At 43.2% G+C, this 72,089-nt stretch overlaps 2 protein-coding genes across 11 annotated transcripts; both read left to right on the top strand.

Moving 5' to 3' along the window:
- Positions 1-260: 260 nt before the first annotated feature.
- On the top strand, positions 261-7,623 carry OR6X1 (olfactory receptor family 6 subfamily X member 1). The gene is given in 2 exon segments (XM_082410922.1): positions 261-4,317; positions 4,319-7,623. Coding segments are annotated over 2 exon segments (993 nt in total). The 5' UTR covers positions 261-3,558; the 3' UTR covers positions 4,553-7,623.
- Positions 7,624-15,188: 7,565 nt separating this feature from the next.
- Positions 15,189-35,866, top strand: ZNF202 (zinc finger protein 202). 10 transcript variants are annotated; one of them, XM_082410881.1, is made up of 10 exons: positions 15,189-15,311; positions 16,266-16,444; positions 16,587-16,704; positions 21,911-22,263; positions 28,793-29,295; positions 29,972-30,182; positions 30,540-30,694; positions 32,104-32,233; positions 32,784-32,903; positions 33,444-35,866. In XM_082410881.1, the coding sequence occupies exons 5-10, from the start codon at positions 28,894-28,896 to the stop codon at positions 34,436-34,438; spliced, it is 2,013 nt and encodes a 670-aa protein (XP_082267007.1). In that variant the 5' UTR covers positions 15,189-15,311; positions 16,266-16,444; positions 16,587-16,704; positions 21,911-22,263; positions 28,793-28,893; the 3' UTR covers positions 34,439-35,866. The 10 variants fall into 10 exon arrangements, with proteins under 10 accessions (XP_082267007.1, XP_082267008.1, XP_082267010.1 ...); XM_082410882.1 differs by having other exon boundaries at positions 30,540-30,628; XM_082410884.1 differs by having other exon boundaries at positions 16,266-16,384.
- The last annotated feature ends 36,223 nt before the right edge of the window (positions 35,867-72,089 follow it).

Here is a 72,089-nt window from a genome sequence, read left to right on the forward strand (position 1 = left end):
ACACGGGTTCGAGCCCTGGTCTGGGAAGATCCCACATGCCGCGGAGCAACTAGGCCCGTGAGCCACAACTACTGAGCCTGCGCGTCTGGAGCCTGTGCTCCGCAACAAGAGAGGCCGCGATAATGAGAGGCCCCCGTGCACTGCGATGAAGAGTGGCCCCCACTTGCCACAACTAGAGAAAGCCCTCGCACAGAAACGAAGACCCAATACAGCCATAAATGAATAAAAAAAATAAATAAATAAAAATAGTGTAAAAAAAAAAAAAAACAAAATGAATAAGCAAACAAAACGAAAAACAAAGCTTGGGACATTTGCTCTTAGCCCAAATCCAGAAAAGAAATATATTAATACTTTTCTACTTTTATTCTTCTTTTGAGACCATGAAAAGATTAAGAAACAGGAAGGATGCTTGATTGCAACAACATAGCTCAGAAAAAAATGATTCAACTTCATCTCAAGCCATGGAGCATGAAGTGTGTTAAGAAAGATATCTGTACTCAGGGCAGTCTGGAGAGCTGGGAGAATAACCAGAATACAGTAGGAAACGCATATCCCTGATTAGGGAAAAACGGAGCAGAAAGGTTTGCATGTGGCGAAACTTACAAAAGAAAAGCTGGGAGTAGCAGCAGACTCGGAGACAAATGATTTAGCAAACAGTCCCTGTTATAACGCCTCCAGCATTTGAAATATATAGATGGTAGCATTTTGTAAGCATAGGCATATATCGGTTTACATAAACTTATAGGTAACTGGGGACAACAAAGTTTCCACTTATATAATCATTCAAAAAACATCTTTTGAGGGCTTATTTTGTGCCAAGTTCTATGCTTAGGTCCTACAGATACTATTGCTGCCCTCAAGGGCCTTAGAGTTTACGGAGGAAGCCAAGGAAACAGTAAATACAATTTTCTAAGTGTTCGGATACAGATAAGCCCAGGGCATTATGGAAGCACATAAGAGTAGCACCTTTACTAGACTGGAGGTGGGAAGTCAGAGAAGGCTTCCCAGGAGGTGGCTCCTCGGCTGACATCTGAAGTCAGACAGGACTTAGTCAAATAATGAAGAGATTGGGGAAGGGTATTCTAGGCAAAAAACAATGATTCTACAAATTCTAACAATGATTAGGAGACAAAAGCAAGTCTGGCACTTTCAGGGAACTAGAGCAGGGGTCAGCAAACTGTTTCTGTAAAGGGCCTGATAGTGAATAGTTTTGCTTTGGGGGCCATCTGGCTTCATTGCGACTACTCAGCTCTGCCATCCTAGCACAGAAGCAGCCAAAGGTAATATGTAAACGAATTAGTGTGGTTCCTGTAAAACTTTATTTACTAAAACAGGGCCATAGTTTGCCAAACTCTGAACCTGGGTAATTCAATAAGTATGGAGCATAGAATGGGGAAGGGAAAAGAAAAAATATGGTAGAAGATCAGGCTGGCAGATCAGGTAAATAAGACCAGATCATCAGTGTCCTTGAATGTCATGCTAAGGAGTTTGGATGCTACCCTCAAGGTCCTGACTGTGTCACTCCAGAATCTTGAAAGAGCTCATTCAGTCGCCACCTGCAGCCCCTTCCTCCATAAAGTGTAAACGAGCACATGTGCTGGAGAAGAGGGCTGACACCATATTTTACACACACACACACACACACACACACACATTTGTCTCATGTTGGCAAACTCCCTGACTCAAGGTTCTCCCCCCGCCAAAAAAAAACCTCGTGAATCCATTCTGGAAACTGACTTCCAGGAGGCTTGTCCCACCTGTTAGCTTATCAGAAGTGCCTGGACAAGCCTGACTCCAGCTTCAGCTCACGTTGGATTCTCTGCTCCAGTTCAGTTTCACAGAAGTTAATTAGATTCTTGTCTGGAATGCATTTCCCCTCCATACCCCACTCTCTTTTCCTGTTGAACTCCTCTAGGACTCAGCTTCGGCACCTCCCTGTCTAGAAAACCTTCGTTAACCTCCACCCAGGCTGGGTAAGGGGTCTCTTCTGGCTGTTCCCAAGCCAATCTGTGCACAGCTCTACATTTTCACTCACTGGCTTATGTTGTAATCATTGTATGTGGGCTCTCTCCCTCTCTAAACGTCAGGTTCCCTAATGCCCTATCAGGACTCGGAACATAGTAAGCTCTCAACAAATGCCTGTGGAATAAATAGGTCTAATTCCCCAAATTGTGAAATGTTTAGCCCTTAGAAATTTTGTATTGGCCCAGAGAGAATGCCACTGTCCTCTGTATGGGGAATGAAGATACACCTATATCTACTCTGTTTAGAGGGACCAGGTTCATGGCCAGCTATACTGGCCATTAGTACAAATTCAAATACATCTCTGAGTCTTATCGTTTCATGGGAAGAACTGGAGCTTGTGACATTACAGACAAAAAAAATAACTTTTCCTGGTCTAGAAAAGAGATGGGAGGGAAAGGAAGTATTTTTCTACCCTAAGTTCTCAGAGAACTGGTGCTCTCTCATATGGGGACAGAATTAAGCAAACTATCAATCAACTGTGACCTGCCTCTTTATACTAAATTTCCTATATACTTTGAAAATTGGGCAATTCATTTCATAGTAATTTATCTTACCCATTGCAGAAAGAACCATATGAAAGAATATCCTCAATAAGACAGGAAATAATTTTACTATTTTCTAGTGAATTTTAGTGAAACAAAAAGTGCTCAGCCTATGAATTTGCGTATACAAACAGGAATGCTTTACGTGGTATAGAAATGTACTTAGTTACAAAGGAAGATTTTGATAAGATATACTTTTCAGGATTTCCAGTTTGTTACCCTTAGCATTTGCTAGCCTTTTCACTTTGTTAGGTTTGTGTCTACAGATCTTTATCCAATATACATTTATTAGGTTTTTCTCTATATTAGGCCCTGATTCAGTTGGTCTTGGAATTTTGAATTAAAGTTTAGTACATTTCCCTACTTGCTAAGCAATTCTATTCATTGAATTTTGAAGATTTTTTAGTTGACTTTTAAAACATGAGTCTGAATTAGAATTTGGAAGGGGGTTCTTTAGAAAAACATCTGTTCTATTATCTAAGCTGTATCTCACTGCTAATATATAATAGTAATGATTTTTAGTTATATAAAAATAATATTTTATATATATGTATCTGTATAAAATCAGCTTTCTTAAATTTATTTGTGATATAAGTTAAGAATTTTCTTTCAGAACATAATATGAGAGTGTGATTTACTTCTTATGGGCCTACAGCTGGGGATATGTAGACATACCATTATATACACTGCTCATTTAAAATAATCGTGTAGATTACAGACAGATAAGTCATCACATTACAATGATTATTCTCATAGCTGTATAGGGGTGAAAAAGTACTTTTCCACTCATTGAGTGTACTTTTCAAAGTCCATTAACAGCTGGTTTAGCTGGCAAGTAAGGAAGGAGAGCTTAGTGTGTATGTGCATGGGGGCGGTGTCATGAAGGACCTTAAATAGAATCAGAATCCTCCTTTTTTTGGTCTGAACTGTATTTGAGTGTAAGATTCTAAGGAGCTACTTTCCTGCCTGTCTTTCTAGAGTATCAGGGGACATGAGAAATGGCACTGCAATCACAGAGTTCATCCTCCTAGGCTTTCCTGGTATCCAAGGACTACAAATCCCTTTCTTTACAGTGATATTTTTCATCTACATGTTAACCCTTGCAGGCAACGGGCTCATTATCGCCATTGTCTGGGCTGAGCCCAGGCTACAAATTCCAGTGTACTTCTTCCTTTGCAACCTGTCCTTCCTGGAGATCTGGTACACCACCACAGTCATCCCCAAACTGCTAGAAACCTTTGTGGTGGCAAGAACAGCTATCTGCACCCCCTGCTGCCTGCTGCAGGCCTTCTTCCACTTCTTCCTCGGCACCACTGAGTTCTTCATCCTCACCGTCATGTCTTTTGACCGTTACCTGGCCATCTGCAAGCCCCTTTGCTACCCCACCATCATGACCAGCAAACTCTGCCTGCAACTGGCCCTCAGCTCCTGGGTGGTGGGCTTCACCCTTGTCTTTTGTCACGTGGTGCTGCTCATCCAGTTGCCGTTCTGTGGCAACAATGTCATCAATCACTTCTACTGTGATGCTGGTCCCATCCTGAGAGCAACCTATGCAGACACAAACATTTTGGAGCTCCTGGGTCTCTTGGCAACCATCCTGGTGATCCCAGGGTCACTCGTCTTCACTATGATTTCTTACATCTATATCCTGTCCACCATCCTACAGATTCCTTCAGCCGCTGGCTGCCAGAAGGCTTTCTCTACCTGTGCTTCTCACCTGACCGTTGTCTGTCTGCTCTATGGAGCTGTTTTTGTTCATGTATCTGAGACCCACAGCACACTCCTTTAAGACGAATAAGGTGGTGTCAGTGCTGAATACTATCCTCACACCCCTTCTGAATCCGTTTATTTATACAATTAGAAACAAGGAGGTGGGGCTTCCCTGGTGGCGCAGTGGCAGAGAATCTGCCTGCCAATGCAGGGGACATGGGTTCGAGCCCTGGTCCGGGAAGATCCCACTTGCCGCAGAGCAACTGGGCCCGTGAGCCACAACTACTGAGCCTGCGCATCTGGAGCCTGTGCTCCGCAACAAGAGAGGCCGCGACAGTGAGAGGCCCGCGCACCGCGATGAAGAGTGGCCCCCGCTCGCCGCAACTAGAGAAAGCCCTCGCACAGAAACGAAGACCCACCACAGCCAAAAATAAATAAATTAATTAATTAAAAAAAAAAAAAGAATGAAATGGGCTACAAGAAGACTACTAGGTTGCCCTGCCTTAGACCTGAGTTTCCTTTACCAACATGGGAGCCCCCAAAGCCACCAAGGAGAGTGTTGTCTGCCTCCAGTGCCTGCAGGAGCTGGAGCACTGTCTTGAGGAAAAAAAAGGAGCCCTGGCCACAGAGACAACACACCAGAGCTTGAGACTTCACATTTCACCCTACTGTTTCTTAGGGCTCCAGAGCCTAAATGTCATCCCCAAATGTATATACCGCAGCTTTCTCCAAGAGAGTAAGAAATTACTTAAGGACCCATCCACACAATATCATAAACAACCTCCTACTCAGATCCCTGGATATTAATTATTTTTCTGTCTGTAGCTCTAATGATGAGGTTCAGCTCGTGGAACTATCTGAGCCAAATCCTTGTCAATGAGCTTTTGAGTTGATTTGTTCCTGAAAATGTACACTTAAATATGAACAAGTGTTTCCATGATGTGTTCCACAATATATTAGTTATTCAACGCAGCACTCAGTATTCAAATTGGGGGAGATGCAGAGTTAGAGGTTAAGCAGGTTCCTTCACTACTCAAAAATCTCAGAATCTTTAATTATCAATACTATGTTGAAAAAATTCTTTTCTAACTCCCAGGCTTATGCATATGAAAGGGCCTGCTATATCATCGTGGCTTTATTAAGAACTGTATCCAGGGCTTCCCAGGTGGTGCAGTGGTTAAGAATCTGCCTGCCAATGCAGGGGACACAGGTTCGAGCCCTGGCCCGGGAAGATCCCACATGCCGCGGAGCAACTAGGCCCGTGTGCCACAACTACTGAGCCTGCGTTCTAGACCCCGCGAGCCACAACTACTGAAGCCTGTGTGCCACAACAAGAGAAGCTACCGCAATGAGAGGCCCACGCACCGCAACGAAGAGTAGCCCCTGCTCACGATAACTAGAGAAAGCCGGTGCGCAGCAACAAAGACCCAACGCAGCCAAAAAAATAGATAAAAATATAATAAAATAAATTTAAAAAGTAAAGAGAATTGTAACATATGGAGAGAAATGCCAGTCTTCTCACTAAATTAAAAAAAAAAAAGGAACTGTATCCATAATTACTGATGTAAATCAGAGCTACAAACATTCCAAAAGGAGACTTTGCAATCCTCTTCTTAACCAATTAAATGATGGCTTCATTACCATGCGTTATTCGTGCAAAACTTCTTCTCCTTATCCTAGATCTAGCCTGTCCCTTTTTAACTCTGTGTTGGGTTGCACCCTGCAGGCCTACGAGGCCTGCACTTGCCTAGCTTTAAGAACAACCAAAGAGCCCAGAGTCAGCAACAGAGACATCAATGGTTTAATGGATGGGGGAATCTTACACATCTGAAGCAAGGTCCTAGAGGGACACCCCACAGTGTGCAGAGAGGCGGGCAGGACATGGTGGCAGTCTTCGTTCCCGGAGGAGAAGGGGAGATTACCAGTTACAGAGAAAGTGATGTCAGGTGGACTCATTAGTTACCAGGGAAACCAGCAGAGGGGCACACCCCTCACTGCCACTTTGATAAGAACAAGAACTGGGGGGGGGGGGGGGCGGGGGGGTGCCTGGGGCAAGTACGTGGGAAGGTCAGTCTTGTGCGTAAGATATAGGTGAAGCAGGCACTGGTCGGGCAGGGAATGCACAGAGAGCAAGAGAACAGCCATCTTGAGTGGCCTGACCATACACTCAGAAAGACAGAAGTCACATTTGAGTGATACAGCTCTCCCTTACTTGTCAAGTAATAAATTCAACTTGACTTTTTCAGTTCTAATGATCCTCATATGCACTACAAAACCCCAAGAGGAGGACAGAGTATATGCCTTTCCCAAGCTTATCTGGCCACAGACCACTTTTCTCAATGTGCCTTAGACTAAAGATTCCCTGCTCTCTTCCTTAAGGTGTTTCTCTAAATTCATCTGTTTTTATCAGGTATTCGCAATACCCAACTAAGTTAGAAATAAAATTTTAAAAATCTAAGACAAGAAAATCTGAAGTACACTACAGAAAAATTTGGAGATGATTATATATTTACCAAAGTATCTAGTGCCTGAAAAATTGGCTCACCATGCTGTGAATTAAAATTTCTCCTTGCAAGTTTAAATGACTCTAATTATATACATAGCTCTTTCAGAGCCATCCACTTTGCGTACTTGGTATTCAGCTAGTATTGGACTGAACAACTAAGTAAGTAGAACTCCTACACACACTTTCAGCTGAACTCATTCCACTAATTACCCCAGCTATTTCTTTGATTTTTTGGAAGATAATCTCTCTCTATCCTAAGTGCAGAAGCAGCTGTTTTCCTAAAAATTAGTTTTTTGCTCTCCATCAAATATTGTTAAAGAAATAACCTCCTCGTCTCCACACTGAGGCTTTAGTCCAAGCACTTGACCTTGTTGGGGAGGAAGAGATTTTCTTCTGCCCTTCTAGGTTCTTCTGGCTTGTCTAAGAAACAAATTGACATGAGACAGATTAAAAGGAGAAAATCAAACAAAAGTTTAATAACATGTACACATGGGAGAGACCCAGGAAAACCCAGTAACTTGCCAAAAAGGCCAAAGCCCTTACCTTAAAAATCATCTTCAGCTAAAGACAAAAGAGGTTGGGGGTAGTGGTTTGGGACTTCAAAGGGGAAGAAGGCAATTCACAAGGAGATGGAAAAGCAAATGTTTAGTAAACAAATGTTTGTGGGCCAAGCAGAGACAATGGGACCCGGAGTGGGCTCCGATCTCTAGGCCCTGCCAGCTTTCCCCACCATACCTATACCATAATCTTTGCAGACATTTCTGGTGATAGCTCTATTCTGGAAATGATGCCAAAAGCTTGGCTTCTCTGCACTGGTGCTGGATCGAATCTCGGAGACAGAGTTTTTTTTTTCTTTTTTTTTTTTTTTTAAACTTTATAGCTACTTTATTTATTATTTTTGGCTGTGTTGGGTCTTCGGTTCGTGCGAGGGCTTTCTCCAGTTGCGGCAAGCGGGGGCCACTCTTCATCGCGGTGCGGGGACCGCTCTTCATCGCGGTGCGCGGGCCTCTCACCATCGCGGCCCCTCCCGTTGCGCGGCACAGGCTCCAGACGCGCAGGCTCAGTAGTTGTGGCTCACGGGCCCAGCTGCTCCGCGGCATGTGGGATCCTCCCAGACCAGGGCCCGAACCCGTGTCCCCTGCATTAGCAGGCAGATTCCCAACCACTGCGCCACCAGGGAAGCCCGGAGACAGAGTTTTGGGTGAAGTAGAAAAGGATAGCTTCATTGCTTTGCCAGGCAAAGGGGGCCACAGCGGGCTCCTGCCCTGAAAAACTATGTGTCCCAACCCAGGAGGATCTGATGAGGGTTTTATAACAACAGTTCAAGGGTGGGGTTGCCGATAAGATCAGGTGTGCACAGGGCCTGCCCTCCCTTAATCTCATCTCAGGTGGTCAGGTCTCCTAACCTTGATGTTTCTCTGGTCCCTTTAATCTTGCCTCGGTGGTTTCTTGGCGGCTCCTCCCTTCATTAGCAGCTGTTCAAATCTGACCTTTGGAACTCAGGGAAGGTCATGGAGGCTGGAGTCTGGCCTACAAGAAACAGGGGACAAAAAAAGTCCTCTGTGCCCGGGAACCCCACAGGCCCTTTATCTAAATTCTTTAGGCAGCTAAGGGGGAGATAAAGAGAAAGACTTCTTGAGTGCTCTGTTTCTTAAAAATCATCAGCCTGAAGTACTCCTCATGCCAGAAAGTCACATTTTGGGGGTGGCAAATTTTGCTCCTCAATACAACCTGCAATAATACAGCTTCCTAAATTACCTCTCCACATCCGCTCTTGGACCCCTTCGTTCTCCTCAGTGGCCAGAAGAATCTTATGAAAATATGTCAGTTAATTAATTATAACCCTTCTATGACTGCCCATCACCTTTAGCAGTTAATTTTCGTCTGTAAGACCATTGGTCTATCAGAGCTGACCCCTGTCCACAATACGAGGCCCACCTCACATATTTCTCTATTACTCTTTGGCCCCAGACACGCTATTCTTCTTTCAGTTTCTCCAATACCCCGAACTCCTTCCTTCCTGCCTCAGGACCCTTGCACACGCGCTATTCCCCATCACTTCAAGTATTCTCTCTTACTCACCCTACCTCCCACCCCACCCCCAATCTCAGCCTGCCTGGTCATTCTTCAGAGCTCTGCTCGAAGGTCACTACTCAAGGAAGCTTCCCCAACCCTCTCTACCAGCACTACCACCAGGACTAGGACTGTTGCCCGAAAACTGGGTTTGCCTCTTGGTGGGTGTCGCGTCAAAAGACAGAGCGAAACCAAAGATTAGGAGCAGGAAGGATTGATTGCTCGCAGCAAACAAGAAGAACACTGGGGATCTTTCCCAAAGCAGTATCTCCCTGAACAGCAAAATTGGGGGAGTTTTAAGCTAAGGATTCATGCATATTCATGAAGAGGCTTGGAAGGTGAATGCATATTTATGAAGGGGCTTGGACAGTGTATGCATATTCATGAAGGGGCTTGAGCAGAGGAGAATTCAGCATAGAGCTGGGGCAAAGGTTGACAAGAGTCCAGGCTCTAGGTGATGGAAGTCAGAAAAGGTCAGCAAAGGTCAGTGCCATTCCTTAGGTTCCAGTTAATCTGGTGGTTGAGTGCTCCAGGGGGTTTGTATTATGCAAAACAGCTCAAGAATGTGCTTCAGGCTAATCTTTACCTTTGAAACAGAACTGGGAGGCTTTACAACTGATACATTGTCTCTGATATGCTTAAGTTATCTCCCTGGCCTGGTAATAGCTGTTTGTTTTTACCTTCTTTTGTTCCCTTAAAATCATTGTTACTGAGATCTGTTCTTTTGCAAAGGCAGGCATTGTGGTCAGGTTTAGATCACAAAGTGGCTTAGGCCTAAAATGACTTCTCGGGAATTCCCTGGCGGTCCAGTGGTTAGGATTCCACTCTCACTGCCGAGGACCCAAGTTCAGTCCCTGGTCAGGGAACTAAGATCCGGCAAGCTGCGCGGCACAGCCAAAATAATAATAATAAAATAAAATGACTTCTCTTATGTTATGTCTGGTTCTCTTCCTCCAGGGACCCCCTACCCTATCTGCTTTACAGGACCTCTAGTTAGAAGCTCTCATAGCACACTGTACTCCTTTGCAGAAACTAAATCATGATTTATAATGTAAATTATTTAAAATTCTATTTCTTTCCTTCCAAACTCCTTCATATCATACACACACACCACATGAAAGTTAGCTCCAGGGGAAAGTTAGTTAACTGGGGTTAGCATTATTAATCGTTTTATTCCAGTAGGTCTGGGGGCTATGTGCTCATGGTCATCAAGTAGCTAACTTCTTCCATTTAATGGGGGTTTTAGCATCTGTAAAACAACTCAGTAAATGTAACAATATCAATGCATCAGATATTGTTATCTAGGTACTTCAGAGTGGAGCTAAAGCAGAGGACCTGGGGGAAGGGTTCTGTCCCGGCCAAGGCTCCATAAGGTCCTGCGCCGTTACAATATGAGGGACCAGATAACTGGACTGACAGAACAGATTACATCATGCGTGGATAATATCCTCTGTAGTTCTATTCTGTAAATATCCCATACTCCACGTCTTGAAAGAGGAATTTAATTACCATAGATAATATTAGATTAGAATCCCCAATTTATACCATACACAAAAATACTGTAAAAAGAAAAAAAAAAAAAAAAAAGGAGGAAGCCCTGATGACTTTCGTGTAGAAAAGATGTTCTTAAATAAGACACAAAATTCAAAGCCACTAAGAGAAAGTGTGTATTGAGAAATGGAATATTTCCTGCCATATCAGTAAACAAAGGATGTCACAGTCATCAGTGATTGCAGCCACCTCCTACGGTGAGCTGGTGAGCCCTGAGGGAACTCAGGAAGGAAACAATGAATACCTGCCATGCAGCAGCCGTCAGACCGCAGCCACTCACCACAGTGAGCCCTGAGGAAACTCAGGATATGAAAACACGGGATACTGGCCCCATAGCTGAGGTACCTATCAAAGGAATGATTTCAGTGAGCCCAGATTCTTGCCTCTTCCCATACAGAGAAAAGCGCTAAATTCCTTAACTTGAGCTATGTGGTTTTCTTTAATTAACAATAATCTTTTGAAGTTCAGACTACCTGCCCTTTGCTGCAAAATTCCTATATACCCTGGCTCCCCACCTCGCCTCCTCAGAGCAGTTCTCTCAGGGTTTCTTGAGATGCTGCTTCCTGGGCCTGAAGTCCTAAATATTTCCGCCAAATAAAACATAACTTTCAACTTTTAGGTTGTGAATATTTTTTTTGGTCGACAGTATCAAATTTAAAATTTTAATACTGGGAATTCCCTGACAGTCCAGTGGTTGTGTTGCAGGAAGGGGGACCCCTGCCAGGGCCCAAGAGTGGGCTCTTGTCCAATACTCGGAAATGAACTGTCCGAGGAGACACAAGTGCTGACAAAGCAAGAGACTTCATGGGGAAGGGGCGCCTGGGTGGAGAGCAGCAGGGTAAGGGAACCCAGGAGAACTGCTCTGCCATGTGGCTCGCAGTCTCAGGTTTTATGGGAATGGGCTACTTTCCGGGTTGTCTCTAGCCAATCATTCAGACTCAGGGTCCTTCTTGGTGGTGAGCGCATTGCTCAGCCAAGATGGATTCCAGTGAGAAGAATTCTGGGAGGTTGGTAGGACATATGGACTGGCATCTCCTCTCTCCTTTTAACCTTTCCCAAATTCTCCCGGTTGGTGGTAGCTTGTCAGTTCTGTTTGTTACCAGGACCTCCTGTGGTAAGATAACTCATGCAAGTTGCTACTACCTTGCCTGGCCAGGTCGGGTGGTTTTGGTCAGTGTTTCCCCTAACAGTTGGGATTCCACGCTTTCACTGCCAACGGCCTGGGGTTCGGTCTGTGGTTGGGGAATTAGGATCCCATAAGACACCTGGCGCTGCCCAAAAAAAAAATTTTTTTTTAATACCATAAACAAAGATAGAAAATAAGCTATAGAGTTGAAGAAAATATTTTCAACATATATACCAAATGATTAGTATCTAGAATACATAAAGAACATATAACAATAAGAAAAAGAGCAGGGGGCTTCCCTGGTGGCGCAGTGGTTGAGAATCCGCCTGCCAATGCAGGGGACACGGGTTCAAGCCCTGGTCTGGGAAGATCCCACATGCTGCGGAGCAACTAGGCCCGTGAGCCACAATTACTGAGCCTGAGCGTCTGGAGCCTGTGCTCCGCAACAAGAGAGGCCGCGATAATGAGAGGCCCGCCCACCGCGATGAAGAGTGGCCCCCACTTGCCACAACTAGAGAAAGCCCTCGCACAGAAACGAAGACCCAACACAGCCATAAATAAATAAATAAATAAATAAATTTTTTTTAAAAAAAGAAAAAGAGCAGGACTTCCCTGGCGGTGCAGTGGTTAAGAATCCGCCTGCCAATGCAGGGGACACAGGTTTGAGCCCTGGTCCGGGAGGATCCCACATGCCGCAGAGCAAGTAAGCCCGTGCACCACAACTACTGAGCCTGCACTCTAGAGCCCGCAAGCCATAACTACTGAGCCCACGAGCCACAACGACTGAAGCCCAGGCGCCTAGAGCCCATGCTCCGCAACAAGAGAAGCCACCGCAATGAGAAGCCCGCGCACCACGAGGAAGAGTAGCCCCACTCGCTACAAGTAGAGAAAGCCCGCGCACAGCAGTGAAGACCCAATGCAGCCAAAAATAAATAAATAAGAAAATTTTTTAAAAAAGAAAAAGAGCAAAAAACCCAATAGAAAAATGGGCAAACTCATAGGAAAACTACAAGTTACCAATAAACATACAAAGGATGTTCAGTGTCACTATTGTTAAAAAACAAAATTCAACCAAGTAAATTTGAAGATCTAATTGACTTTATTCTATGATTCATGAATCAGGCAGCATCTCATCCAGTAAATAGAAGGGCAGTCCGAGGGGCTGTACAAAACGGAAGGTTTTTTTTTGTTTTTTTCTTAATAAATTTATTTATTTTATTTTTGGCCGCATTGGGTCTTCATTGCTGCACGCTGGCTTTTCTCTGGTTGCGGAGAGTGGGGCCACTCCTCGTTGCGGTGCGCAGGCTTCTGACTGCGGTGGCTTCTCTTGTTGCAGAGCACGGGCTCTAGGCACGCGGGCTTCAGTCGTTGTGGCACACAGGCTCAGTAGTTGTGGCTCGCGGGCTCTAGAGCGCAGGCTCAGTAGTTGTGGCACACGGGCTTAGTTGCTCCACGGCATGTGGGATCTTCCCGGACCTGGGATCAAACCTGTGTGCCCTGCATTGCCAGGCAGATTCTTAACCACTGTGCCACCAGGGAAGCCCAAAGTGGAAGGTTTTTATAGGCAGAAGGAGGGTGCAGTTGGCCCTCCATATCTGTGGTTTTTGTATCCATGGATTCAACCAACGCAGATCGAAAATATTCAGAAAAAAAATTCCATAAAGTTCCAAAAAGCAAAACGTGAATTTGCTGTGCCCTAGCATCTATTTACATAGCATTTACATTGTATTTACAACTATTTACATAGCATTTACATTCTATTATATGTTATAAATAATCTAGAGATGATTTGAAGTATACAGGAAGATATGCATAGATTTTATGTAAATACTACACCATTTTATACAAGGGAATTGAGCTTCCATGGATTTTGGTATTTACTGAGGTTCTGGAACCAATCCCCTCCCCAGATACATGGACAGCTGTATTAGCAAAAGAAAAAAAAAAGGGTTCTTTCGGGACAAGCTATCTTCTTTGGGGATAAGGGAACTGCAGGGGTCTTTATCATACAGATCACCTCACTAGTGTTGATGATGTAATTTCAGATTGACTATTGTAAAGATCACATTTCCGGGAAGAGTTGAAACTTCGATTAAGTCTTAGTTTGCTGTACTGGGGGCAAATGACTCTACATTGGGCTTATTTCTTTTTAACAATATTAATTATGGAAAAGTAAAGTAAAACAATAAGACATCACTTTTACCCAACAGATTGACCAAGATATACGAATTTGGCAACATGAAATAATGGCACGGATATGGGGGGAAATAGTCTCATACACAGCTATTATGTGTATACATTTCTCAGCATTTGTCTCCTAGTGACATTTGCATGTATGCATGCAGAGTATGTTTATTATAGCATTGTCCATAATAACAACAATTGTAAACAACATATATTATCACTAAGCAAATGGCTATTCAGACTGTGGAATGTTATGCAGAAAAGTAGAAGGAATAAGGGAGAACTGTACGTACTGTGGACAGATCTCCAAGGCCCTTTGCTAGGAGAAAACAGCAAATTGAAGACTCCAACAGGAACACATACATACACGTATGCACACACAAAATACTATGTATTTTCTATTAATACATATATGTATCGTATGTAAAAGTACAGGAAAATGTCTGGAAGATAAATACAGGTTCATAAGAAGAAACTTGGTGAGAGAGGTGAGGAAGCCAGGATTAGTAAAAAGTCATTAGCTTTATCTGTAATGTTTTAAACGTTTAGAAGAACAAATTTATGTATTACTTATGAACTTAATACTTAAAAATATTAAGTGAGGTACAAAGAGAAAACATCTAGCGCACAGCAGGCTCTCATGAACTGTAAATTCGTCTCCCTCCACCAAAAGTGATTAATACCTTGTGTTCAAACACAATAACCAGATCCCACCTATGTGTCCCATGAAAATAAAATGTGTAAGGCATAGTTCAGGAAGAGAAGGTCCTGACATGGCACGTGGAGAGTGGTGACTTGGGGAGTGGAACAGAAGGAAAATTGCAGGTACAGGCAGAAACGTCACTGCCCACACAAAAATGAACAAATGAGATCAGGGAAGATAGTCTCAAAGTAAAGAAACACAAAGAAATGCCCAAGGAAAATACAGGAGAACCATGATGCCATAACTATTCTCTTACTAAGCTTCTACTAAGCTCCAATCAGTTCACATGCAAAGTACCATTTAGCCTGCAGAGTAACGGTATTACTACGCCCATTTCAGAAGATGGACACTGAGGTTCAGGTGTGAATTTGTTGGAACCCCTACAACTGACGGCGACTACAAGAGCCGGTATTCAAACACACAACTGCTCTTTTCTACCATGCTTCGCCGACAATGAAAAGGAAAAAAAAAAAAAGAATCAAGAAAAACAAGTCAAGATATAGGCATCAAAATTAAAACAAAGACCCAAAACAGAAAGGAGCCCCCCTGCAGCAGGTACGTGTGTTAATCGAGGACCCCCCCACCCCCCATGCAGAGAGGGGCGGGCGAGCGGGCGGAAGCGGTCTGAGGCACCCGACCCGCTTCCCCTGGGAATACGACGCCTCCATGAGCTAGGGGCACAGAGAGACAAGCAAACCTCCCAAGAGCCTAGAAAGGCCCCAGCGCGGCGAAGAGGCGGGGCGAAGGGCAGCTTCCGGTTCCGGGCGCAAAGGCCCCACGTGTTCCGACCCGCCAGGCCCCGCGCGGCTCGGATCCGGCGGCGCTACTAGGGTCGGGAGTGGGTTGGGGAGAAGCTGGGGCAGGGGAGGAGCCGCCGGAGCTGTTGGAGCTGTGAGTGCTGGGGGCTGGGCCGGGCCGGGCCGGGCCGGAGCGGGCTGAGCGGGGCTGAACGGGGAGGAGGGGGAGGGGTCGGAGACCCCGCCCCCTTAGAACCTGGGGAAATCATACTGTCCTGGGGAAGGGGGTGGCGGCAGTATGTTGAGGGGGCTGAGGCGTAGTGGTCCCCGTGTTTCCTGGCGGCCGAAGCTAGAACCTTCGGGTACGTGGAACTCGCTCCAGGCTTCTTTCTTTGCAGCCACCGCCCTCCGCCCCCTCTTGAGGCCTGCAGAAACGCAGTTAGTTCGTACCTCCCTCCCATTGCTTCCGCGCCAACTGGCCCCCCGGCACCGTGGGAGGAGTGGTCGAGGCCCCTTCATTTCCCGCAGCTTTTTCTTACCCCGCCTCTCAGCTGGCTCGAGAATGCCCCCGAAGGCTCCCTGCCCAGGCGAGCCCCATCGCTTGCCACCACTAACTACGCCGCAACACACGCAGATACCCTCACCCGTGATTTTATCTCCCGTGATTTTATCACGCGTGATTTTATCGCCCGTGATTGTGCTAGGCCTTGGAGACCACCTGGCCTGTGGCTTTTCAGCTGCACCGTGACGGACCTGAGCTTCCTCTCAAGCCAATGACTGCAGTCTCCACTTAAAACTTCTCTCCCCCACCCCTAACAGCCAGTTTTGGCACTTTTCTCGACACCACTGCTACCCTCAGCGGGAGTATATGGGGCCTGCTTCTTACCTGGTTTCGCGAAAAGTTTGTTAGTTTGTATGCCAGGGATTTGCTACCTTTTCTCAGAAAGGTGCCAGCCCGATTTTTATTTTTCTGGGCCTTGATGTTCTTATCTTCTAGGCGCCTTGATAACCCTGTCTGCCTTGGTCCTGGGGAGCAGGGCCACATCCAGGCTCTACTTAGAGGCTAGGCTTAGAACTGTTGCTTTTTCTCTCTGTCCGCATTCTGCAGGTGACACCCAGGGCAGCCTCACTCAGAAGCCACAAGGAAAGCTAGTGGAGTCCCTCATCCCTCCAACTTCTCTTCCAAGCTGCCCCATGGCCCTTGATCCAGAAAGCCACTTCACAAAGGTTGTGGGACAGCCATGGGAGGCTTGTTGCTGGGAAATGTATGACAGCGGAACAGTTAGGGTTTGTAGCCATTTGTCTCGGGTAGCTTTCTGCTATTACTATCTAGCGTAAGAGGGTGGGCAGGCTTGGAGGGAGGAAGGAAATTTTTTTCTCCTAGGACTAAGCACCTGGGATTCATAATCTTGTCCCCTTTCTCCTCCAGCTGTACCCGTTTTGCACTCTTTCTGTATACCATATTGCAGTAGACAGTCATTTCAAGGGCACAGCAAGGTTTACTACGAAGTGAGGGACTCTTGGGCATTATAAACTATGCAGATGAGGTAAGTTACAGGTTTACAACATTTTTTTCCCAGCTAATTTGGCACAGACGTAAAGCACACATATAGCAGTCCTAGACTCCTTTCCTCCTTTAAATTTGGCCAGCACTGGAAAAGTTGGATCCCTTCTGCTCGAACCTCAGATTTATCTCCTCTGCCTTAGGTACTGGTCCTCAGACTTACCAAGCATCTTAAAGCCCTGAAGGGCTTGTTAAATACAGATTACTGGGGCCACCCCCAGAGTTACTGATTATAGGTCAGGGCTGGGGCTTGATCATTTGCATTTCTAACACGTTCTCCGGTGCTGGTGCTGCTGGTCTGGGTTGTTTCTCACGTTGAGAACCACTGCCTTTGGCCAAACTTCTTCACACAAACATTGCAGTGGTTTGGACATCAGAAGACCTGTGTGTGAGTACTTCTGTGCTTGAAACTAGTACGATGATCTTGTGTGGGTAATTTAACCACTTAGGTCTGAGTTCTTTGATTTGTAAAATTAAGAAAGTGTACTTCAAAAAAACTCCAAGTGCTACATTATCTTAAGCTGAATTGAAGGTGAAATACTGGTGAGTTTTTTCCCTTGATTTTCTTAATTCTCTTGATAGGAGCTTCTATTTTTATCATATAGCTTATACCCATATTCTAGGTTTTTGCTGTGAGTTCCTAGTATGCCAAAGTCCCTGCTATTTTTTAACTACATGTTAAATTCTTTAAGGTCAGGACCTGTGCTTTTTCATCTTTCTTTGCCCAGCACCTTGACTTGTGTGGGACACACAATTGATGCTCAGTAGATACTTCTGGGATGAATGAACTCCATCCCCTACCTTCTTCTCCTCTTGAAGAAGTTTTTCTTCACTAATCCTGTGTAACATAGTAAAGTAGTATATGGCTGTGCCACCTGATTCCCACAGGGGATTGGAATAAATGCTAATGCCAAATTCCTGTAACTGTCCCCAGAAGCCCTGGCACCTACTGATTCTGAATTTCAGTGTCTATATTCAAGTTGGGGGAAGAGAAGCCAACAGCTTAATTAAATGCAACACACATTTATTGAGCATCTTTTAAACCAGGTGTTTGAGGAAGTGTTTGATGAAGTGTTAGGAGCAGGGAATATAAAAATATATAAGGAGGTCCTTGCTTTCAGGGACAGGGCTTACAGTGGGAGACAAAAGACACTAAACAGTGGCCCAGAGCAAGAATGGCATCTACTTTGGACCATGATTTAGTCTGCAGTGGAAACCTGATACTCCTCAGATTCCTGTGGTCCAGCAGGCATGGATCCCATCCTTCATCTCACCATACGCAAGGGAGCCTTGGGCAAAGCCAGAAGGAAGTCATCTAGATCCAGAGCAGAGAGTATCTTGACAGAGAATATTAATTAAAAACTAAAAACATAGTGAATGACTTTTGAATTAACTGTTCTGAATTATCCATATTTATACCTCAGGTCAAGCTATATTTATAAAATATCCTTTTTTTTTTTTCTTTCATTAAATAATGTTTCCTCTGTGTGATTGGCATTGACCGTGTTCATTGTAGTGAATTAAGTGTATTTGGCTAGTTTAACTCTGGCTTCCAGATTAAAGCTGCTGCCCTCATTCGGGTGGGTGTCAGGTTTGGTGACCACCCTTTTCCTACTTCAGGTTAGTTTGTGACGTTCTGTTTTAAACTGAGGCATGTAGGTTGGCCTGCTTTATTCAGGCCGTTAACCACCCCTGGGTAAAAACCTGTGAGGTTAAAAAGCCTAGTTTCATGTTGGAGGTTAACCAGTATGGTCATGATGGCAGGATATTTAATTCTGGTCTCAGAACCTGTATTTGGCCTCTAGCCCTTCTCAACTCTTGAGTAAATTCCTCTCACCATCTTCAGGCTAATACATTATGGCCCAAGTACTCAATAAAGAGGCCACATATCCTTGTACCCCTCAAAGCCCCTCTATTACCATCAAAAAGCTGGATAGTTTCTCAAAAAATGATCCAGCTCTCTGCCTTTAGGTAGAAAATCATCCCCATTTTCAAGATGATTTGATGTGACTTGTCCCAGATGACACATTCTAGGAGGTAGGACACAGCTCCTCCACCTCTGAAGGCAGCACTGCCAACAGCCATCCAGCACTGCCTCCTGGGCCTGTGTACATGCCTGTAGGAAACATTTTAATTGAAAACAAAGTGAATTGTTATGATTTTTATAGCTTTATTTAAATTTTTCATGTTTCTGTTTACTCTCAATTACATTTTTATACCTTGATCCTAACTGCAAAGTCTACAAAATTTAGTGGCAGAAGATATTTATGTCTTAGCCTCCTCTGACTTCCCTGTACCACCCACTACTTATTTGGCCTCTCTTTTTATTTCTTCCTGTCTTCCTCTTTTTTACACCTTATAGTAATCTTTGAGCTACTTCTCCCGTTGCTACTCAAATCTAGTGAAGAATCACTGAATAGAATCTTAACTAAATCCATGTTGACTCTAACAAAGGAAAAAAAATTTAAATGGCAGGAATATCTTACATGGTTTGAAGCACACTGATCATGATGTGTTAGAAGGCAAAAAGTCAGTGAAGGTATTCCCTTTCATTTCTTTTGCCTTTTGGGTTAGGTTTTCAGAGGACCGCTTGGGTATACAGGCAGAGCTCGGAGATATTGTGGATTCAGCTCCAGACCGCTGCAATAAAGGGAATATCGCAATAAAAACAGGAATTTTTTGGTTTTCCAAAAAACTGTTTACACTGTACTGTAAAGTTCTCTTTACACTGTACTGGAGTTGATTGATTAAGTGTGCAATAGCATTGTGTCTAAAAAAAAATGTATATAATTTAAAAATACTTGTTGCTAAAAAATGCTAGCCCTCATCTGAGTCTTTAGGGAATCATAATCTTTTAGCCGGTGGAGGGTCTAGCCTAGATGTTGATGGCTGCTGACTGAAGGGTGGTGGTTGCTAAAGGTTGGGGTGACTGTGGAAATTTCTTAAAATAAGACAACAATGAAGTTTGCGGTATTAATTGACTCTTCCTTTCATGAAGAGTTTCTCTGTGGCATGCAGTGCTGTTTAATAGCATTTTACCCACAGTAGAACTTCTTTCAAAACTGAGTCAGTTCTGTCCAACCCTGCTGCTGATTGATCAACTAAGTTTATGTCATATTCTAAATCCTTAGTTGTCATTTCAGCAATCTTCACAGCATCTTCACCAGTAGATTCCATCTCAAGAAACCACTTTCTTTGCTCATCCATAAGAAGCAGCTCCTTATCCATGAAGTTTTTATCATGAGATTGTAGCAACTCAGTCACATCTTCAGGCTCTACTTCTTATTCTAGTTCTCTTGCTGTTTCTACCACATCTGCAGTTTCTTCCTTCACTGATGTCTTGAACCCCTCAAAGTCATCCGTGAAGGTTGGAATCAGCTTCTTCCATGCTCCTGTTAATGTTGATGTTTTGACTTATTCCCATGAATCACTAATATTCTTCATGGCATCTAGAATGGTGAATCCTTTCCAGAAGGTTTTCAATTTACCTTGCCCAGATCCATCAGAGGAATCACTGTCTATGGCAGCTGTAGCCTTACAAAATGTATTTCTTAAATAATAAGACTTAAAAGTTGAAATTGCTCTTTGATCCATGGGCTACAGAATGGTTGTTGTGTGAACAGGCATGAAAACATTAATCTCATTGTACATCTCCATCAGAGCTCTTGGGTGACAAGGTGCATTGTCAACGAGCAGTAATATTTTGAAAGAAATTTTTTTTTCTGAGCAGTAGGTCTCATCAGTGGGCTTAAAGTATTCAGCAAACCATGTTGTAACAGATGTGCTGTCATCCAGGTTTTGTTGTTCCATTTATAGAGCATAGGCAGAGTAGATTTAGCATAATTCTTAAGGGCCCTAGGATTTTCAGAATAGTAAATAGCATTGGCTTCAACTTAAAGTCACCAGCTGCATTAGCTTCTAACAAGAGAATCAACCTGTCCTTGGAAGCTTTGAAGCCAATCATTGACTTCTCTCTAGCTATGAAAGTTCTAGATGGCATCTTCTTCTAGTAGAAGACTGTTTTGTCTACACTGAACATCTGTTGTTTATTTTAGCCACCTTCATTAATTAGCTAGATCTGGATAACTTGCTGCAGTTTCCGCATCAGCACTTGCTGCTTCATCTTGCACTTTATGTTACAGAGATGGCTTCTTTCTTTAAACCTCATGAACCAACCTCTGTTAGCTTCAGACTTTTCTTCTACAGCTTCTTCACCTCTCTCAGCCTTCATAGAATTAAAGAGAGTTAGGGCCTTGCTGTGGATTAGGTTTTGGCTCAAAGGATTGTTGTGGCTGGTTTGAGCTTCTATCTAAACCACTAAAACTTTCTCCACTTTCTTATCATTTGTGTATTCACCGGAGTAGCACTTTCAGTTTCCTTCAAGAAACTTACCTTTGCATTCCAACTTGGCTAACTGGGGCAAGAGGCCTAGCTTTCAGCCTGTCTCATCTTTTGACATGCCCTCCTCACCAAGCTTAATCATTTCTAGTTTTTTATTTACAGCAAGATACATGCGATTCTTCCTTTCACTTGAATACTTACGGCCCTTGTAGGGTTTTTAATTGGCTTAATTTCAACATTGTTATGTCTCAGGGACTAGGGAGGCCCAAGAAGAGGCAGAGAGACAGAGGAACAGCTGGTCAGTGGAGCAGTCAGAAAGCACACATTTATTGATTAAGTTTGCCATCTGATATGGGCACAGTTTGTGGCACCCCAAAACAATTAGAATAGTAACATCAAAGATCACTAATCACAGATCACCATAACAAATATAATAATAATTAAGCTGGAAATACTGTGAGAATTATCAAAATGTGATTACATCAAGTGAGCAAATGCTGTTGAAAAAATGGCACTGATAGACTTGCTTGTTGCAGGGTTGCCACAAACCTTTAAGCTGTAAAAGAAAACAAAACAGAAAACACATCTGTGAAGCGTGATGAAGGTGAAACGCAGTAAAATGGGGTATGCCTGTACTAACTGGGTTTGCCTCAGGTTGCCTCTTCCCAGTTAGAGGAAGGGGACAGGACTGTGATATTGGTAAGCAGAAGTATCGCTACTCTGGTCTTAGGCAGGAAAACCTATCTAAGTTTTCATCCCATCTGGTTCCAAGGATCTTGTTTAATCTGAGTTTATAAGTGCTTTCAAAGCAAGAATTCTCTCTTGGTTTAACACTTTACTTTTTTTAGGGGGTCGGCACCATGCAGCTTGCAGGATCCCAGTTCCCCGACCAGGGATTGAACCCGGGCCACAGTAGTGAAAGCGCCGAATCCTAACCACTGGACCACCAGGGAACTCCCTTAACACTTTACTTTTGATGTAACAGTAAACAGACCAAAATTTTACCTGTGCATTAAAAAAAATTTTTTTTGAATTATGATGAAATAAAGGACTGTTTGATTATCATTTAAATCTTCTTCCCAAAAGGATTTAAAGCAATTTGAAGGAAAGAACAGAATATATAGAGCACCTAACATATATCAAACTCTGTGCTGAGCGATTCTATGCGTTACTTCGTTGATCCTTAAGACCACCATATGAGGTAGGAAGTACTTGCCACATGTTGAAGATTGGACTGAGGCTTAGGGACTGTCACCTGGCTAATAGGTGAGGAGAGGGATCCAGACTAAGGCTCCAGAACCCCTAACCATTACGTGGAAAGTATGGGTAAACGTTTGTATAAGGATAAGTAACAGTAAAATGAAAGAATCTTTCCAGTAGGAGGATCATAGTGGATAGTCTTTAGTTTTAAAGAACAGTACAGGAGTAGAAAAGGGCAGTTAACAATTTTTATTAGCTGATTTTTTTTTCTAGAGCAGTGAGAGGAGCAGTTGCAAGCATCTGGTTAGTCCCAGCGATCATTGATTCAAATCTCCAGGCTCTGGGCCTGCGTTAGAGTCAAAGAGGAGAAGGGAGACTGGAGAGAATTTAAATGTCTGCTGAATATCATCATTCGAACCTCTCTGGTCACTGTTTTCTTCTGAAGATTAATTATTTGCCAGTAAATAGATCCCACCTCTCCTTTAGGAAGATGCTATAAGACTACAGACCTTGTCGTTTAGGGTCCAGAAAGATCACTCCAAGTAGGAATAACATTTTAAGATAGAGACCCAGGTATCTTTTCACTGCCTGCAGTTTTCTTTTCTGGTCTTCAGGGTTGAGTTAGGGCCTTAACTGGCATGGGACCCACTCAGATATGGACAGACACAGCTGGACCACAGACTGGAGAAAGGCCTTGCCTTTCCCACATCTCCTCCGCAGTCCTGCCCCAGACGTCCTAGAAACACTGAAGAGGCTAGGTGGTGGGGCCAGCCCAGGCCAAGGCTTGTGAAGCATCTCTGCAGATATTATTTTAGAGCCTTCTGGAAGCAGGTCCTTCACTCTTCCTGGCCTGGCCTCACGGTCTCTCTGTAGTATCCTGTTGTTGGGTTTTTATCTGTCACTGTGGAACTCCTTCCAAGGACAGACACTGAGGGAAGGTGTTAGAAGGCAACAAATTGCAAGGCAGACTTGCAGGGTAACCCATCCCATAAATGGAATAAAATGCAAAGCCCGTTTTCTGTCTCTAGTACTGACACCTGACATTTGCACAGCACACTCCAGTTCATAAGCTCTCATAGATCTCAGCTAGTCCTGAGAGTTGTTGTCTGAAGAGGGCTTCACCCTTTACAAGGGCTCTCGTGTACCTTGTCTCAGGAAACCCTTAGAGTGGTTCCGGGTTTGTGGGGATGTGGGCTGGAACGTACATCTTTGGATACCTAATCTGGTGCTCTTTTCACAGCACTGCCCGCCTTCTCTTCCTTCCCATCTCTTGCCCCAGCAAGTACAACTCTGCCTCCCCTCATTCCGCTGTTGCTGATTTTTTGTCGCCATCTCATCTTCCTAGGCTGACAAAGTAAATACAAAACAAGCAAAGGAAATCTCAATCCATGATTTCTGAAGAGCATTTTAAATCAGCAGGTTTTATGTGATGCTGTTATATTCTTTTTTCTTTGGAGAGCAAAGCCCTGTAAGAGCAGGAACCCTCTGTCAGCGCATACTTTATAGAATCTGTAGTAGGGCATCTCGTGGACTGTGCTACGTGAAAACAGAGTTCCTAGCCTGCTTCGCTGGGCAAGTTCTCAGATTTTTTTTTTTTTAAAAGGATATTTATTTTACTTTTTTTTTTTTAAAGGAATTCCTTTATTTTTATTATTTATTTATTTATTTATTTACTTTTGGCTGTGTTGGGTCTTCGTTTCTGTGCGAGGGCTTTCTCTAGTTGCGGCAAGTGGGGGCCACTCTTCATCGCAGTGCGCGGGCCTCTCATTATCGTGGCCTCTCTTGTTGCAGAGCACAGGCTCCAGACGCGCAGGCTCAGTAGTTGTGGCTCACGGGCCTAGTTGCTCCGTGGCATGTGGGATCTTCCCAGACCAGGGCTTGAACCCGTGTCCCCTGCATTGGCAGGCAGATTCTCTGCCACTGCGCCACCAGGGAAGCCCAAGTTCTCGGATTTTTAAGTTAATAGAAATCCCCTCATTAAGCCAGAGACCCTGAGTATCAATTCCATCTTCTTTTCCTGCCTTGCAGATGTTGGGGGGGATTGTCTGGATAAATAATCAGTGTTGTAGTGTTAAGTTACTTGATGTCCGGTTTTGTGCTTACTAAGGTTGATTCATATCTTCAAAGGAAAATGATTTTTTTTTTTCAAATGCACAGCTTTGTGTGACTTGTATGTGGATTCTCCAAGGCAGCCTGAAGATTCCTTGTGATGAGTTGTGGTTTCCTCACTTCAGGAACCACTAAGAGTATTCTGTTTTACTCACAATCTAAATAATAAGTGTTTTTTCCCTTATTTATTCATTTGTCTGGCACACAGTTTGCTGGACAAATGAGTGAATAAGAATTAATAAGATATTGGATCTGTCCTTCCAGAGAAAGACTTAAAGAGACCTACCGTGGTCTCTGCCTGAGTACGTGTTGTGTGACAGGCCTTGAGCTGGGTGCTGTGTGGCCCTGCCCTCGGAGCTTTACGGTCGCGTGAACTAAACAGGAGGAGGCACGAGTCTTCCCACACGAAAAGTAGATGCTGCGATACAGGGTCCAAGTTCCTGTGGACGCAATCTGGGAGGACCAGGGAAGGCGTCTGGGGAAAGCAGGTCTGAAGGATGAGTAGAGTTAACCAAGTAAAAGGGGTAGAAAGGGTATTTCAGGCAGAGTCGACAGCGTCAGGAACACCTAGTGAGGGCGTAGGAAAGAGATACAGCAGTGTATTCGAGCAGCAACTTTCAATGCAGTAGCAGTCGTGGGAGAAGAGAGGTGGGCAGGGGCCAGGTCTTGCAGGGCCTTGGGAATCAAATTGTAAGGGGTTTAGATTTTACCCTGTGGACAATGTGAAGCCATTGGCCGATGTGGTATGTTAGAAGGGTCACCACTCAGACCTCACCGCAGCACTGCAGGTGGTATTGATGTGGATATGGCTCTTGCCCATTTTTGAATGCTTGCACTCACCTGCCTCCCTGCCCCCAAACTAAAGGTAAATCTCTAGGTTCCAGAAATAAAAGCTGGAGGAGTGAGCACCATCTAACTCCACCACAGCCCGAGGAGATTTCAAACCAAAATAAAGACTTCTAAAGTTTGGGGTTCTAATACCTATACTCCAACAAGGAGATATGAAAATGGGGCACTGGTGGGGATGGGGGAGGGATATAGGGTTGAACATCTGCCAGCCTGGAGCCTTGAAGAGCTACTCCTTCCATGAAAATCTGTCTACTGATCAAGCAAAAGGGCAAGGGAGTGTAGGCCTCCATAGCCTTGGGTGGGACAGAAATCGCTCACAGGCTTAGGCCTAAATGAGACACTGTCAGCATAATTCAGGAAGACTCTGAGAAATTAAGATACTGAAACCACTAGTACTTGGATGGAAGCAAATGAAATTTCATTCAAAGGGCTCACTTTTATAACCTAGGGCTCTCCCAAAGAAAATGGGCATAAAACGTAAAAAAATTACAAACCACCTGCAAAAACAAACCACCATGAGATAGAGCAGATTTAATAAGTAGGTAAATTAGCACAGGAAGATCTGTAAATTATGGAACTACAGACCATGAGATTATGTAGTGAATGTTTGCGGGTAATGGAAAAATGAAACAAGCTTGAATGGAAAGTGATTTGAGATACAGATTTAAATAATGAATAATTTGGTGGTTGATGGGCAGCAGCACATTAGACAGCACGTTACAGCTGTTAAGAGTGGATCGTTGACCTTGAAGGTGGACCTGAGGCAGTTGTAGTGAAGCATAAAAAGATTGGAAAATGAAGAACCCTCAGGTTGCATGTGGAGAGTGGTCTGGAGGGGGTGGCACCTGGAAGTCCACTGGTAAAATTTGAACCAAGTGGTTCATTCCACATGTAAGTGCCGGTGCAGTCGTAGGGGCCGAGGATATCGTCATTTTTTAAGAGGTCCTATCAATGCCTTTTAGTGGGTCATAACGGCTTGACTCGGGGAATGGCAGTGGAGATGAGATGCATGAATTTGAAAGATTTAGAAGGTAGGATTAACAAGATTCGGTGAATAAAAAAGTAGAAACTTACGGAGGAAAAGATTGATTCTTACTGTTAATGTAGGAAGAAAACTTCAAAGTGGAGGCTTATTCATTTAGATGCATTTATTGTGTGCTTTGTTATAGGTATTGGAAATTGATTGAAGCACAGTCCCCTACTTCAAGGGGTTTCAGGGGAAAGATGAACAATGGCTGTGTGATACGGCAGATTTTGAGATACAGATATGTCCAAATAGCTAGGGAAGCGAAGTGATTTCTAACAGGTCTAAGGGCAGGGAGAATGGGATCAAGGAAGGCATCTCAGGAGACATGAAGCCTTACCTATCTAGGTCTTGAAAGATAAATAAGTTTAACCTAATGAAGGGTAAAGAGTTGGAAGGAACGGCATGTTCAAAAGCCAAAGAGCATAGACCTTTTGTGTGCTTTACATGCACAATGTGCATGTGTGTGATGTGTTTGAAAGGATTGGAGAGGAAGGCAAAGGAATAACAAGATGAAGGGACTTCCCTGGTGGTCCACTGGTTAAGACTCCACGCTCCCAATGCAGGGGGCCCGGGTTGGATCCCTGGTCAGGGAACTAGATCCCACATGCTGCAACTGAAAGATGCTGTGTGCTGCAACTAAGACCTGGTGCAGCCAGATAAATAAAATAAATATTAAAAAAAAAAAAGAAACCCAAGATGAAGGTCAACCTAATACATAGTACTTAGAAGTTTATATTTCACTTCCAAGACAGGAGTGATTGAGGATCTTAAATAAGGAAGGGACAGGACCAGATTTGCCAAGAGCAGTCACTCTTGTGATATGATGAATGGTAACAAAGGTAACAAACCTGGAGACAGATAGCTCACATTTAGAGCAGTTGCAGTAATCCAGAGGAGAACTGATTAAGACCGAAACTGTAAATCCTGGGAATGAAGAAGAGGGGACCTGTTGAGAAGAAATAGGAACACACGTGAAGCAGTGGTGGTGGGAGTTTTCCGTACAAAAGGAACAGACTTTTACAGACTTGGAGGCCTGGAAAGACACCCTATTGTAGGGAGGTCAGCAGTGCATTCATTATAGCAGGTGATACAGAGAAGAGGGGAGGATATGAGGCTTGAAAAATAAATTGAGGGCTGGTTGTGAAGGGCTTCATGTACCATGCCAAGGATTTTGGAACTGATCTTCCTAACAGTATGAAGTTATTATTTTTAAATGTTGAGTGATGCAGTTGGAACTATTATTCAGAAAGATAATGGTTAACATTGGGGCACCATCACTCTTTTAGGCACTTCACAGATATTCCTCATAGTAACCCTATTAGGTGGATTCCATCCTTACCTCCATTCTGTAAAGGGGAAACAGGCATAAGGAGAATAAGAACTTGACCATGACCCCACATCTAGTAAACAATAGAGCCAGGATTCAAACCCTGGCAATCTGACTCCAGGAGGACTCTCTCTTAACCTTACATGCCCTAAGTGTTTCTCAGCTAGGATGCACATCAGAACCACATGTAGCATTTCTAAAGATACAGTTCCCTGGATTGACTTGAATCAGAATATCCGGAAGAATGATGTGTGTGATACTGTGTTTTGCAAAAGCTCCACAGCTGAATCTGTTGCGTTTTGCTCATAGCTGAGTACTGTGGGGATCCCAGTTAGGAAGTTATGGCCGTAGTCCAGGCAAGAGATGGGGGCCCAAACTAAATCAGGACGAAACAGATTTAGAGGCTTAAGAGGTACAATTGGTTTAATGAGCTGTAAGCAATGGGGAAGATTCAAAGTTGAATCCAAAGATGATAAGGTTGAGTGTTGACTTAACAAGTGATGATATCAGCCAAGAGGATTACACGAAGAGGGGTGGATTTGGGAGCAGGAATCGTGAATTTAGTTTTGAGCACTCAGTTTTGAGGGTCTGTAGGTCTTCCAGTTAAAGATGTCTTAAGAGGAGGATCGCTTTTGGGGGTGCTTATGTGCCAGCCACTGTGTGTAAGTGGCTTTCTTCGCTGTTACCGCATACAATCCTCTCAAATCTCTGAGAGTTCCCACTTTACAGAATAAATTAATACAGAGTGTGATTCAGTTCACAATGAACCTCCACAAAGCCTCCTCTGTCTAATTCAGCCCTGTCAATGTGTCTTTTCTCAGAATATATATCCTAATATATATGTCAGCGTGTGTGTGTGTGCATGTGTGTGTGTAAAACAGATTGTGGTCAGTACCACATTTTTAGCAGGCAGTTATGAGTGTCCTTTCTCCTAGCCATTTTCCTTTTAGGTTCCCATATTTCATGAAGTAGAAATGCAGTGTTTTTCTGTTTTTCTATGGAGTGTGAACCTTGCCTAGGAAAAGGAGTGGGAGAACATACCTTCAGGCATAGCTTATCCTATTCCAACTAGATCTATTTACAACATATGGAGATTAGGGGAAAGGGGATTTAAGTTTGGGAGTGTTATGTGTACAGGATTATGATTGAGCTCAGAACTGTTATTCCTGTGTATACTTTCATGCTTATAGTGTTGTCTGTCTTTACTTCTCTACCCAGGTCCCTTGGGAGAAACTCCTCGAGGCGCCCAGGCTGAGACGGGGGGAATGACAGTGTGAGCTCTCGATGGTGTGAGACCACCCCAGAGCCAGAGCCAGACAATGGCTACAGCCTTGGAACCGGAGGACCAGGATCTTTGGGAAGAAGAGGGGATCCTCATGGTGAAATTGGAAGATGATTTCACCTGTAGGCCAGAGTCTGTCTTACAGAGGGATGACCCTGTGCTTGAGACGTCGCACCAGAACTTCCGGCGCTTTCGCTACCAGGAAGCAGCAAGCCCTCGGGAAGCTCTCATCCGACTCCGAGAACTGTGTCATCAGTGGCTGAGGCCAGAGAGGAGGACAAAGGAGCAGATCCTAGAGCTGCTTGTGCTGGAACAATTCCTTACTGTCCTGCCCGGAGAACTGCAGAGCTGGGTGCGGGGCCAGCGGCCAGAGAGTGGCGAGGAGGCCGTGACGCTGGTGGAGGGTTTGCAGAAACAACCCAGGAGACCAAGGCGGTGGGTGAGGAGGGGGAGTCCTGATCTGTGTGACGTGGAGGGGGTCTATTTGCTGGAAGGATGGATTTAGGGGTAGGGCTCACATAAATTACCCCATAAATTGAATTGGCTCCACCCTTGGGTTGTACCTAGATCCATGAGCTCCATGGGATACAGGAGTGTGTGTGTGTTTGTGTGTGTATGAGTGTGACTTCCTGGTTCTTGAAACACCTGCCTAGGGACCATCTTTGTGGTCTCAGCACACAAGGGTGATATGGCTTTGGTTTTCCCTTTGGATGTTGAACCTCCATTCCCTGGGGAGGAGAATTCCGTGACTTCCTCAGAGGTTCTCAGCCCCTCAGTGACAGATCCCCCTTTCAGGACAACAGACAGGGGAGCACACAGCAAGGCAGGCCGCAGGTGGGGTAGGCGAAGATGGGAAGGATGGGCCCTCAGAGCCCTGGTGACAGGCAGGGTTGAGGGAAATGAGAAAGCAGGGCAGTATCTGAATGTCCCCCCCTTGTCCTGGCGAGGATAAACTCAGCTCCTCCTCGCACGCCCCGGTGGGACTGGACTTTCCCCTCCTCGTCTGGGTCCCTCTGGGAGTTTTCCTGTTGGCAGCTTCTCCTAACATAAGCCCTGATGACAGCCAAGACTTTCCTCCTGACTCCATGGTGACTGGAAGTTGGAATTATTCCCAGGTGACTGTCCATGTTCACGGCCAGGAAGTCCTGTCCGAGGAGACAGTGCATCCAGCAGCAGAGCCCGGGTCACCTAGTGAGCTTCAGGATCCTGCACACACCTTGACCCCCGAGGAGTCCCGTGAGGAGACCACACAGAGCCCAGATCTGGGGGCACCAGAAGAGCAGAGCCTGTGCCAGGAGTTGGAGTTGCAGCCCCTGCAGGAGAGCGGTGGGAGCCTCAGCAGGAAGGGGGGATCGTGGCAGAGTGAGGGGAGGGGGATATTGCTCCCATACCGAGGAGGCTGGCTAGATCATAAGGGGAGGAAACCACAGAGCACAGGGTGTTGAGAGGAGACAGTACTAGCTAGAGTACCCGTAAGCAGGGCTGCCTTGGATAGCACGTTTGTTGGTTATTCTCCTGGCATTCCCATAGTGTTATAGGTGGTGGCGTTGGATGACTCAAGCCGCCCTTAGGCCTGTGTCTTGACTCCCACCTTCCCACCAGAGACCATGGGGGATGCTCAGCTCTTTGCCAGTTATAGGGCCGCCCTGCACACTGCTGATCTCTGCCTTCTTTTCTTCTTAGAGGTTCCAGTGCCCCAGGACCCAGCCCTTCCTGAAGAGAGGAACCCTGGAAACCCAGAGATGGTTGCCCTTCTTACTGCTCTGTCACAGGTGCACCCTAGTTTCTGTCTATACCATGGAGAATTTGAGGAACCGTTGGGCATATACACTGAACAGGTCAGACGGGACACAAGTTTCCACTCTCCTTTGCCAGTTTAAGTTCTCAGTTCTGCATGTGTCTGGAAGGGGAGGAACTGCAGCTAATGAGATCAGTTATAACATCTCAGTCGGATCTACAGGCTCCAGAGCCTTTTGATTTGCCACCAACCAGAGGGACTAACAAAGTGGGATTATTTGGTAACACCCCAGTACAACTTTGAAGTTGTCAAGTGAGGGTTTGTTTTTGGTTTTAAGGAATAAACTTGATCATCATTTGTAAGGATAACTGACTGTCCTGCAAAAACGATTTCTGATTTTGGGTGCTATCCTCTTCCAGGGACTGCATTCAGTCAGGCCATGGCATTCATGAAGACTTCACCATGGTCAAGAGCCCCACAACTAAGCTATGTGGCTGGAGAAAAAAGGAATAGAATTCATCCTTATTTTTATTTTATTTTATTTATTTATTTATTTTGGCCGCGCTGCGTGGCATGCGGGACCTTAGTTCCCTGACCAGGGATCGAACCCGTGCCCCCTACATTGGGAGTGTGGAGTCTTAACCACTGGACTGCCAGGGAAGTCCCCATCCTTATTTATTTATTTTTTTAAATAAATTAATTTATTTCTTTTTGGCTGCGTTGGGTCTTCGTTGCTGCATGTGGGCTTTCTCTAGTTGCGGCGAGCGGGGGCTACTCTTCCATTGCTGTGTGGGGGCTTCTCATTGTGGTGGCTTCTCTTGTTGTGGAGCACGGGCTCTAGGAGTGCAGGCTTCAGTAGTTGTGGCACGTGGGCTTCAGTAGTTGTGGCTCGCAGGCTCTAGAGCACAGGCTTAGTAATTGTGGCGCACGGGCTTTGTTGCTCTGTGGCAGGTGGGATCTTCCTGGACCAGGGCTCAAACCCGTGTCCCCTGCATTGGCAGGCGAATTCTTAACCACTGCGCCACCAGGGAAGCCCCCCATCCTTATTTTTAGATTGTAGTCTAGCTGAAGAAGAAAGTCCTATTTATGCTATATAGACTATGTAAGTGATGTGTGATTAGGTAAGGTCAGTTAGGGAAAGCTTCCTGGAAAAGATGAATTTTTGCAGAAATGTAGGTAGCATTGAAGTGTAAAATAGGGAGTTGAATGATGACTTCTAAGACCTTTCTTGTATTTTAAACAATATCCCCAGAAAGAAGAACATAGTCTGGTGCTGAGGGAAAGTAGTGGGATTGGAGGGAGCAGGAAGAGGGCCAGTTGCAAAAGCAGAAACTTGGGAAGCAGCGACAGAGGATGAGACACAGATGTCCTGAAAGGGAACCACGTGTCCCATTTGAGTTTCTTTGTCTCCTGGATGGATTCTGCCTGTTCCAGTGACCTTTATTCCAGGAACAAAATATGAGGCTCCATAAAGCATGACATTTTAATAGAATCTTTGTGTTGTTTCAGGGATTGGTAACTTTCAAGGATGTGGCTCTCTGCTTCTCCCAGGACCAGTGGAGTGATCTGGATCCAACACAGAAAGAGTTCTATGGGGAATATGTCTTGGAAGAAGACTGCGGAATTGTGGTCTCCTTGTGTAAGCAATTTCAAGTGTTTCTAGAGTGTCCTGAGCACAGAGATCGTTTTCTTGTTGGAAATTGAGGGTGTCTTAGACCTTAGATTGTACATACTACACTTCTCTTATGCCGACCCCACCAGTGACACTGAAGGACAGCCGAGGAAGATGGTGTCCTTCGAAGTTAGAGGGAAGAGAAAATGCCTAGGAAGTAGTTGGAAACCTCTAACAAGAAAACAGCTGTAATACTATAGTTTTAGTATGAGTTTAAGTTTAGTGTGAGTAGGTAAGCATATCAGTTTTGAAACAAGCAATGAAAGTTGGAGACAATCTACTTACTTGAATATGGGAAGAGAGGGTAACATTGACAGCTGTGTGATTATTGAGTGGCTGGTGAAAGGCAAGAGATATGCAGTACTCGTCAGAGGGGCTCAAGCTAAAGAGACTGAAGGTTTGATGGACTGACCTGCCTATGTGATTGTTCTGCAGTCTGCCAAACAGAAAAGATCTGCTCTTGACACGGGGAACAGTTGAACCAATCGTGACGTCCTGTTTTCCCTCTCTTGAGCAGCATTTCCAATCCCCAGACTAGACGAGATCTCCCACATGGGAGAAGAAGAGCCTTTGATCCCAGAGATCCCAGAGGCGCAGGAGCCTCGAGAGCCAGAAATCCTGAGTTTCACCTACACAGGTGAGGAGTGACAAAGGGGATCTGTCCCCAGGCTGGCAGCTCCTCTGGTCAGTGTTTCTTTCGCCCTCTGGGGAACCCCTCTCACTGGTTCTTCTAACATGTCAGCCGACGGCAAGTGTCTCCCTCTGAAGCCAAATTCTTCTATCCTTTTCCCCTCTTCACGCCTATCATTGGTTTGAGGGATCTGTAATGCAAAATGGTGACAGACGAAAAAGGGGAACTTTTGGAATTGCAGCTATACCATTTTTTAAGCATTCACGTAAACCCTTGATCCCCAACCTCCACATTTGTGAAAGGAGGATAATAATGTTTGTCCACACGAAGGCTGTTGACAACGTGAGATGGCACATAAGAAAGTGCCTGGCACATGACAGGCATTCAGTTGACTGGTTATTTCCTTCTTCCCAGCCTCTACACTTAAGAAACATGGGTGTCTCTCTATACGGTCTTGCCCTCCCAAAACTGTTTAAAAATCTCCATTGTGCACAAGGCATCATTACCTCTATAATTTCCTCTTTTCTCCTCTCTCCCTTTCTACAGGAGATAGGAGTGAAGATGAGGAGGAGTGTCCTGAGCCGGAAGATCTGAGTTTGGAGGATCTACACAGGTCTATCTTGGGAGATGCAGAAGTTCACCAGACTCCAGATTGGGAAATAGTCTTTGAGGATGATCCAGGTAGACTTAATGAAAGAAGATTTGGCACAAATATTTCTCAAGTTAATAGTTTAACGAATCTTCAGGAAACCATGCCTGTCCACCCCCTGTTAGGGAGACATCATGACTGTCCTGTATGTGGTAAAAGTTTCACTTGTAACTCCCACCTTGTTAGACACCTGAGAACTCACACAGGAGAGAAACCCTATAAATGTATGGAGTGTGGGAAAAGTTACACACGGAGCTCACATCTCGCCAGGCACCAAAAGGTCCACAAAATGAGCGCTCCTTATAAATATCCCCTAAACCGGAAGAATCTGCATGAGACCTCCCCTCTGGTCCAGGTTGAGAGAACTCCACCTGTTGAGAAACCCTATAGGTGTGACGATTGTGGAAAACACTTCCGCTGGACTTCAGACCTTGTCAGGCACCAGAGGACACATACGGGGGAGAAACCCTTCTTCTGTACTATTTGTGGCAAAAGCTTCAGCCAGAAATCCGTGCTCACAACACACCAAAGAATCCACCTTGGAGGCAAACCCTACTTGTGCGGAGAGTGTGGAGAGGACTTCAGTGACCACAGGCGGTACCTGGCCCACCGGAAGACACACGCAGCCGAGGAGCTCTATCTGTGCAGTGAATGTGGGCGCTGCTTCAACCACAGCGCCGCCTTTGCCAAGCACCTGAGGGGACACGCCTCAGTGAGGCCCTGCCGCTGCACCGAGTGTGGGAAGAGCTTCAGTCGGAGAGACCACCTTGTCAGGCATCAGAGAACACACACTGGTGAGAAACCATTCACGTGCCCTACCTGTGGAAAGAGCTTCAGCAGAGGCTACCACTTAATCAGGCACCAGAGGACCCACTCAGGAAAGACCTCCTAGCCCGGTCCCCACGTGTGGACACCTGCCTTCGACTCTTTCCCAGGGATGGTCTGGGAGAAGCCGTCTTGTCGGCCTGGGAAGACCTTTTCTAGGGAGTCCCCTGACCTGCCCAGATGTGCGTTAGTAACCTCTTCCCACAACTAGATCACCCCACCCCCCCACCCCCCTGGGCAGAACCTCTCACCCTTCTTCTACACCTTGAGGAGATATTCTTCCCAAAGTTCGCCTGAATTGCGGCCTCTCCGTGACGGGAGTGCTCCTGCCTCGACCTCACAGGTGTGAAGTAGGAGAATTAGAAGACTTAAGAGGTTGTGTTTACTATATTTGCCCCCAAATAAGCTGTTAATTATCCTAAAGACGCCTAACACCCTCAAGTTTAAAGTGGCCCAGGACAAGTCCTTAGGTTTGATAAGGGACCATCCTTTAGGATTCTGTCCTTCCTGGGCTCAAATCTTAAAGCACACAGCCCTGAACTCAAGGCAGGAGACCATCCTGATGGCTCTGCCACACTTTCACAGGTTAACTGTACAACTCTCACTGATGATACACTTCTTCACCATGCACTTTCCTTTGATTCTCGGGAGAGATGCGAGTAGTGGTTGATGGGCAAAAACATCAAGGTGGCTTCATGTGGACCTTGTCAGGCTGCTCCCTTCCCCATTGTCAAAATGACACCAGGTGCCAGACACAGCTTGAAAGGGGGGCCTGGTCAGAAGCCTCTTTCCTTGTGGGGTTTTTTCCTGTTAGAATGCTCCTGCCTAGCCCTCCTACTGTTCTGCCGGTCTCTTGGTTTTGTCCCTAGTGCTTATTCTGCCACAAGTGAGATGTAGCATTTGGGTGCTGAGGGATTCAGTAACGCCTAATTAAAACCATGTTGAAGTCATTTACATTTCCACATATATACAAACCCACCCAGCCGACCCTCTTCACATGAGTTTGTGAGGGGATTTTGAAGTGGTGTCAGCTTACAAAGGCACTGTCATGATTGTAGAATCCTGATTGATGGGGTCACTTCACTTACGTGAAGAAAGCTGGAGAAGCTCTGAGCTCCAATTATGGAAACTTTAAGCGAAAGCTGTTGCTGCTGGCCAAGGCCATCCAGACTGTTCTCCTGACACCCCACCCCATCCGCCCTGCCTCATTCTCTGATGTCAGGGAAACCTGGGACCCTGAAGAATTTACCAGGAGTAAAGGCTTTCATGTATTTGCGTTGTTTGCTTTTTCTTACGTGATTTCATTTTCATGTAATTAAGAACTAAGGAGTAGAATCTCATGGCCCAAGGATCTCTGTTGCCTGGTAAAGGTTCCATGGAGATGAGGCTGAATAATGATGAACCTCACCTGCTCTGATTGTGGGAGTGGCAAGGACTGGGGAGACCATCCTCCAAAAATGGAGCACAGGGTATGGGATTAAAGCATGAAAAGGGAGACTGCCTTCTGTGCTGGTTTCTTCTGCTCTGTTTCTCGACATATTGCCTGCCAGCATTCACCAGAGGAACGTGGGTGGGATGACAAAGCCTAAGCTTAACAGCTCAACAAGGGGATTCTCATTCTGGTCAGTAATGATGTTCCAGTTGACTGGTTTGGTTTTAACTCCAGTCATCCATTGTCCTTCTGGAAGTATGCACACATGAAATTTTAGAAAGTAACACGGGCAGCCAAGTTCCCTGGTTTCTAGGGCTTTCCATTTCACCCATTCACTCACCAGAGCCTCAGGTTCCTGAGACTTTTAAAGATCATCTATACTCAGAAAAATCTGAGAGGACATGGTAGTTTTCCATGAGGATAGAGAAGGCTTGGCATGGTTAGCAGAGCCATAGGTGGAATTGAGGTTAAGAGCTGAGTCTGGAGTTTGCCAAAGAGATTATCCTAACATGCAGACATTTCTGAGCCATTGATCTAAGGTTTAAGCACAGTTTGTCCTGGGGGAAATGGCACAGCATCAAAAAAAAAATTTCCCCTAGATTATAACATTTATGGAAGTTGATAAAATTCTGGAGGTAACAGAAAAAATTACTTTTAATTCACTGATTTGCATTATTGCAGTAGGTGAAAATCTGTCGAGAATTATACATAAAGGAAAGTTTGAGAGACAGTGCAGTGTGTTGAAAAATCAAATAGTTCTTTTATTGCTCATGCTCCTGCAAAGTTTCATATGCTGACACTAAATCTCTGGTCTCTTGTAAATGACCGTATTTTCTGAGGTTCCTGAAGGAATATGCTGTCTCCTGAATCTAAACACGAGCAGAACCATGGTTTGTAGCAGCAGGGCCAGTACGAGAGCCTGGCACGAGCAAGAAGCAGTACAGCTGAACACAGGATGCTGGAGCCCTGGATGCCCTACCATTCCTGAGGGGTCCTTCAGAATTCTGTGACCAGTTCAATCCTGGCATTCTCGAACACCTTACTAAAAAAAAGTTTCAGAGGAAAGAAAAGGCAAGATTTTAAAAGATTATTTGGAGGAAGATATGAAGTAGTCTAACTGACAACTTAAAAAATTACTAGATTGTTGGAAATGATGAAGTGATTTGCTAACAAAGTTAAGAAATTAAAATGATAATATTAAGACCATTTGGCCACTAGTTTAGGAATAACGAAGTAATATTCAGCCTCTTCTCCACTGCAGAGTCCCAAGAGAAATAAATGGAAGGAAATAAAGGCAAAATATATTTTTATTATCTGGAACTTAGGGCTCAAACTCTACAGCAGAATCTAGTGAATTCAGGATACAAATGTACACAACATAATTTAATAACTTGTGGGCAATAAAGGTTCATGCTTCACAGTTATAGAATACATATTCTGAAATGGATGTAAAACAATTAATTGCTAGTGTATACTGTAATAAAGTTTTAAATACCAAGTGAGTATTATATAGATTAAGTTCTCTGACCACAATATTTTTTATTGGAAATTCCACAACAATAAGTTATATGTTTGGAGACTTTAAAAAATGTCCATATAAAAAACTTTTTTTAAAATTAATTTATTTTTGGCTACATTGGGTCTTCGTTGATGCACGTGGGCTTCTCATTGTGGTGGCTTCTCTTGTTGTGGAGCACAGGCTCTAGGTGCGTCAGGTTCAGTAGTTATGGCTCGCGGGCTGTAGAGCACAGGCTCAGTAGTTGTGGCGCACAGGATTAGTTGCTCTGCAGCATGTGGGATCTTCCTGGACCAGGGCTCGAACCCATGTCCCCTGCATTGACAGGCAGATTCTTAACCATTGCACCACCAGGGAAGCCCAGTGTAAAGAACTCTTGCATCAAAGGAGAGATCACGGGCTTCCCTGGTGGCGCAATGCAGGGGACACGGGTTTGAGCCCTGGTCTGGGAAGATCCCACATGCCGCGGAGCGACTGGGCCCGTGAGCCACAACTACTCAGCCTGCGCATCTGGAGCCTGTGCTCCACAACAAGAGAGGCCGCGATGGTGAGAGGCCTGCGCACCGTGATGAAGAGTGGCCCCCGCTTGCCGCAACTAGAGAAAGCCCTAGCGCAGAAATGAAGACCCAACACAGCCATAACTAAATTAATTTAAAAAAAAATAAAAAGGAGAGATCACGTGGAAATTTACTAATGCTCAGAACTAGAACAAAATGTAAATGCTGCATATCGATACTTATAGGATGCACTGAAAATGGTACTGACTGGATAACAAAAAAGGAGAAGCTAAAAAAAATGAGCTAAATTATCAGCTTAGGAATTTTTTAAATAACAAAATATAGAAAGGAGCTACTGCAGAAAGTAATGACAAAAAATTACATTAACAAAGGAAAAAGGCTGGTTCTTTGAAAAGACTGCTAAAACCTTTGGCAATATTGATTAAGAGATAGAAATATAGAAATATAGTAAATAATAAGCTACAGAAAGGTAACTGTAGAAAAATATAAATCAGTAGTGGTGGTATAAAACAAAGATAATGCCTTTTGAAAATTAAAATACAGAGATGGCCTCATCCACCAGAGGGCAGACAGCAGAAGCAAGAAGAACTACAATTCTGCAGCCTGTGGAAGGAAACCCACATTCACAGAAAGACAAAATGAAAAGGCAGAGGACTTTGTACCAGATGAAGGAACAAGATAAAACCCCAGAAAAACAGCTAAATAAATTGGAGATAGGAAACCTTCCAGAAAAAGAATTCAGAATAATGATAGTGAAGATGATCCAGGACCTTGGAGAAAGAATGGAGGTAAAGATTGAGAAGATGCAAGAAATGTTTAACGAAGACCTAGAAGAATTAAAGAACAAACAGAAGAATTAAAGAACAACAGGTGAACAATATAATAACTGAAACAAAAAACACATTAGAAGGAATCAATAGCAGAATAACTGAGGCAGAAGAACGGATAAGTGACCTGGAAGACAGAATAGTGGAATTCACTGCTGTGGAACAGAATTAAAAAAAAAAGAATGAAAAGAAATGAAGACAGCCTAAGAGACCTCTGGGACAACATTAAATGCAACAACATTCGCATTATAGGGGTCCCAGGAGAAGAGAGAGAGAAAGGACCAGAGAAAATATTTGAAGAGATTATAGTTGAAAACTTCCCTAACATGGGAAAGGAAATAGCCACCCAAGTCCAGGAAGCGCAGAGAGTCCCAGGCAGGATAAACCCAAGGAGAAACACGCTGAGACACATAGTAATCAAACTGACAAAAATTAAAGATGAAAAATTATTGAAAGCAACAAGGGAAAAATGACAAATAACATACAAGGGAACTCCCATAAGGTTAACAGCTGATTTCTCAGCAGAAACTCTACAAGCCAGAAGGGAGTGGCATGATATATTTGATGAAAGGGAAGAACCTACAACCAAGATTGCTCTACCCGCAAGGATCTCATTCAGATTAGACAGAGAAATCAAAAGCTTTACAGACAAGCAAAAGCTAAAAGAATTCAGCACCACCAAACCAGCTCTAAAACAAATGCTAAAGGAACGTCTCTAAGTGGGAAACACAAGAGAAGAAAAGGACCTACAAAAACAAACCCATAAGAATTAAGAAAGTGGTAATAGGAACATACATATCGATAACTACCTTAAACGTGAAAGGATTAAATGCTCCAACCAAAAGACACAGGCTCGCTGAATGGATACAAAAACAAGACCCATATATATGCTGTCTACAAGAGACCCACTTCAGACCTAGGGACACATACAGACTGAAAGTGAGGGGATGGAAAAGGATATTCCATGCAAATGGAAATCAAAAGAAAGCTGGAGTAGCAATACTCATGTCAGATAAAATAGACTTTAAAGAATAGGGCTTCCCTGGTGGCACAGTGGTTAATAATCCACCTCCCAGTGCAGGGGACATGGGTTCGAGCCCTAGTCCAGGAAGACCCCACATGCCACAGAGCAACTAAGCCCAAGTGCCACAACTACTGAGCCTGCACTCTAGAGCCCGTGAGCCACAACTACTGAAGTCCGCATGCCACAACTACTGAAGCCTGCGCACCTAGAGCCCATGATCCGCAACAAGAGAAGCCACCACAGTGAAAGCCTGTGCACCACAATGAAAAGTAGCCCCCTCTCACTGCAACTAGAGAAAGCCCATGCACAGCAATGAAGACCCAAAGCAGCCAAAAATAAATAAATAAATATTTTAAATAATAAAATAATGTTACAAGAGACAAGGAAGGACACTACATAATGATCAAGGGATCAATCCAAGAAGAAGATATAACAATTATATAGGCACCCAACATAGGAGCACCTCAATACACAAGACAACTGCTAACAGCTCTAAAAGAGGAAATCGACAGTGCACAATAATTGTGGGGGACTGTAACACCTCACTTACACGAATGGAAAGATCATCCAGGCAGAAAATTAATAAGGAAACACAAGCTTTAAATGACACAATAGACCAGATAGATTTAATTGATATTTATAGGACATTCCATCCAAAAACAGCAGATTACACTTTCTTCTCAAGTGCACATGGAACATTCTCTAGGATAGATAACATCTTGGGTCACATTCAAGCCTCGGTAAATTTAAGAAAATTGAAATCATACCAAGCAGCTTTTCCGACCACGACGCTATGAGATTAGAAATCAATTACAGGGGAAAAAAAGGTAAAAAACACAAACACATGGAGGCTAAACAATACGTTGCTAAATAACCAAGAGATCACTGAAGAAATCAAAGAGGAAATCAAAAAGTACCTAGAGACAAATGACAACGAAAACATGACAATCCAAAACCTATGGATGCAGCAAAAGCAGTTCTAAGAGGGAAGTTTACAGCAATACAAGACTACCTCAAGAAACAAGAAAAATCTCAAGTAAACAATCTAACCCTACACCTAAAGGAACTAGAGAAAGAAGAACAAACAAAACCCAAAGTTAGCAGAAGGAAAGAAATCATCAAGATCAGAGCAGAAATAAATGAAATAGAAACAAAGAAAACAATAGCAAAGATCAATAAAACTAAAAGCTGGTTCTTTGAGAAGATAAACAAAATTGATAAACCTTTAGCCAGACTCATCAAGAAAAAGAGGGAGAGGACTCAAATCAATAAAATTAGAAATGAAAAAGGAGAAGTTACAACGGACACCACAGAAATACAAAGCATTTTAAGAGACTACTACAAGCAACTCTATGCCAATAAAATGGATAACCTGGAAGAAGTGGACAAATTCTTAGAAAGGTATAACCTTCCAAGACTGAACCAGGAAGAAACAGAAAATATGAACAGACCAATCACAAGTAATGAAATTGAAACTGTGATTTAAAATCTTCCAAGAAACAAAAGTCCAGGACCAGATGGCTTCATAGGTGAATTCTATCAAACATTTAGAGAAGCGCTAACACCCATCCTTCTCAAACTCTTCCAAAAAATTGCAGAGGAAGGAAGATTCCCAAACTCCTTCTATGAGGCCACCATCACCCTGATACCAAAACCAGACAAAGATACTACAAAAAAAGAAAATTACAGACCAATAACTCTCATGAATATAGATGCAAAAATCCTCAACAGAATACTAGCAAACAGAATCCAACAGCACATTAAAAGGATCATACACCATGATCAAGGGATTTATCCCAGGGATGCAAGGATTTTTCAATATATGCAAATCAATCAATGTGATACACCATATTAACAAACTGAAGAATAAAAACCATGTGATCATCTCAATAGATGCAGAAAAAGCTTTTGACAAAATTCAATACCCATTTATGATAAAAACTCTCCAGAACGTGGGCATAGAGGGAAACTACCTCAACATAATAAAGGCCATATATGACAAACCCACAGCAAACATCATTCTCAATGGTGAAGAACTGAAAGCATTTCCTCTAAGATCAGGAACAAGACAAGGAGGTCCACTCTCGCCACTATTATTCAACATAGTTTTGTAAGTCCTAGCCACGGCAATCAGAGAAGAAAAAGAAATAAAAGGAATACAAATTGGAAAAGAAGAAGTAAAGCTGTCACTGTTTGCAGATGACATGATACTATACATAGAGAATCCTAAAGATGCTACCAGAAAACTACTTGAGCTAATCGATGAATTTGGTAAAGTAGCAGGATAAAAATTAATGCACAGAAATCTCTTGCATTCCTATACACTAACAACGAAAGATCAGAAGGAGAAATTAAGGAAACAATCCCATTCACCATTGCAACAGAAAGAATAAAATACCTAGGAATAAACCTACCTAAGGAGGTAAAAGGCCTGTACTCAGAAAACTATAAGACACTGATGAAAGAAATCAAAGATGACACAAACAGATGGAGAGATAAACCATGTGCTTGCATTGGAAGAATCAATATTGTGAAAATGACTATACTACCCAAAGCAATCTACAGATTCAATGCAATCCCTATCAAATTACCAGTAGCATTTTTTACAGAACTAGAACAAAAAATCTTAAAATTTGTATGGAGACACAAAGACCCCCAATAGCCAAAGCAGTCTTTATAGGGAGAAAAAACGGAGCTGGAGGAATCAGACTCCCTGACTTCAGACTATACTACAAAGCTACAGTAATCAAGACAATATGGTACTGGCACAAAAATAGAAATATAGATCAATGGAACAGGATAGAAAGCCCAGAGATAAACACATGCACCTATGGTCAACTAATCTATGACAAAGGAGGCAAGGATATACAATGGAGAAAAGACAGTCTCTTCAATAAGTGGTGCTGGGAAGACTGGACAGCTACATGTAAAAGAATGAAATTAGAACACTCCCTAACACCATTCACAAAAATAAACTCCAAATGGATTAGAGACCTAAATGTAAGACCGGACACTATAAAACTCTTAGAGGAAAACATAGGAAGAACACTCTTTGACATAAATCACAGCAAGATATTTTTTGATCCACCACCTAGAGTAATGGAAATAAAAACAAAAACAAACAAATGGCACCTAATGAAACTTAAAATCTTTTGCAAAGCAAAGGAAACTACAAACAAAACGAAAAGACAACCCTCAGAATGGGAGAAAATATTTGCAAATGAATCAACGGACAAAGGATTAATCTCCAAAATATATAAACAGCTCATTCAGCTCAATATCAAAGAAACAAACACCCCAATCCAAAAATGGGCAGAAGACCTAAATAGACATTTCTCCAAAGAAGACATACAGACGGCCACGAAGCACATGAAAAGCTGCTCAACATCACTAATTATTAGAGAAATGCAAATCAAAACTACAATGAGGTATCACCTCACCCCTGTTAGAATGGGCATCATCAGAAAATCTACAAACAACAAATGCTGGAGAGGGTGTGGAGAAAAGGGAACCCTCTTGCACTGTTGGTGGGAATGTAAATTGATACAACCACTATGGAGAACAATATGGAGGTTCCTTAAAAAACTAAAAATAGAATTACCATATGACCCAGCAATCCCACTACTGGGCATATACCCAGAGAAAACCGTAATTCAAAAAGACACATGCACCCGAATGTTCATTGCAGCACTATTTACAATAGCCAGGTCATGGAAGCAACCTAAATGCCCATCAACAGACGAATGTATAAAGACGATGTGGTACATATATACAATGGAATATTACTCAGCCATAAAAAGGAATGAAATTGGGTCATGTGTAGAGACGTGGATGGATCTAGAGACTGTCATACAGAGTGAAGTAAGTCAGAAAGAGAAAAACAAATATAGTATATTAACGTATATATGTGGAACCTAGAAAAATGGTACAGATGAACCGGTTTGCAGGGCAGAAATAGAGACACAGATGTAGAGGACAAACGTATTGACAACAAGGGGGGAAAGTGGTGGGGGGTGGTGGTGGTGGGATGAATTGGGAGATTGGGATTGACGTATATACACTAATACGTATAAAATAGATAACTAATAAGAACATGCTGTATAAATAAATAAATTAAATTAAATTAAAAAAAAAAGGCATTCAAAGCAAATCCCTCATTTGTTCTCCCCTTCCTCCCCCCAAAACAGAATCTGAACATACATGAGCTCATTCCAGGAAAGGGGAGCACAGGCCTTTGGAGAGGGACCCATGGGCTGAGCTGCCTCTGGAAGGAGTGGAGGGAGTGGGCCTGCCCAAGACCATATGTGTGGGATATGGCACCTGCTCTCAGCCTTCCTCCCCAGCCACCACCTCCTGGCTGCACCCCAGGACTGCATTCCAGTTATCCCACTCACTAGCTGTGTGACCTTGTGCCAGTAACTTAACCTCTCTGAGTCTCGGTGTCCTCCTCTGTAACTGAGGATAACACCAGCTGCACCCCATCGAGCTACTGAGAGGATTAAATGAAATGCTGTCCTAGATGGGTGCCCTCGGTATCCAGAGGCCAGCCATGGGAAGGATGGCGTCACATCAGCCCCTTCTCCTCTGAGAAAGGAACAGGTCTTTGGAACCTGGAATCCAAGACTGTCCAAGGTGGTAGGGCCTGTCCATTATTGAGTCTGGTCCTCCCAGTGTGCAGGGGGAATCTGAGGCCCAGAGAGGGGAGCTGCACAGCGGGTCAGCACGAACCCCAGGTCAGGACTCGAGCTGCAGCTACTCAGGACCAGGAAGTCTTGCCCAAGGAGAAGGCCCCCTCGGCATGTGTTACAACCCTCTCTGGATCTCAATTTCTTCATCTGTAAATAGGGACGCCCAGGCAGCTTGTGCTGGGCCTGCGCTGGCGCCCCAGTACTCCCCTTCTCTGTTCAGAAACCGCTTTAGCCGAAGAGAGAAACAAACAGCCAGTGAAAGCAAAGGGGTTGTTAACTTGGTAGATGAGTTGGTTTTGGAATGTTTATTTTTTTATTTTGAAAAGAATCATGCTCATAAAATAATTCAAATGTTATACAAGTGAATAAAGCAGAAAATGAAAAAAAAAATTAAAATACATGTCAATAATAGCAGGTAAGACGGGGAGAGGAGATGGAGGTAAAATATTTTAAGGTTCAAGCATTGTTGGGAAGGTGAAGTACTATGTTTTTTAGATGGTAATAATCAAGGATATATGTTGAACTCTGGGGTAGCCGCTAAAAGAATAATAAAAGAATGTATAGCTGATATCTTAACAGAGGGAAAATAATGAAGTAGTGAAAAATAATGCAAGTGAAGGCAATAAAAGAGAAAAAGGAATATAAAATAGATGGGTCAAGTACATAGCAAATAAATGGTAGCTAAAAACCCAAATATATAAATAATTATGTGTAAGTGGATTAAATATACCAATTAATGATCAAGTTAATAGAGAAATACACACATATGTATATGGGTGTGCACACACACGAGACATACCTTAAAGAACACAGGAAGGCTGAACATAAAGCATAAAGCACTCTTTAAAATGAATCGTCCCTAGAGAATAGATATAGCCAAGGAGAGAATGAGACAGACTATATATATCACTGTGCTGGAGACAGCACGAACACCCCATGGGAAGAACTGAGCCTGAGAAGAGCAAACTTCAGGGAAATGAATAGGATTGAAGGTGGTGACTCTGTTGGCTATTCACTAATTCATTCAACAAAATTGAATGTACCAAGAGCTGGGGGATGAAGCAGAGGATGCAAAGGTGAAGAAGACACAACATGCACAGACAGCTGTGGGGATCTAGGTGAGAGCTGGCAGTACTCAAGCTAGAAACGCGGAAAAAGAGAAAAAGCATGAGAGGAAGATGGTGTGCTCAGTTTTGTCTTATTGAGTTCTAGTTTATCCAGAAGGTAGAAATGGATCCGTTGTGAAAAAAAAGGTCTGAAAGGAGATACAGCTTTGGGGGTAATCTGCAAATAGGTGTAAGTTCAGGGCATGGATGTGTATGAGAAAGAAGGTGTGCACATTAAAAAGAAAAACTTGGGAATTCCCTGGCGGTCCAGAGGTTAGGAGTCCACGCTTCCATTGCATGGGGCATGGGTTCAACCCCTGGTTGGGGAACTAAGGTCCCACATGCCATGTGGCACAGCCAAAATAATAATAATAATAATAATAATAATAATAAAAGGAAAAGAAAAACTTGCTAAGGACAGAAATCTGGGCTTTTTCAACATTTAAGGAAGAACTGGTGGAGGCAGAAGATTACCCACCAACAAAAAGTGAGGAAGAAGAATTAAAGGGGAGACTCAGAAGAGAAAAAAAATCCAAAAAAGAAGAAAATTTTAAAAGGAGAAAGTGGTCAGTGTTGTCAAATGCCATAGAGGAGTCAAGCTGGATGAAGACTAAGAGAGAGTGTTTGATTTCTTTTTTTTAATTAATTAATTTATTTATTACTTTTGGCTGTGTTTGGTCTTCATTGCTGCACGCGGGCTTTCTCTAGTTGCGGGGAGCGGGGGCTACTCCTCTCTTTGTTGTGATGTGCAGGCTTCTCATTGCGGTGGCTTCTCTTGTTGCAGAGCACGGGCTCTAGGCGTGTGGGCTTCAGTAGTTGTGGCACATGGGCTCAGTAGGTGTGGCTCGCAGGCTCTAGAGCACAGGCTCAGTAGTTGTGGCGCACGGGCTTAGTTGTTCCACGGCATGTGGGATCTTCCCGGATGAGGGATCGAACCCGTGTCCCCTGCGCTGGCAGGCGGATTCTTAACCACTGCGCCACCAGGGAAGTCCCCGTTTGATTTCATAATTAGATTGATGATGAAATGTGGTGAAAATTGGATGAGCAGAAAGAGTGGTGAAAGAGACTGGGAGCACAGGATGTTTTTGTAATAAGTTTGCGAAGGAAGGAAAATAGTGTGGCAGTTTGGGAATGTTCAGTGTCAAGAAAAGATGTCAGCCTTTCTCAGGATAAGGGAAACTTGAAGCATTAGAGGAGTCATATTTATTAACCACCTGCTAATTTCCAGACACTGTGCTAGGAGGTGTAGTTATGCATATTGTCAAGTCATAGAAGCTGAGGAGAAGGAGCAAAGGAGACTGAGACATTAAAAATGCAAAAAGGGGGATAGGTGGAGAAGCAAATCTTTAAGAGAATGGGATCGAAAGGACAGTGGATGGATTTGCATTGAAAAATATTCTGAGACAAAAGGAAAAAACATGTTCAGGTGAGTACAAAATCTGGTCAGCTTGTAGACTGGGGAAAGGAAGATGAAGGGAATCCATCACCAGTGGTTTCCACCTTCTCCTGTGGAAAGTTCTACTTCCATCAACTAAACAGGAGGGGTGGGAAAGTAGAGAAATAGGCTCAGAAAGGGCAGGAAAGGGTTCAAGCTTGGGAACTGAGGGAGTGGTTGACAACAGCTAGAAGAACTTCTGAGAAGATGTCAGGGCCCATCTAACGTGTCATCAGGGCGAGCACAGTGAAGGTGTAGCTCAGGTTACTGAGCTTAACAGAGCTGCAGGCTGAAAGGTGAGACAGAGCTCGATAGCTTTTCTCAAACCTCCTCCAACCACTTGAAGCCCCTACAGCTTCAAACCTAAACTCTAATTTATTTTGTCAGGATGCATTGTGTTAAACTGACACAACCCTCACCTCCCCTTAGATACCTCCCCTTAGATAGATGATTTTTTTTTTTATTGTTATTTTTTGAAGAGCAGGTTGGGGCTTTCAGCTTTTCAACCAGGCTTTGATCTTCTGAGAGGATGTGGTGGAAGAGTAACCACTGCCTGGGGTCAGGACAAAACTACTGTAAAGAACTCAATCAGGGCTTCCTTGGTGGCGCAGTGGTTGAGAATCCGCCTGCCAATGCAGGGGACATGGGTTCGAGCCCTGGTCCGGGAAGATCCCACATGCCGCGGAGCAACTAAGCCCGTGAGCCACAACTACTGAGCCTGCGCTCTAGAGCCCACGAGCCACAACTGCTGAGGCCCGCACACCTAGAGCCCGTGCTCCGCAACAAGAGAGGCCACCGCAATGAGAAGCCTGCGCACCGCAACGAAGATTGGCCCCCGCTCACCGCAACTGGAGAAAAAGCCTGTGCGCAGCTCGCCGCAACAAGAGAAAAGCCCAAGTGCAACAACAAAGACCCAACGCAGCCAAAAATAAAATTAAAAAAAAAAAAAACGCAATCAGTTAGTCTCATGATGGAGAAGACTGTTACATGAACAGGGAAAGTAATTGTACATAATTGCTACTTGTAGAAAGTTCTGCTACTAAACTGACCCACAAAAGGTCACTCTAGATAAGTGATTATTGCTCTCTAGAAATAACTCTTGTGATGAATTTTCTCAGTGAAAATCTGCCTATAGCTTAGCAGGGGGAACATCTATCAGAAGACCACTGAGTCCAAAACCATAGACTGTGAAGCTGGAAATGTGTAGAGTGAATCTAACCCAAAACTTCCAACACAACATTGTAAATCAACTATACTCCAATGAAAAATAAAAATTAAAAACAAACAAATAAATAGAAAAATAAAACTTTTTTAAAACCAAAAAAGAAAAAAAATAAATATAAATTCTTTTTTGTTATTGGAAACATAAAATAACCCAAAACAAAAAGTTCTGAACATGCAGTTCCCAAACTCCATGATGAGTTTCCTTACCTTTTCTTTCATACACTCAGAAAGTATTTAATAAATACTTATAATCATGTAGCAGATTCCGTTCTAGATGTTAGGGAAATAGCAGTAAACAAAAGAGATAAAGATCCCTACCTTCAAGGAGCTTCTATTATGGTGAAGAAAGACAAACAGTAAACAAAATAAATTATTGTTTAATTTATGGAGCATACTAAAAGATGACAAATGCCAAGAAGAAACATTAATCAGGGAAAGTATAGAGAGAGTTCCAGGGATAGGGGAGGAAGTAATCCAGGAAGGATCCACTGAGAAAGTGACATTTGAACAAAGACTTAAAAGAGCTGGGGGAGCAAGTCATGCGTATATACAGGGAAGAACATTCTAGAGTGAATAGCAAGTGCAAAGTCCCTGAGACAAGCTTCTGTTTGGCATATTTGAGAAGAGCAAGGAGACCTGTGAGCCTGGGGCAGAGAGAGTGAGGGAGAAAGTAACAGGAGATGCGATTAGAGGGATAATGAGGAGGAGCAAACCACGTAGGGCTTCATAAGCCGTTGGAACAACTTGGGCTTTTATTCTAAATAAGACAGTGAGGCTATTGTTCAAGGAATTGATATATGATCTCACTACAACTATAAAAACATGCTGATAGGTGAGAATGGGTTGTAGGGAAGCAAAGATGGAAGAGGGGAGACCACTTGACAGGGTAATAAAATTATCCAGGTGAAAAATGAGCATAGTTTGGATGAGAATAATTGCAGTGAAAGTGATGAGCAAGGGGTAGGGTTCAAATTATATATTTAAAGTAGAATGAACAGGATTTACTGGTGGATGTGAGAATTGAGTAAAAAAAAAAAAAAAGTTAAAGAACACTCTAAGGTCTTGGCCTGAGTAAATGGGAGAAAGTAGGTACCATTGACTAAGATGGCAAGACTTAGGTAAAGCATAACTTTCCAGGAACATGAGAAGGATGGTTTGGACGTGGTCGAGATACCTACTAAACAAGTTAGTGGACATGTTGTGTAAGTAGCTAGATAAAAGCGTCTGGAGAGAAGAATTATAATATCCACCCATGCATTAAACATTTATTGCATACCTGCTTTGTGCCACGCATTGTGTTAGGTACAGTGATTACTAGGCGCTTTGCTTCCAAGGAATTCATGAACAGGTGGGAAAGACTGGCCTCTAACCTAATATATGAGATGTACTAAGTAGATATATTAGACAGCATAGAAAAGGGGTGGTCAACTTTGCCTGAAGAAATGATTCAGATAAGACAGAGGCAGAACAGAGTAGTGGTTAAAAGCACAGGCTCTGGATAAATAGACCTATATAGGGATCTAGATTCGAATCCTACCTCCATCACTTATTAGCTATATGACCTTGGGCATGTAAGTTACTTAACATCCCTAAAGGTTCCCTAATGTAAACTGGGGAAATTAATAGAACCCTTAGAAGCCAACTTCTTTTTTTTTTGGCAGCACCACAGGGCTTGCAGGATCTTAGTTCCCCGACCAGGGACTGCAGTGAAAGTACTGAGTCCTAATCACTGGACAGCCAGGGAATTCCCGAAGCCAACATTTTTATTAGTTTATTATTTACCCAAATAGCTTGATGACTGGACGTGTGATGAGCCGGGCTGCAACTGCAGCCCGTGTATCAGGAAAGCTCTGGCCACATGTTCATGATGGCTCAACTCTGATTCTTTCTACCACTCCTAGGATCAATGAGAAAAGCAGCTTGGCTCCTCAAGACCATTATGAAGGTCTCTGTTCTTACAACTCCAGAAGCCACTGAGGGTGAGAATGTTACTTCAAATCAGTTTTCCCTATGGCACAAAATACACTGAGAAAATAATAAAAATAAAAATTATCAAATTATCTCTTGACTTAGATTCATTATGTCCACCCAAACTTGCCAGAAAATTATCTAGTGGGAACCAGATAATCAGTATCAGCTTTAAAATATCCTGAAATTTGCAGCTATCCTATAAAATTTAATAATATAAACCCCTTCCATTTTCAAGTAAATCTTTTGTTGCCACAGATAAATTAAGTTTCCCAAATAGTCTTATGTCTTTTTACACAAAGGAAATTAAATATCCCAACTATGCGTTGAGTCTTTTCATTCTAGTCCCTGCATGGTGCCCAGTTACCTTCTCCAACCTGGGTCAGAAGCTGCACTCTACTAGTACCCAAAGTGGCTCCAACATACCTCTATCATTTGTCCTACTCTTTCAAGAATCCAGAGAGTTAAAGGACATAAAGGATTATCCCAGTACCAGCTCCACACCCACAAACCTTAGTAAACTCTAGGATGTCCCAGAACCAGCATGATCTTTGCAGCATTACAAATTCCATTATACAATAATATTCCCAAACCAAAGCTATGGTTTGGGAACATATATTGCCTTCTAAATCCACACTGCTATTTTCAGATGTAAATAATAGCAGAGATTTATGTAACTAAAGGTTAGAAATAGTAAGTTTAAAAAATGATAAAGAAAAAGACTATGGTTTTGGCTTCTCTGGATTACAAATCAATCCAAGTCCATAATTTATAATGACAGAAATCTCCCCGTAAGAATCTTCCTTGACACAGTGGTTAAGAATCTGCCTGGGAGGAGGAGAGAAGATGGCGGAAGAGTAAGACGCGGAGATCACCTTCCTTCCCACAGATATAGTAGAAATACATCTACATGTGAAACTACTCCTACAGAACACCCACTGAACGCTGGCAGAAAACGTCAGACCTCCCAAAAGGCAAGAAACTCCCCACGTACTTGGGTAGGGCAAAAGAAAAAAGAAATAACAGAGACAAAAGAATAGGGACGGGACCTGCACCAGTGGGAGCGAGCCGTGAAGGAGGAAAGGTTTCCACACACTAGGAAGCCCCTTTGTGGGCGGAGACCGTGGGTGGCGGAGGGGGAAGCTTCGGAGCCATGGAGGAGAGCACAGCCACAGGGGTGCGGAGGGCAAAGCGGAGAGATTCCCACACGGAGGATCAGTGCCAACCAGCACTCACCAGCACGAGAGGCTTGTCTGCTCACCTGCCGGGGCGGGCGGGGCTGGGAGCTGAGGCTCGGGCTTCGGTTGGATCGCAGGGAGAGGACTGGGGCTGGCGGCGTGAACACAGCCTGAAGGGGTTAGTGCGCTACAGCTAGCTGGGAGGGAGTCCGGGAAAAGGTCTGCAGCTGCCGAAGAGGCAAGAGACTTTTTCTTCCCTCTTTGTTTCCTGGTGCGCGAGGAGAGGGGATTAAGAGCGCCGCTTAAACGAGCTCCAGAGACGGGCGCGAGCCGCGGCTGTCAGCACAGACCCCAGAGACGGGCGTGAGACGCTAAGGCTGCTGCTGCCGCCTCCAAAAAGCCTGTGTGCGAGCCCAGGTCACTCTCCACACCGCGCCTCCCGGGAGCCTGTGCAGCCTGCCACTGCCAGGGTCCCGTGATCCGGGGAAAACTTCCCCGGGAGAATGCACGGCGCGCCTCGGGCTGGTGCAACGTCACGACGCCTCTGACGCCGCAGGCTCGCCCCGCCTCCTCCGTACCGCTCCCTCCCCCCGCCTGAGTGAGCCAGAGCCCCCGAAACAGCTGCTCTTTTAACCCCGTCCTGTGTGAGCGAAGAACAGACGCCCTCAGGCGACCTACACGCAGAGGCGGGGCCAATCCAAACCTGAAACTCTGGAGCTGTGCAAACAAAGAAGAGAAAGGGAAATCTCTCCCAGCAGCCTCAGAAGCAGCGGATTAAAACTCCACAAACAACTTGATGTGCCTGCATCTGTTGAATACCTGAATAGACAACGAATCACCCCAAATTCAGGAGGTGGACTTTGAGAGCAGGATATATTAATTTTTCCCCTTTTCCTTTTTTTGTGAGTGTATATGTATATGCTTCTGGGTGAGATTTTGTCTGTATAGCTTTGCTTTATAATAGCTTTATTTATTTATTTATTTATTTTATAATAGCTTTATTTTACTTCACTATATTATATCCTCTTTCTTTCTTTCTTTCTATTTTTTCTCCCTTTTACTCTGAGCCGTGTGGATGAGAGGCTCTTGGTGCTCCAGCCAGGCATCAGGGCCGTGCCTCTGAGGTGGGAGAGCCAACTTCAGGACACTGGTCCACAAGAGACCTCCCAGCTCCACGTAATACCAAATGGCAAAAATCTCTCAGAGATCTCCATCTCAACATCAAGACCCAGCTTCACTCAACGACCAGCAAGCTACAGTGCTGGACACCCTATGCCAAACAACTAGCAAGACAGGAACACAGCCCCATCCATTAGCAGAGAGGCTGCCTAAAATCATAATAAGGCCACAGACACCCCAAAATACACCACCAGACGTGGACGTACCCACCAGAAAGACAAGATCCAGCCTCATCCACCAGAACTCAGGCACTAGTTCCCTCCACCAGGAAGCCTACACAACCCACTGAACCAAGCTTAGCCACTGGGGACAGATACCAAAAACAACGGGAACTACAAACCGGCAGCCTGTGAAAAGGAGACCCCAAACACAGTAAGATAAGCAAAATGAGATGACAGAAAAACACACAGCAGATGAAGGAGCAGGGTCAAAACACACCAGACCTAACAAATGAAGAGGAAATAGGTAGTCTACCTGAAAAAGAATTCAGAATAATGATAGTAAGGATGATCCAAAATCTTGGAAACAGAATAGACAAAATGCAAGAAACATTTAACAAGGACGTAGAAGAACTAAAGAGGAACCAATCAATGATGAAAAACACAATAAATGAAATTAAAAATACTCTAGATGGGATCAATAGCAGAATAACTGAGGCAGAAGAACGGATAAGTGACCTGGAAGATAAAATGGTGGAAATAACTACTGCAGAGCAGGATAAAGAAAAAAGAATGAAAAGAACTGAGGGCAGTCTCAGAGACCTCTGGGACAACATTAAACATACCAACATTCGAATTATAGGGGTCCCAGAAGAAGAAGAGAAAAAGAAAGGGACTGAGAAAATATTTGAAGAGATTATAGTTGAAAACTTCCCTAATATGGGAGAGGAAATAGTTAATCAAGTCCTGGAAGCACAGAGAGTCCCATACATGATAAATCCAAGGAGAAACACACCAAGACACATATTAATCAAACTGTCAAAAATTAAATATAAAGAAAACATATTAAAAGCAGCAAGGGAAAAACAACAAATAACACACAAGGGAATCCCCATAAGGTTAACATCTGATCTTTCAGCAGAAACTCTGCAAGCCAGAAGGGAGTGGCAGGATATACTTAAAGTGATGAAGGAGAAAAACCTACAACCAAGATTACTCTACCCAGCAAGGATCTCATTCAGATATGATGGAGAAATTAAAACCTTTACAGACAAGCAAAAGCTGAGAGAGTTCAGCACCACCAAACCAGCTTTACAACAAATGCTAAAGGAACTTCTCTAGGCAAGAAACACAAGAGAAGGAAAACACCTACAATAACAAACCCAAAACATTTAAGAAAATGGGAATAGGAACATACATATCGATAATTACCTTGAATGTAAATGGATTAAATGCTCCCACCAAAAGACAGAGCCTTGCTGAATAGATACAAAAACAAGACCCATATATATGCTGTCTACAAGAGACTCACTTCAGACCTAGAGACACATACAGACTGAAAGTGAGGGGATGGAAAAAGATATTCCATGCAAATGGAAATCAAAAGAAAGCTGGAGTAGCAATTCTCATATCAGACAAAATAGACTTTAAAATAAAGACTATTACAAGAGACAAAGAAGGACACTATATAATGATCAAGGGATCGATCCAAGAGGAAAGTATAACAATTGTAAATATTTATGCACCCAACATAGGAGCACCTCAATACATAAGGCAAATACTAACAGCCATAAAAGGGGAAATCGACAGCAACACAATCATAGTAGGGGACTTTAACACCCCACTTTCACCAATGGACAGATCATCCAAAATGAAAATAAATAAGGAAACACAAGCTTTAAATGATACATTAAACTAGATGGACTTAATTGATATTTATAGGACATTCCCCCCAAAAACAACAGAATACACATTTTTCTCAAGTGCTCATGGAACATTCTCCAGGATAGATCATATCTTGGGTCACAAATCAAGCCTTGGAAAATTTAAGAAAATTGAAATCGTATCAAGTATCTTTTCCGACCACAACACTATGAGACTAGATATCAATTACAGGAAAAGATCTGTAAAAAATACAAACACATGGAGGCTACACAATACACTACTTAATAACGAAGTGATCACTGAAGAAATCAAAGGGGAAATCAAAAAATACCTAGAAACAAATGACAATGGAGACACGACGACCCAAAACCTATGGGATGCAGCAAAAGCAGTGCTAAGAGGGAAGTTTATAGCAATACAAGGCTACCTCAAGAAACAGGAAACATCTCGAATAAACAACCTAACCTTGCACCTGAAGCAATTAGAGAAAGAAGAACAAAAAAAACCCAAAGCTAGCAGAAGGAAAGAAATCATAAAGATCAGATCAGAAATAAATGAAAAAGAAATGAAGGAAACAATAGCAAAAATCAATGAAACTAAAAGCTGGTTCTTTGAGAAGATAAACAAAATTGATAAACCATTAGCCAGACTCATCAAGAGAAAAAGGGAGAAGACTCAAATCAATAGAATTAGAAATGAAAAAGGAGAAGTAACCACTGACACTGCAGAAATACAAAAGATCATGAGAGATTACTACAAGCAACTCTATGCCAATAAAATGGACAATCTGGAAGAAATGGACAGATTCTTAGAAATGCACAACCTGCCGAGACTGAACCAGGAAGAAATAGAAAATATGAACAGACCAATCACAAGCACTGAAATTGAAACTGTGATTAAAAACCTTCCAACAAAATCCCAGGACCAGATGGCTTCACAGGTGAATTCTATTAAACATTTAGAGAAGAGCTAACACCTATCCTTCTCAAACTCTTCCAAAATATAGCAGAGGGAGAAACATTCCCAAACTCATTCTACGAGGTCACCATCACCCTGATACCAAAACCAGACAAAGATGTCACAAAGAAAGAAAACTACAGGCCAATATCACTGATGAACATAGATGCAAAAATCCTCAACAAAATACTAGCAAACAGAATCCAACAGCACATTAAAAGGATCATACACCATGATCAAGTGGGGTTTATCCCAGGAATGCAAGGATTCTTCAATATACCCAAATCAATCAACGTGATACAGCATATTAACAAATTGAAGGTGAAAAATCATATGATCATCTCAATAGATGCAGAGAAAGCTTTCGACAAAATTCAACACCCATTTATGATAAAAACCCTGCAGAAAGTGGGCATAGAGGGAACTTTCCTCAACATAATAAAGGCCATATATGACACACCCACAGCCAACATCATCCTCAGTGGTGAAAAACTGAAACCATTTCCACTAAGATCAGGAACAAGACAAGGTTGCCCACTCTCACCACTATTATTCAACATAGTTTTGGAAGTGTTAGCCACAGCAATCAGAGAAGACAAAGAAATAAAAGGAATCCAAATCGGAAAAGAAGAAGTAAAGCTGTCACTGTTTGCAGATGACATGATACTATACATAGAGAATCCTAAAGATGCTACCAGAAAACTCCTAGAGCTAATCAATGAATTCGGTAAAGTAGCAGGATACAAAATTAATGCACAGAAATCTCTTGCATTTCTATACACTAATGACGAAAAATCTGAAAGTGAAATTAAGAAAACACTCCCGTTTACCATTGCAACAAAAAGAATAAAATATCTAGGAATAAACCTACCTAAGTAGACAAAACACCTGTATGCAGAAAATTATAAGGCACTGATGAAAGAAATTAAAGATGATACAAATAGATGGAGAGATATACCATGTTCTTGGATTGGAAGAATCAACATTGTGAAAATGACTCTACTACCCAAAGCAATCTACAGATTCAAAGCAATCCCTATCAAACTACCACTGGCATTTTTCACAGAACTAGAACAAAAAATTTCACAATTTGTATGGAAACACAAAAGACCCCAAATAGCCAAAGCAATCTTGAGAACGAAAAATGGAGCTGGGGGAATCAGGCTCCCTGACTTCAGACTATACTACAAAGCTACGGTAATCAAGACAGTTTGGTACTGGCACAAAAACAGAAATATAGATCAATGGAACAGGATAGAAAGCCCAGAGATAAACCCACGCACATATGGTCACCTTATCTTTGATAAAGGAGGCAAGCATATACAGTGGAGAAAAGACAGCCTCTTCAATAAGTGGTGCTGGGAAAATTGGACAGATACATGTAAAAGTATGATATTAGAACACTCCCTGACACCATGCACAAAAAATAAACTCAAAATGGATTAAAGACCTAAGTGTAAGGCCAGACACTATCAAACTCTTAGAGGAAAACATAGGCAGACACTCTATGACATACATCACAGCAAGATTCTTTTTGACCCAGCTCCTAGAGAAATGGAAATAAGAACACAAATAAACAAATGGGACCTAATGAAACTTAAAAGCTTTTGCACAGCAAAGGAAACCATAAACAAGACCAGAAGACAACCATCAGAATGGGAGAAAATATTTGCAAATGAAGCAACTGACAAAGGATTAATCTCCAAGATTTACAAGCAGCTCATGCAGCTCAATAACAAAAAAACGAACAACCCAATCCAAAACTGGGCAGAAGACCTAAACAGACATTTCTCCAAAGAAGATATACAGATTGCCAACAGACACATGAAAGAATGCTCAACATCATTAATCATTAGAGAAATGCAAATCAAAACTACAATGAGATATCATCTCACACTGGTCAGAATGGCCATCATCAAAAAATCTAGAAACAATAAATGCTGGAGAGGATGTGGAGGAAAGGGAACACTCTTGCACTGTTGGTGGGAATGTAAATTGATACAGCCACTATGGAGAACAGTATGGAGGTTCCTTAAAAAACTACAAATAGAACTACCATACGACCCAGCAATCCCACTACTGGGCATATACCCTGAGAAAACCATAGTTCAAAAAGAATCATGTACCAAAATGTTCATTGCAGCTGTATTTACAATAGCCAGGACATGGAAGCAACCTAAGTGTCCATCATCGGATGAATGGATAAAGAAGATGTGGCACATATATACAATGGAATATTACTCAGCCATAAAAAGAAATGAAATGAAGGTATTTGTAATGAGGTGGATGGAGTTAGAGTCTGTCATACACAGTGAAGTAAGTCAGAAAGAGAAAAATAAATACAGTATGCTAACACATATATATGGAATCTAAGGGAAAAAAAAAAAAGGCCATGAAGAACCTAGTGGCAAGATGGGAACAAAGACACAGACCTACTAGAGAATGGACTTGAGGATATGGGGAGGGGGAGGGGTGAGATGTGACAGGGTGAGAGAGTGTCATGGACATATATACACTACCAAATGTAAAATAGATAGCTAGTGGGAAGCAGCTGCATAGCACAGGGAGATGAGCTCGGTGCTTTGTGACCACCTAGAGGGGTGGGATGGGGAGGGTGGGAGGGAGGGAGATGCAAGAGGGAAGAGATATGGGAACATATGTATATGTATAACTGATTCACTTTGTTATAAAGCAGAAACTAACACACCATTGTAAAGCAATTATACTTCAATAAAGATGTTTAAAAAAAAAAAAAAAAAAAGAATCTGCCTGCCAAAGCAGGGGACACAGGTTCGAGTCCTGGTCTGGGAGGATCCCACATGCCGCGGAGCAACTAGGTCCGTGCGCCATAGCTACTGAGCCTGAGCGCCTGGAGCCTGTGCTCCGCAACAAGAGAAGCCACCGCAATGAGAAGCCCACACACCACACGAGGAGTGGCCCCTGCTCGCCGCAACTAGAGAAAGCCCGCACGCAGCAACGAAGACCCAATGCAGCCAAAAATAAATAAATTTATTTTTTTAAAAAAAGAATCTTCCTATTCCTAGTGGAAAATTCATCTCCCATGCAAACTGTTTCTTCTCTTGAAGAATGGCTTTTGAAATCCTTTTCTTGCATGATTTTGAAGTTTCTGGCCAGTTTGTGGGTTTTCTCTTGAGTAATCCCTTCTTTTAGAACTCACACGATGTATTTCAAATCTCTTAATTTCCCTTCCCAGCTACAGTAAGTCTCCTACATACAAACGAGTTCTGTTCCGAGAGCACATTCCTAAATCCAATTTGTTCATAAGTCCAACAAGGTTAGCCTAGGTACCCAACTAACACAATCGGCTATATAGTACTGTACTGTAATAGGTTTACAATACTGTTCACACAAATAATACATAAAAAACAAACACACAAAAAAATTTTTAATCTTACAGTACAGTACCTTGAAAAGTACAGTAGTACAGTACAACAGCTGACACACAGGGGCTGGCATCGAGTGAACAGGCAAGAAGAGTTGCTGACAGGAGGAGGGAGAGGAGGTGGGAGACGGTAGAGCTGAAGGATCGTCAGCAATAGGAGACGGAGGACAAGCTGCAATTTCACTCACGCCTGACGTTGATGGCACAGGTTCTGGTTCCTTGCTGGATTCAATGCTATCTACTCTCCTGAAAAAAATGATCCAGCGATGTCTGGGTGGTAGCTCTTTTTTTCTCATCATAGATGACACTGTAGCACTGGATTGCATTCTGAACGACTGCTGCAACCTTTGTGTACCGTTCTACATTCAGGTCCTGTGCCCCCAAAACTAACAGTGCCTCCTCAAATAAAGAAAATCCCCTTGCCATTTCCTGCGTCGTGAATCTCCTCAGTTCTTCAGTTACTTCTTCCTCTCTTTGTCCTTTCTCTGGGCCTCCAATTCCATCAGGTCTTCATTAGTAAGCTCCTCGTGTTGCACAGCAAGGAGCTCAATGAAGTCGTCCTCTTGCAGATCTAGCTTGAAATAAAGATACTGTACTTCTGTACTCTATACAGTACTGTACAGTAAAGTACACCAAAGCACAACCACTTGTAGAGGCTGCACACATGTGACAATGTATGCCAGACTCCTGAACTAACTTACATGATTGGACATGGGAACGCATGTTAGCATCTTTGAAAGTTCCCAACTAGAAGGTTCATATGTAGGGGAGTTACTGTACCATTTAATTCCTGCACATCTGGCTTCCCATTGCTGAATTCTTTGTAGTGAGGGGTAGTGAGGGCCTCTACCTTGATTTACAGCCTCTGCTTCCCTGTGTGTCAAAGTCAACCAAGTGGAGTTCATAACTTATATCCCTGCCCCACCCCAAGTGCCCCACTCCTGCTTTTATGGGTGGGCAAAAAAGTGCCTTCGGTTTTTAAGTAAAAATAAAAGACACATTTTTCATTTTCACCAAGAACTTTATTGAACAACGTACTCACCCTTTTGTTCCACTACCTTCTGTCATTTTTCAGGCAACTTCATAATTCCATCTTCCCAAAACTTTTTTATCTTTTTGAGCAAAGAACTGTTCTGGGCGCCTTTTACAATCTTCCAGGGAATTGAAATTTTTTCCATTAAGAGAATTTTGTAAAGACTGAAATAAATGGAAATCCAAAGTTACAATGTCTGGTGAATACAGAGGATGAATCAAAACTTCCCAGCCAAGCTGTAACAGTTTTTGCCTGGTCATCAAAGAAATGTGAGGTCTTCTGTTACCCTGATGGAAGATTATGCATTTTCTGTTGGCTAATTCTGGACGCTTTTCATCAAGTGCTGCTTTCATTTGGTCTAATTGGGAGCAGTACTTGTTGGAATTAATCGTTTGATTTTCCGGAAAGAGCTCATAACAGAGGACTCCCAAACCCACCATATACACATCACATTCTTTGGGTGAAGACCAGCATTTGCTGTGGTTGGTAGTGGTTCATTTCTCTTGCCCCATGATCTCTTCTCTTCCGCATTATTGTACAGTATCCACTTTTCATCGCCTGTCACAATTTGTTTTAAAAACGGAACTTTTTCATTACATTTAAGTAGAGAATCGCATGCGGAAATACGGTCAAGAAGGTTTTTTTCACTTAACTTATGTGGAACCCAAACATCGAAGCGATTTGCATAACCAAGTGGTGCAAATGATTTTCAGCGCTTGATTTGGATATTTTGAGTGTGTCGGCTATCTCCTGCATGGTATAACGTTGACTGTTCTCATTTAATGTCTCGATTTGATCGCTATCAACTTCAACTGGTCTACCCGACCGTGGAGCATGATCCAGTGAGAAATCTCCAGCAAGAAACTTCACAGACCACTTTTGACACGTGCAATCAGTCACAGCACCTTCTCCATACACTGCACAAGTATGGAGATTTTGCATTTCAGTTGTGTTTTTACCTTTCTTGAAATAATAAAACATAATATGCCAAAAATGTTGCTTTTTTTCTTCCATCTTCAATATTAAAATGGCTACACAGAAATTCGCCAATTTTGATAAGTCTTTTTTTAAATGCATGCTGATGTGACAGCTGTCACATACAATCTAACAAAATTATTTTGAATGAAGTTAAGGACAACTAAGTGCTACTAGAGCCATCTTATGGAAAAAACCGAACAAACCTTTTGGCCAACCCAATATCTCTGTATGTTTTTTTCCATATTCAGCAAAATCCCAAGTCTTTCCTAGCTCTGTGCTGCTGCTGCTGCTGATTCTTTCCAATCTTGTAAGTCAGGGACTTGAAGATAAACAATATGACAGAAACTTGCTCATGCAGCATGATTGGAATCAGTAACTTGTCAGTTAACCTACAAAGCTGACGAATCATTTTTTTTAAAATATAAATTCATGCTATACATTTTATTTTAATTTCAAACATGTAAGTCTGTGTTTATTTCCCATTTTGCCAAGCCAGTACTGCATGGTATTTAGTCTGAGTTTAAATCTGGTCCCACTATTTAACACTTATATGATTCTGGGAATTAATGAGAACAAACACTTATATAGCACTTACTATGTGCCAATCAATTTCCTAAGTGCTCTACCTATGTTCACTAATTTATTCTTTATAAGATCCTTATTTTGTTTAGTTTTTAAGGGATGCCCTAACAATTAACACGAACCAAGTGGCTTAAAACAACAGAAATTTATTCCCTTGAAGTTCTAGAGGCTATAAGTCCAAAATCAAGGTGTCAGAAGAGCCAGTCTCCCTTTGAAGGCTCTAGGGAAGAATTCCTCCCTGCCTCTTCCTAGATGTTGTGGTTGCTGGCAATCCTTGGCTTATAGCTGCCAACACCTATCTTTGGCTTCCCAATGCAGTCTTCCCTCTGTGTGTGTCTGTACGTCTCCAAATCTTCCTCTCCCAGTAACTGGATTTAGGGCCCACCCTATGCCAGTATGACCTCATCTTAACTTGATTGCATCTGCAAAGACCCTATTTCCATATAAGTTCACGGAAGTACTAGGATTAGGATTTCAGCAAATCTTTTGGGGGATCCAAATCAACCCACCACACCTAAGAAGAAAGAATTACTGATTATCCAATTTCACAAATAAGGCAATTACAGCTCAAAGAGGTTAAGTAATTCGCTTAAGGTTATACAACTAGAGAGTAGTAGAACCAATATTTATTGATAAATTTGTCTCCCAATCTGGCTCTCAATTCTTGCTCTTAACCAGGGAGTCTAAAAGACTCTCTCTAAACAGAAGAAGAAACCTAGTGAGTGCTGTGCCTGACACCACCAAACCAAAGCCCAGACTCTGAGCTGGCCTGGGCCTAGCGAATGAATCTAAATCTCCAAGAGCAGGTTCCTCTCGCCTGCAGACCTGCAGCTGCCCTTGCAGTTTAAGGAATTACCACTTGAGGTCGACTCTCCCTGCTGGAGGCTTATGCCCTCCACAGGGACTCCAGGTCTGCAAAGGTAGGGTGTTAGGTAGAAAGAAATAGGGAAATGTCTGGGATCCCAGATTTTTGAAAGCCCCCCACTGCTTTCAAAATTTTAGTTTTCAATTTCAGTTTCTCCCCAAATTTTCAAAAGATATATGTGCAAAATCTGGACTGCTTTTGAACAGCTAGTTCTTTGAACCTGAAACCCTCATAAGCAGTCAGGCTGGGACGCAGTCTATTCACATCTGGCACTCTGACCTGAGCACATTTACAGACAGTAAAAGTGATTGTGGTGCCTAAGGAATTCCATACAAAAATACAGCACGACGCCCATGGACCTTTTTTCTTATTACACCAAAAACCCATGAGCCCTCCTCAGAAATGAAAATAAGCTGGGGTAAGGAAAGGGGAGGGAATTGTGTCCCCACTAAAGCCAGCATCCCCAAATCTGTTATTCTTCCTGAAAGTGACCAGCCACCATCCACCTAAAACAGAAACCTGTGATTTGTCCCAGATTCTTCCATCTCCCTCCTCTCTGTGTCCCACCAGTGATGCTAATTCTCACTTATCCTTAGTGACCCACATCTGTGTCTTCCTCTCATGTATCCTTGTTCCCCCACTGCAGTGGTTCAGGCCTCATCGTGTGCGTTATTACAATAGCATTCTAACAGACTTCACTGCTTCCAACGTTACCCCTCCACAAGACTGCCCACAAACATTCTAAATATTAAATTGGATCCTATTATTTCTCAGCATAAAATTGCTCAGTGACTCCCCAGCATGTTCAAGATGGAATACGAATGCCCTAACATGAAGGCCCTACTCTCATGCATCCCCAACTCTGTCCATGGCCCACTTACCTGCTGGTTCCTTTTTATTTTGAAAATTCAACTCGTGGTTCACATCCTCCCAGACGTTTGCTCTTCTTTTCCCTTCATAGACTTCTCGCATGGCCCTTTGACCATTGTATTGTCATCACCTGTTAACTGTTCTCTTGGTTTCGTTTACCCAACACCAAGCACAATTTCCAGTACATAGTAGGAAGTCAATAAATAGTTATTGAATAGTAATGTCATGTCTGAAAAAGTGTAGGAGAATGTGTGACAGTTGACTCATACAGTCATAGCCACTATTTGGGAACTGGCATAACAGAGAATAAAAAGATGGAGACATAGTCCCTGACTCACCAACTTCATGAAGATGTTATTTTGGGGAGAGGACCAAGGAATACTTCCTTTGACCATTTACCATGTACCACAAGCTCCCCAAGGGAGATAGAAGCAGAGGAGAAAGTAAGATGATTAATTGAGAACTTAGCTCCAAACCCCATCACAGAAGTCGAGTTAATATGGCTGAACCCCATGTCCTACCTTCATCCCAAAGCCCACATCTGAATCTCACCTCTGGGCACTCCAACGTGAAGAAATTCCAGAAAATATCTGCTCACAAGAAGTACTAGAGGAAGGGATGACAGAATATGCGTCTCAGGTGCTTAGAATAGAGCAAGTCTAAGATACCCTCACTGGTCTTTCTCAGAAGGGGGTCACCTCCCAGGCCTATGCTATCTAACAAAGTGGCTACGTGGAAGACTTTCTCTACGGCGCAGGGACACCACCATGTTTCTAAGCCCGAACAATTCATTGCCACTGCTCTGTTTCTTGGCAGTGGGTTGACTGAGGAGTAGAAGAATTGAGAAGAACAATGAGCTTTGCCACTTCCCCTCCACCTCAGTAGGCTTTTTGGAAAAGTATTTTTACCTAGGACCATCTTGTTCTATGTGTAACCCTAATAAAGGCTGGGGACCTCACGTGGCCCACTGTCTGCAGGCATTTACATTCAAGGGGAAAACATATCTAAATCCAAATCCTTGAAAAATAATATGTATTTTCACTATAGGTTTTCTTAGAGCAGTCAGGTTTCAGAACACACACCTTTGGGTTGTTAGTACTTATAACAGTGCATGGCACATAGTAGTAAGTGCTCAATAAATATCTACTGAAAGATGAATGAATGAATATCTGTTTTAAAGCATTTATTAACAATACTTCACTTTAATTTTTAAATTTCTCCGTTACTTGCCTATGAGCTCCTCATCTCTTGAATATACTTTAGGGTATATGCTAGCACCTATTACAGGGCTAGAATATAATAATAACTGACTGACTGCTTTATTTATGAATATCACACTCAGCTTTTAAAAATGTAATCACTGAAGAAGTTAAAGAAAAAGTCCCCCAAGGACTTTGATTTAAATAGATTTGAAGAAATTACAGTACATATGGGAAAAAATTTCTTAAATCAAGTATGCAGAGGCAAAGTAAAAGATAATTTTAAAAAATCATATGTAAGGGAAAGCTCAAATAGCCTAATGAATTCATCTAGCCCACTGGCTTTGCATCTTCCACGTCTAATTTACGCTACTGACACCAGATGGCGATATTTTATCATGATTGACTGAGTCATGGCCATTTGTGAATTTATTCAGCAAATGTATAGCAGGAGGCCTTTGCTAGGCACAAAGAATTCATAGTGAATGACACATAGACCTTGATATGTGTTTATAATCTATTGGGAGAGTGGGTTAGCTATACAGATAATGGAAAAGTACAGTCATGATGATACAAAATAATAGGCAACATATTTTAAGGGACAAAAGACCTGAAAAGACACTTCATGAACAAGAATACAAATAGACTAAAAGTACAAAAAAGTGATCAACATTATTAGTCATCAGGAAAATGCACTTTAAAAGGTCAGTGAGATACTACTGTATCCCAGTAAGAATGACTAAAATGAAAAGGACTTAGAAAACTAAGAGATGTTGAGGCCGTGGAGCATTTGGAAAGCTTGCACACTGCTGCGGGGAACGTAAACTCAACAAGCACTTGGAGAACTGCTTGGTGTGTCCACTAAACCTAACCTGACAAACACCCTGTGACCTAGCACTTCCACTTCCGGGTATAAACCAACAGAAGTGAGTGCTCACGTGCACCAAAGCCTTGCACAGATACGTTCATCGCAGATTATTTATGATAGAAAAAACAGAAAGAACTCATACCCATCAATAGTACAAAGTATAAAGTATGGTATATGCACAATATATGCAATAACTGGACTATTACACAGCAATGAAGAACAAAATACTGCTGCTTATAGCAACAAGGATGAATCTCACTAAATATAATGTTGACTGAAAGAAGCCAGACCTCAAAGAGCACATACTATATGATTACATTTAGGTGAGGCTCAAGAACAGGAAAACTAATCTATGAGGATAAAGGTCACAATATTTGTTATTTGGAGGAGCAGGGTAAATATTGAGAGGAAGGGGGCAAAATGAACCTTCTGTTGTGCTAGAAATATTCTGTGTCTTGATCAAGGGCTGTATATACTGAGGTATATACAGATGTAAAATTTTATTGAGCTGTATAAGATTTGTGCACTTCACATATAACTTATTCCTCAATAAACAAATAAATAAAGAGAAATCAATAGTCAACATCACTGAATGTTTATTAGGTGCAAGGCACTTTGTCAATACATATATTATCTCAGTCATCACAATAATTCTCTTTTTCCCAGCCCTATTGAGATATAATTGACATATAACATTCTATAAGGTGTACAAGGTGATGATTTAATATATGTATATATTATAAAATGATTATCACAATAAATTAGTTAATACACCCATCACCTCACAAAGTTACCGTGTGTGTGTGTGTGTGTGTGTGTGTGTGTGCTGAGAACTTTTAAGATCTACTCTCCTAGCAATTTTTAAGTATACAATACAGTATTGTTAACTATAGTCACCACGCTGTATATTAGACCCCCCAGAACTTCTTCATCTTGTAATTGGAAGTTTATACCCTTTGATCACCCTCACCAACTTCCCCCATCTCCCCCTCCTCCCTGCCCCTGGCAACTACCAATCTACTCTCTTTTTCTATGAGTTTGTTTTTTTAGATTCCACATATAAATGGTATCACAGGGCATGTATCTTTGCCTGACTTATTTCACTTTGCACAGTGTCCTCAAGTTTCATCCGTGTTGTTGCAAAAGGCAGGATTTCCTTCTTTTTATGGCTAACTAGTATTGCATTTGTGTTCCCTTTTCTCCACATCCTTGCCAACACTTGTTATTTCTTGTCTTTTTGATCACAGCCATTCTAACAGGTGTGAGGTGATCTCATTATGGTTTTGATTCGCATTTCCCTGATGATGAGAGTCATCACAGTAATTCTAAGAGGGATGTCCAATTCCTAATCCCAGCTGACAGATCAGGAAGCTGAGGTTTAGAGAGCTCAGTAACCCGCGCAGGTGCATGTGACATGCACGTGGCAGAGGAAGAACCCAGACGGTCTGGTTGTAAAGTCCAAGCTCTAGTCTACTGTTTAATGGCTTCCCCATTTTACAAGGCCCAGTAGGAGGGATGAATTCTGCCTTAGGGGGAAGTAGATTAGCAAAGACTTCAAACAAAAGGAAGATACATTTTGAAACAAACAAGTGAACCGAAATGTTATCTATCAGTTTCCTTGCTTCCTGCTAGAACTATGGAATCCTGGATTTGGAAGTAGGTGTAGTGATCATCTAGTCTAGTCCAATCCTTTTTTATTTTATTTTGTTTTGTTTTGTTTAGTTTTTTACAATCCTTTATTTTATTTGTGAAGGAAATAAAGCTCAGGGTGGCAGCGACACTCATTTAATGCTAGCAAAGAACAGAGCTAAGGTCAACTGGAAAATAGCTGACCTTAACCAGAGAGATTAACTGCCAATGGCCACCCAGAAGTAAGTGGTGGAGCCAGTATCTGAATCCCCACAGTGACTGCAGAACCTGCTCTCTTAACCACTGTGCCCGACGGGCTTCTGACTCCTAGCCCCGCGCTCCATCCACTGCCCCAGCCTGCCTCCCAAAATACACTGAAAAGTCAGCACATTCAGAGAGACTGGAGTCGTCACAGTGCACTGGAGGTGGGGAGGCAGACCAGGAGACTGGCATGCTTGCCATGTCAAATCAGGCCAGATCCAAATGCAGACAAATTGAGAAGATAATTGAGAATTGCCAATCAAAGTCAATTTTGAGCAGAAAGAAAACAGCATTGGAAAACCACCTAATTTACACCAAGGGATGGTTTCAAGACTTGAATTTAGATCCAGAGGAAGAAAAGCTCAGTTTTAGAAAAGTTCAATTAAGGCATTAAAAAATCCAATTTGGATCAAAGCGGCAGGTCTGTCTAAGCATTGGGGTAAGATGCTTATCTGGCTAAGGCGCCACAGCCCGGAGTTCACAGCTTATCCCAGCCTCCCTCTCCCTCGCCCCTCTTTCCATCTGCCCCTCCCTGTTCCCCAATAGAAGTTCTTCCTAGTTTTTCTTGGGACTTTTGCAATCCTTGCTCACTTTGCAATGTTCCATTTCATCTCTGAGTGGTCTAACATATTGATGGTCTTTGTCTTGGTACAACTGGCCTTGTGGAATCTTTCCTTCATTGTATGACTTTGCTATGGCAGCTGTAACCAGTTACCACAAACTTGGTAGCTTAAAACAATAGCAATCTATTCTCTCCTAGTTCTGGAGACCATAAATCCAAAACCAGTATCACTGGTCCAAAATGAAGCTGTCAGGGCTTCCCTGGTGGCGCAGTGGTTGAGAATCTGCCTGCCGATGCAGGGGACAGGGGTTCGAGCCCTGGTCTGGGAAGATCCCACGTGCCGCAGAGAAGCTGGGCCCGTGAGCCACAACTACGGAGCCTGCGCGTCTGGAGCCTGTGCTCCGCAACAAGAGAGGCCGCGACAGTGAGAGGCCCGCGCACCGCGATGAAGAGTGGCCCCCGCTTGCCACAACTAGAGAAAGCCCTCGCACAGAAACGAAGACCCAACACAGCTAAAAATAAATAAATAAATAAATTTAAAAAACAACAAAAAAAACCCCCAAATCAACCTGTCAGCCTAGCTGCACACCCTCTGGGGGCTCTAGGGGAGCATCTGTGCCTTAGTGCTTCCAGCTTCAGGTGGGTGCCCACATGGCATTCCTGGGCTTGTGGCTGCATCCCTACAGTCTCTTCCTCCATCTTCCCAAGGCCTGTGTGCGTCTTCTCCCCTTGGTTCTCTCTTACAAAGACCCACCCAGACCATCCTGATAATCCCCTCATTACAAGATACTTAATTTAGTCACATGTCACCGTATAAAATAGTATTCACTCTTTATCCAAATAAGGTAATACTTTAAAGTTCCAGGGATTAGGAATTGATCTCTTTGGGTGGCCATGATTCAGCCTGCTACTTTTCAAGCCCTAGAACTACAGAAAGATAGATTTAGAAATAAAAAAACCCTCTCTAACAACCCACTAAAAATATCACCACCATCAAGGAGAATTCCTCTCTTAAACTCTCTTCAGTCTGGCTTTTTTTCCTCACCATCCTCTGAAAATACTCTTGTTCAGTCTGCCAAATCCAGCGACAATTTCTCGGTTCTTTATGCTACTGTAGCAGCATTTGACACAGTAGAGCACTTCTTCCTGGAAACTATGCTCCTTCATTCCCTCCTACTCTACTGGCTACTTCTTTTCAGTTTTCTCTCCTGGGTCATCATCTTCACACAACTTCTCAGGATCAGAGTGCCCATGGCTCAGTCCTTGGACCGCTTTCTGTCTTTATCTATTCTTATTCCCTTATTCCCCCAGCTTTAAAGCCTCTGATACACTGATAATACCCAAACTTAAATCTCCATCCCAGTCTCTCCCCTAAACATCCAGCGTTAGTACAGAATAGCTACTTGACATCTCCATTTGAATGTCTAACAGGGATCTCAATCCTAACGTGCCCCAAACTGACCTCTTTATTCTGCTCCCCTCCCCAAGCTGCTCTTTCCCCAGGGTTCCCCATCCCAGTGGAATATATTGCCCAGTCACTCAGTCCAAGAAACGGGGAGTCATCCTTGACCTCTCTTTTCTCATATGTCCTACAGCCAATCTATCAGCAAATGTTACTAGTTCTATCTTTTAAAAAATTCTGACTCCTACTGTATCTGTCCACCTTGACCACCATCACCTAATCTAAACCACCATCACTTCTTGCCTGGACTGTTATAATTGGTCTCCTTGCTCCTGACTGGTCTCCCTGCTTTTCCCCAGACCTCTTTGCAATCTAAATAACCAAGAAGACTATTTCAAACACAAACCTCTTCATGTATTTCCTTTATGCTCCACTGGACTCCCATCATATTTAAAATAAAATCCAAAGTCCTTCCCATGGTCCATGACGCGTCTCCAACTTCATTCCTTAATATTTCTGACCTTGGCTTCCTGCTTTTCTTGGAATTTACTGTTCTCATCCTGGCCTGCCGGCCGTGCACTTCCTGTTCCCTCTCCTGGACCACTCTTCCCTGGTTGTTTCTCCAGCTTGCTCTTTGACTACATCCAAGTCTGTTCAGTTGTCATTTCCTAGGGGAGACCTTTCCTGACACCCTACTTGATGACATTTCTATCACCCTCTTGTCTCATCCCGTAATTTATTTTCTTTAAGATCTAATATTATAATATGTATTTGTCTAATTGATTCGTTTCTATCTCCCCCACTATAATATTGGTTTTCTGAGAGCAGGGAATGTGCCTGTTTTGGTTCATTACCAGATTGCCAGTGCCTAGAACAGTTCCTGATAGAGTAGGAACATGTGAGACTTTTTTTTAGCCACACCATGCAACATGCAGGATCTTAGTTTCCCAACCAGGGATCAAACTCACACTCCCCTGCAGTGGAAGCACGGAGTCTTAACCACTGGACCGCCAGGGAAGATCCCTGTGTGAGACATTTTTAAGTGAATGAATGAGTGAATGATTTAAAGATTTCAGAAGGCAGATGACTGGGATATAAAATGCAAGCTTTTGGAAGGGGACCTCCCTCCACTCCCACCAACCACAAACTCTGATGATTGTAGCTGTGCTTCCTCCCAGCTTGAACACGCCCACCCTCTCTGGCTGAAAGTCAGCTCTGCCAAGGTGGCAAGTGCCTCTACCCCCATCTCAGCTTTGCAGCCAGCCTCCCAGGGGAAGTGGGCAGGGAGGCCATGAGGTGGAAAAAGCCACCTAGGAGAGCAGAGCTAATAATGGACTGTTCTTCTGTTATAGCAACTGCTGTGACATGCAAATGCTATCTTGTTAAAAATAAATAAATAAATAAGAGTAACCTACTGGGATTCTTCGTAAGTTCTTAGCAGACAAAGCTTCATTTAATGCCCACTCGGGGCAGCAGTTGAGAAAGAGTGCAGCCACAGGGTCCGTGCTGCCCACATTCCTTCCAGGGGCCTCCATGGCTCACAGGCCCAAACACAGTGCCTTCCTTACACTTCAGACACTACTCCAACACCACCCCCACCCCCCGGCCAGGGTGCTGGCCCAGTGGCCGGGAGAAACCCACAGAAAGTAGAGAAGCAGGATAACATATTAACAAACAACCGAAATTTTAGAGGCAAGCCTCAATTTGAATTCCCAAAGTAGATTGTTAGCTATGTATTCTTGGGAAAGTCACTTATTAAGCCTCAGATGCCTTATCCATAAAACAAAGCAATGTCTGTCTCTCGGGGCTGTTTTGAGGATGGAATGCTCTAGCCCAGCACAGGATCGCAGTGACTGGTAGTCAGCACACTTACCCTTAGTCGGCCTTTACCAAGGCGTAGAGGGTAAGGAGGAGAGCAGGCATGGCTGGGCCACCTGACACCCCATGACGTGATTGGCACTGGTGTATAAGCAGCCTGCTCTATGGAGGCCACAGAACCACAGAATGATAGGGTCACAGAAGCCTTCGGAGATGTTAAAACAAACGAACAAATAAACAAAAAACCTTGCATTGTACAAAAAAGGAAATGGGCCTAGAAAGATGAACTGATTTGCCCAGAATCACAAAGCTAGTTAATGGCAAAGCCGGAGCTGGAACCCAGATCTCAGACCTCTGCTCGTACGCTCTTACCGGTGCTTCTTGATGTTTCCCACAGGCCAGGCTGGGTGACTTGTAAGCCCTCCCACCCACACCATGCCCAGGCCTCAAACTGCACAGCAGGCCCAGCTGTTCACCAGATGAGCTCAGACTCAGCCACAGCCTCGCCAGGCCTTGCAAGGGCTCTCTGCACCTCCCGCCCCCCGTCCCTCATCCCCGGTCTCTAATTTGCCTTCCTCCATCCATTAAGGCCTGTGACGTGCAAGCTCCCAGCTCCCCACTCCCTCCCCAGAGAACACCTCAGCCGGCTGGCCCATAGGCCTGTTGCAGAAAAGAACACTTCCTGGAGGGGATGTCAGGGATTGCAAGGTGGATCCGAGGAGCCCTCTGCTTGCGTTTCCTGGCGAAGCCTTGTGGGGCCTCTGATTCCTTTTACATCCTCTGAAGCCCTTAAGTAAGCTTGTTGGTGATGCCATGTAGACAAAGTATCCATAAATTGAAAACAAAGGCAAATCTCCCACATCTCTTAGGTCAAAGGTCACATGCCTGGAATTGCCTGTCTACCCCTTTCATCTCTTTGCTCCTTCTTCAAATATTTTTGAAATATCATCTCTTCTGCTGAGCCCTTCAAATGGAGGAATCATTCTGAACCAGGCTTCAAATCCTTAGTTGCCCCTCACTGGCAGTGTGACCCTTCTGCGCCTCAGTTTTCTCATCTGTAAAATGGGAACAGTCAAATTATCTTTCTCATAGGGTTATTGTGAGATTGTGAATTGATAAACGCACAGCACTTATATACATGTCTGAAACAAAGTAAACCCTCAATAAACATTTCCTGTGGTGATGATGATGATGATGAAGATGATGATAATAAAGATGGACCTCTCTCATTTTAAACAGGAATTTACCGTGGGACTCCAACTGCCCCATAATATGTATTTCTCCTTCTTTCTGTCCATAACTAAGTATATTTTAGTGCATTATCTGATATAATCCTCTTCACTGTTGGTTTTCTTGACTAGTGGTCAATGTCT

This window comes from Balaenoptera physalus (genome assembly GCF_965194825.1).
Source record: "Balaenoptera physalus genome assembly, chromosome: 10".
Classification (NCBI taxonomy): Eukaryota; Metazoa; Chordata; class Mammalia; order Artiodactyla; family Balaenopteridae; genus Balaenoptera; species Balaenoptera physalus.

Coding starts and splice junctions, on each gene's coding strand:
- ZNF202 (XM_082410881.1), top strand. CDS start 28,894: ATGGCTACAGCCTTGGAACCGGAGGACCAGGATCTTTGGGAAGAAGAG. Junction 30,183..30,539: donor GCAGCCCCTGCAGGAGAGCG/GTGGGAGCCTCA, acceptor TTTTCTTCTTAG/AGGTTCCAGTGCCCCAGGAC. Junction 30,695..32,103: donor TGGGCATATACACTGAACAG/GTCAGACGGGAC, acceptor GTGTTGTTTCAG/GGATTGGTAACTTTCAAGGA.